The sequence below is a fragment of the Lynx canadensis genome, chromosome C1, assembly GCF_007474595.2.
Source record: "Lynx canadensis isolate LIC74 chromosome C1, mLynCan4.pri.v2, whole genome shotgun sequence".
Lineage (NCBI taxonomy): Eukaryota > Metazoa > Chordata > Mammalia > Carnivora > Felidae > Lynx > Lynx canadensis.
The window spans coordinates 17,475,748-17,546,475 of NC_044310.1; the positions used below are offsets into that span (position 1 = coordinate 17,475,748).

A 70,728-nucleotide genomic window follows, 5' to 3' on the forward strand; every position below is an offset into this window, starting at 1 on the left:
TGCGCCACCCAGGCGCCCCTGGATCTTTATTTATGAGTGGATAGAGCTATCCTATTATTTACTATTTTCCTCTAATTATGGTGTCAAAATTATGGTAGTGTTATGAACAACACGAGGTGTGTTCCCTTTTTCATTGTCTGAAAAACAGTAAGACTTCCAACCTCTTTGGAAGTTTTGCGTGACTCAACTGTAAAACCACCTGGGTCTGGTGTTTTCTTTACGGGAGGATCGTGCAGTACTGATTCGGTTTCTTTAAATGTTAGAGGACTTTCAAGGTTTCTATTTCTCCTTAAGTCATTTGGCTTAGTGCTTTTTTCAAGGAATGTTTTCATTTTATTTGTTTCAAATTTTATTGGTACAAAATCATCCATCTTATTCTCTTTAAAAAATTTAAATTTTGGGGGGCGCCTGGGTGGCGCAGTCGGTTAAGCGTCCGACTTCAGCCAGGTCACGATCTCGCGGTCCGCGAGTTCGAGCCCCGCGTCAGGCTCTGGGCTGATGGCTCAGAGCCTGGAGCCTGTTTCCGATTCTGTGTCTCCCTCTCTCTCTGCCCTTCCCTTGTTCATGCTCCGTCTCTCTCTGTCCCCAAAAAATAAATAAATGTTGAAAAAAAAATTTAAAAAAAAAAAAAATTTAAATTTTGGGGGGCACCTGGGTGGCTTAGTCAGTTAAATGTCTGACTTCAGCTCAGGTCATGATCTCACGGTTTGTGAGTTCAAGCCCCGCGTCCGGCTCTGTGCTGACAGCTCAGAGCCTGGAGCCTGTTTCAGATTCTGTGTCTCCCTCTCTGACCCTCCCCTGTTCATGCTCTGTCTCTCTGTCTCAAAAATAAATAAACGTTAAAATTAAAAAAAAAATTTTTTTTTTTTATTTTTAAGAGAAAGAGAGCAAGGGGAGGGGCAGAGAGAGAGAGAGAGGATAGAAGGAATTCCAAGCAGGCTGTCAGCTGTGCTGTCAGCACAGAGCCCAACTTGGGGCTCGATCTCACAAACCCTGAGATCATGACTGGAGCTGAAATCAAGAGTCGTACACTTAATGACCGAGCCACCCAGGCACCCCTATTCTCTTTTTAATCTTGCTGTGTAGTGTGTTTTCATTCCTAAGATTGTTTATTTGTGCCTTTTCTTTTCTTTTCTTTTTTTTTCTGTTTATTGTTAGTATTTCAAAGAATAAACTATTGGCTTTATTGATCATTATTGTATTCTGCTTCTTGAGTTTCTGCTTTTAATTTCATCACTTAAATATTAATTTCATCACTTAAATATTATTGAATTGGTGTTCCGTTTCCACCTCCCAACCCTGCTTCCTGATTTTTTTTACAATGATATTCCATAACTTATTAAATCTCAGCCTTTCCTTTTTCCCAATATAAATTTAAGGCTATACATTTCCTTTAAGTACACTTTTCCATTTTTTCCCATTTTTTATTGTGGTAAAATACATATAACATACAATTTATCATCTTAATCATTTTTTTTTTAATTTTTAACATTTATTTATTTTTGAGACAGAGAGAGACAGAGCATGAACGGGGGAGGGTCAGAGAGAGGGAGACACAGAATCTGCAACAGGCTCCGGGCTCTGAGCTGTCAGCACAGAGCCCGACGCAGGGCTTGAACTCACGGACCGCGAGATCATGACCTGAGCCGAAGTCGGCCGCTTAACCGACTGAGCCACCCAGGCGCCCCATCATCTTAATCATTTTTCAGTGTACAGTTCAGTGGTATGAAATATTCATAATGTACAACCATCACTGTCATCCATCACCATAACTGATTTCATCTTGTAAAACTGAAATTCTACAGCCAGTACCCACCACTCTTATGTCTCTGTGATTTGAGGTATGCTAAGTATCTCAGAGATGTGGAATCTTCTTGTCACTGGCTGATTTCATTTAATGTTCTCAAGGGTTATCCATGTTGTATCATATTGCAGAATTTCCTTCCTTTTTGACATTGAGTAACATATATGTGGCTAAGCAAACTGTGCAATATACAGGTGAAATTAATTGAAAAGCAAACACATATGTAAGTATATTTCAGTTTGCTTATCCATTCATCTGTCAACAGACACTTGGGTTACCTCTATGTTTTGATGATTGTGAACAATGCTGGTATCAACATAGGTGTACAAATACTCTTTTTGAGACTCTGTTTTCAGTTCTTTGGGGTATACACCCCAAAGTGGAATTGCTGGACCATATGGTAAGTCTACGTCTAATTTTTTTCAGGAAGTGCTACATTGTTTTTCACAAAAGTTGCACCATTTTACATTCCCTCCAGCAATGCACAAGGATTCCAATTTCTCCTCATCCTTGCCAACACTTATTTTCTGGTTTGTCTTTTTGTTTTTTGATAAAGCTATTCTGATGGTTGTAAAGTGGCGTCTCGGGGTTTTGATTTCTACTTCCCTAGCGATTAGTGATTCTGATCATCTTTTTATTCTTAATGTCCATTTGTATATTTTCTTTGGAAAAATATATGTTGAAGTACTTTTCCATTTTTAAATTGGGCTGTCCTTCGTTGAGTTTTAGGAGTCTACTACTTTATATTCTGGATTTTAATCAGAATATTAAATAAAATCAATATTTTATTAATATTAAATATTTAATATTATCAGATATATTATTTGCAAATATTTTCTCCCATTCTGAGGTATGCATTCTTTTTTTTTTAATTTTTTTTAAACGTTTATTTATTTTTGAGACAGAGACAGACAGAGCATGAACGGGGGAGGGTCAGAGAGAGAGAGGGAGACACAGAATCAGAAACAGGCTCCAGGCTCTGAGCTGTCAGCACAGAGCCCGACACGGGGCTTGAACTCACAAACCGCGAGATCATGACCTGAGCCGAAGTTGGACGCTTAACCGACTGAGCCACCCAGGCGCCCCGCATTCTTTTTTTTTTTTTTTTTTTTAATTTTTTTTTTCAACGTTTATTTATTTTTGGGACAGAGAGAGACAGAGCATGAACGGGGGAGGGGCAGAGAGAGAGGGAGACACAGAACCGGAAACAGGCTCCAGGCTCTGAGCCATCAGCCCAGAGCCCGACGCGGGGCTCGAACTCACGGACCGCGAGATCGTGACCTGGCTGAAGTCGGACGCTTAACCGACTGCGTCACCCAGGCGCTCCTCTTTTTTTTTTTTTTTTAACTGAGGTTTGCTCTATAAATCCTGTTGATGGTGCCTTTGGATGCACAAATTTTAAAAATTTTCATTAAGTCCATTTGTCTATTTCTTTTTGTTTTCTGTGCCTTTGGTGTATCCACAAAATCACTACCAAATCCAGTATCATGAACTCTTGTCCTATGTCATCTGTCTTCCAAGAGTTTTATTGTTTTTGGGCCTTATGTGTAGGTATTTGACCCATTTTGAGTTAACCTTGTATGATATCAGAGAAGGGTCTAACTTCATTCTTTTGCACATAGATATCTAGTTTTCCTAGCACCATTTGTTGAAAAGACTGTTTTTTTTCCCTCAGTGAATGTCTTGGCACCGTTTTCAAAAATAATTTGATCACATGTGCAAGGATTTATTTTGAGTTTCTCTATTCTAATCCATTTATCTACTTTATGTCTGCTTTATGCTAGTACCATGCTGTTTGGTTACTTAGTAACTAACAGTGTGTGTGTGTGTGTGTGTGTGTGTGTGTGTGTATGGAATCTTCAGGGTTTTCTACATATCAGATTATATCATCTGCAAACAGAGTATGTTACTTATTCCTTTTTAATTTGGATACCTTTTATTTCTTTTTCTTGACTAGCTGCTCTGGCTAGGACTTCCAAATAGAAGTGGTAAAAGCAGGAATCCATGTCTTGTGCATGGTCCTAGAGGAAAAGCTTTCAGTCTTTCACCATTGAGTATGATGTTTGCTATAGGTTTTTTATACGGCTTTTATTATGTCAAGGTAGTTTGCTTTTAGTCCTAGTTTCTCGAGTGTATTTTTCACAAAAAAGTGTTGGATTTTGTCAAATGCTTTCACCAGTTGAGATGATCATGTTTTTTCCCCTTCATTTTGTTAATGTGGTGTATTATAATGATTGATTTCTGTATCTTGAACCATCCTTGCATTCCATGAATAAATTCCACTTGGTGATGGTGTAATACTTTGAATATTTTGCTGATTTGGGTTTGCTAGTATTTTGTTGAAGAGTTTTGCATCAATGATCATAGGGATATTGGTCTGTAGTCTTCTGGTAGTGTCTTTGTCTGGGTATGATATGAGTTTAATGCTGGTCTCGCAGAGTAAGTTAGGAAGTTTTCTCTCCTCTTTAATTTTTTGGAAAAGTTAGTTCTTTAAACAGTAGAATTTGTCAAGAAGCTATTGGGTCCAGGGATTTTCTTTGACAGATTTTAAAACTATTGATTCAATCTCCTTACTAGTTATAAGTCTATTCAGGTTTTCTATTTCTTTGTGATGCAGTCTTGGTAGGTTTTGTTTTTAGGAAATTTCCCACTTCATCTAGGTTATCCAGTTTGTTGGAGTACAACTGCTCATTAGTTTTCTCTTATAGTCCTTTTTATTTCTATAGAATTAGTAGTAATGTCCCCATTTTCATTTTTATTTTAGTAATTTGAATCTTCTTTTTTCATCATAGCTACAGGTTTGTCATTTTGCTGATCTTTTCAAAAAATGAACTTTAAAAAAAGTTTTTTTGGGGCGCCTGGGTGGCACAGTCGGTTAAGCGTCCGACTTCAGCCAGGTCACGATCTCGCGGTCCGTGAGTTCGAGCCCCGCGTCGGGCTCTGGGCTGATGGCTCAGAGCCTGGAGCCTGTTTCCGATTCTGTGTCTCCCTCTCTCTCTGCCCCTCCCCCGTTCATGCTCTGTCTCTCTCTGTCCCAAAAATAAATTTAAAAAAAAAAAAAGTTGAAAAAAAAAGTTTTTTTTTTAGAGACAGCTCACATGCAAGTAGGAGAGGGGGGAAGAGAGAGAAAATCTTTTTTTTTTATTTTTTATTTTTCAATATATGAAGTTTATTGTCAAATTGGTTTCCATACAACACCCAGTGCTCATCCCAAAAGGTGCCCTCCTCAATACCCATCACCCACCCTCCCCTCCCTCCCACCCCCCATCAACCCTGTTTGTTCTCAGTTTTTAAGAGTCTCTTATGCCTTGGCTCAGAGAGAGAAAATCTTAAGCAGGCTCCACACTCAGTGCAGAGCCTGACACAGGGCTCAATCCCATAACCCTGGGATCATGACCTGAGGTGAAATCAAGAGTTGGATGCTCAACTGACTGAGCCACCCAGGTGCCCTGAAAAAACAATTGTTTCATTTATCTTCTCTATTGTTTTTTGGTTGTCTATTCTGTTGATCTCTGCTCTAACATATGGTCTTCAATCTTTGTTCTTTCAGTTCCTCAGGCTCAATAATTTCCATTGTCCTGTCTTCAAGTGCGGTATCCTTTCTTCTGCTTGGTCAAATCTGCCTTTGAATCCCTCTGGTTAATTTCTCATTTTAGTTATTGTACTTTTCAGCTCCAGAATTTTGTGCGTGTGTGGTTTCTTACGTTATCTAGCTATCTATTGACATATGTTTCATTCATACATCATTTTCTCGAATTTCTCCCACAGCTTCCTTTAGTTTTTTGAGTGTCTTTAAGGCAGCTGTTTTAAGGTCTAATTTATCTGCCATCAGGTCTTTTACAGAGACTTGTTTTTAAGTTTCTGTTGATTCACTTTTTTCTTTTGAAGGGACATATTTCCCTGTTTCTTTGCATGCCTGGTGATTTGTTTAAAACTGGACATGTCGTAACTCTGGAAATCAGTTACTACCCTCCTGGGTTTGCTGGGGTTTTGTTGTTATTGTTTTTGTATTTTGATTATTGTAGGCTGTTTCTATGCTGAGGATAATCCAGAGGTATAAACTTAAGGTCTCCTCAGGTCTTTTCTGAGCCTTTCCCTGGGCATGCATGGCCACTTTCTAATTTTCCTCATACATGCAGTTGCCTTTGAATATCCTAGTTTTTAATGTCTGGCTCCCCAAATGGGTAATATTTGAATGGGAGAGGGGAGGGCACTAGCCCTTTAAATCCACTGGAAGTCACTTTAGCCCAAGGAGGAGGGGCTTGCAACAATGGGGGAGGCACAACAATGGCTGCCCACCTCTGTGACCAGAAGCAGCCATCAGAGATCCGAGCTCAAATTCCAGGTATTTGGAGGCAGGGTCCTTTTTGCCCTCTTGGGCTCTCACGAGCTGTGTGCAAATTGCTCCAGGAACACATTCATAGCTGCCTGTTCCATGGCTGGGGGTGGGGGATAGGCAGCTAAGTTGACCAACACTAACCACAATTTACCATCCAAATCTTCCTCTGGAAGTTGGAGCCTTGGTAGACTCCACAGCTCTACAAAAGTTGCATCAAATTCCGCCAGTGCAATTGTCCAGGTCTGGAGATAGATTCCTGGTGCCTCCTCTCTGCCATCTTCCCAGCATCCTCTCTAAAGACTTCATTCATCTCACAAGGTTCAGTACATAGTGTTCTCAATATTATTCTAAGCATTTTCTCATTCCCTGTATGGTGCCTTCTTTGATCAGTGAGTTATTTTAAAGTATGTTTTAATTAGCAATAATCATGCCTCGGATAAACCTCATTGGCTATGATACTGCCACTGTGCAAAGCTATTTTATTTATTTATTTTATTTATTTTTTTTTTCCAACGTTTTTATTTATTTTTGGGACAGAGAGAGACACAGCATGAACGGGGGAGGGGCAGAGAGAGAGGGAGACACAGAATCGGAAACAGGCTCCAGGCTCCGAGCCATCAGCCCAGAGCCTGACGCGGGGCTCGAACTCCCGGACTGCGAGATCGTGACCTGGCTGAAGTCGGACGCTTAACCGACTGCGCCACCCAGGCGCCCCTGTGCAAAGCTATTTTAAAGTATGTTTTAAAACTTCCAAACCTATAGGCTTTTTTCCTCCAGGTTTTTATTTTTTTATGGTCCTTTAATTATGTTGCAGACATCTGTATGATAGCGTCCCTTTGGTATTTATAAATATTCCATGTGCTTGAGAAAACAAACATTCCTTAAACGTCGTGTTAAGATGTCTAAATATATCTACCAAATAAAAAAGAAATGGAAAATCTGATTAGATCTATAATTAAAGGGGGGGGGGGGGCTGAACTGGTAGCCAACTCAAAAGAAGCAGTATTAGAGAAGCAAAAAAATCAAGGAATTATGTTCTCTGTTCTGCATTAAGGAGACTTGGCGAGTCTTTTTTTTTTTTTTTCTTTTTACAGAAATATAAAGCTTTTTATAAGCAGTCCATATAGAAACTGGGAGAAGAAGACTACAACATGCTTTTTGGTAGAAATGATTTGACATAAAAATTTATTCATTTGATCGTATTTTAAAAAGCAAGGCAGAATCACATTCATTTCCTTCATAATATCTCTGTAAACAAACTGGACTTCTGAGTCCCTAGTTTGCTTTGGAAACTTTCAAAGAGCTGACCACCTGCAGTCTAGCAAGCCTCTTCTTTCCCTTCCAGGCTCTCCACCTCTTGGAAGGGTGGGGATGACAAATGACACTAGGTAAACAGCATGTGGTTGAGCTTGCTAAACCTTTTTCACCTCCTTCCACAGGCAATAGGGTGACTGGCTTATTCTTTACCTGAAGTCACTGAGTAAGCAAACAGGTTTCGAACACAGAGAATGGAGGGAAGTTTCCAGGGTAGAGAATTTCCCGAGTTAGGAAGAGAAGGATGAACTCAGAGCTTAACCGATTAGTTCCTTCTGCTCAGAGAGAGACATGCTAGCCATGGATCTCAGATCCCTGATCCACAGAGACATCAGTACAGACACTCAGTTCCTTTGATTAAAATGTGTTGGAAAATCCAGCTCCGAGTAGAGAAGTAGTTTATTACAACGATGGTGCTATAAGAGGAAAATCAAAACAGCAAAGAGAAGACCGTTCTGCCTGAGCTCCAGTGGTCACTCCACTCCTACCAGCTTTATAGTCCAACCAAAGTCAACTGGGAGAGTAAGGAGTGGTAACTGGGGCAGATAAATGAGTAGACCTCCTTCTGGATCTGTAGACCATTTCAGATCTTTTTGGATCCCCAGCATCGTTATCTGCAGAAAGTAAAAGGGAATGATCACACATCAGTGCACTGAGTACAGAATACAGTGCACTGAGTATTGAATACAGAATACAGCCACACCGGGCCAGGGCAGGGCAGAAGGGGATTCAAAATGGGGGAAAACTGGGGCCAAAGGGAAGAAACAGAGATGACCTCCCATTCCTTTAAAAAAAGTTACCTCTCAGAAAGGACAGACTGAGAGGCTCCTTACCTGTGTAGTCGAGGTAGTTATGGGGGATACGAGGCTTAAGACTCCATTTTCTGGCCAGTGCAGGAAAATGGCATAAACAGTTGTTTCTCTTGAGGTATACCTGGGAAAAAAGAAACACCATTGTCAGAAATACCTGGCTTGTGACCCTGACACATAACCTTATACATCTCCCTTTCAGTTATCTACCAACTCCAAGACCTTGAGTCTGTCACTGCTGCTAGGAAGTGATGCTTACTTGGATACCAGGTCTGCAGGAAGGAAAGAAAACAGCCTTGGAAGGCTCGTTTTGGTGATCTCTTCCATTTTCCTGCTCTACTGGGCTAGAAATTTTCTTTAAAAAATTTTAACGCTTATACTAGTTATTTCACATTGAAGCCACTTCCCTTATTATTCAAATCTTTTTTCAACCCCAAATCCGTGGGAGAACAGCAGAGGATCTAACAAGGGCAAGATGTACAATAAAGACGCATTTGTTCTGAGAGTTCACCAGGCTTAGAGAAGAGGATGAAAATCACTAAATAGAAATTCACTCGAAAAAGGGGCGCCTGGGTGGCGCAGTCGGTTAAGCGTCCGACTTCAGCCAGGTCACGATCTCGCGGTCCGTGAGTTCGAGCCCCGCGTCAGGTTCTGGGCTGATGGCTCAGAGCCTGGAGCCTGTTTCCGATTCTGTGTCTCCCTCTCTCTCTGCCCCTCCCCCATTCATGCTCTGTCTCTCTCTGTCCCAAAAATAAATAAACGTTGAAAAAAAAATTAAAAAAAAAAAAAAAAAAGAAATTCACTTGAAACGGAAGGATGAACGTGTTTCCCCTGATCCAAAGACCTATGTGCTATGGTGTAACACCTGCAGATACCTTTCACTGAGCACTTTGTATACGCTGGGCATGCTCTCGGGCGCTTTACATAAGTTATCGCACTTAACCATCACAACAACTCCGGGAAGTTAAGTATCTTTGCCCAGCTTCGCACTTGAAAAACACAGGCCCTTGGGGCGCCTGGGTGGCGCAGTCGGTTAAGTGTCCGACTTCAGCCAGGTCACGATCTCGCGGTCTGTGAGTTCGAGCCCCGCGTCAGGCTCTGGGCTGATGGCTCGGAGCCTGGAGCCTGTTTCCGATTCTGTGTCTCCCTCTCTCTCTGCCCCTCCCCCGTTCATGCTCTGTCTCTCTCTGTCCCAGAAATAAATAAAGGTTGAAAAAAAAAATTTAAAAAAAAAAAAAAGAAAAAAAAAAAGAAAAACACAGGCCCAGGGTCAAATAACTAGATTCGAAATTCCAAGTTTCGATCACAACTTCTCCACTAGTTAGCTTTGTGGTCCTAGGGTTAGGAACTGTATAGAACTGCCCTGGGTCCCCTTCTCACTTGCAACATGGGGATGATAACAGTGTCTGCTTGGTGGGGCTACTGAAGGGATTATGTGAATGGGAAGAATTTGGATTGGAGCCTAACACACTGTAGGTGCTGTGCAAGTATTGGCTATTACTATTTTTAGAGATAGGGTAACAAGGTCAAGTATGTTAACAGATGCCTCGTGGCTCCTTCCTCCACGAAGCCCACCACACCTCTCACGAGTCAAAGATATCCTGGTGGCTTCAGACATAAATTGGGGTACAAATTTAACAGCAAAAGAACGGCTCCGGGTTTCCTCAATCAAGATGGCTTCCAGCCTGGCTTCTAACACTGCGGACCCGAGGAGACGCCAGTTTGGGACGGGCCGCCGTCCTGCTCCCGCCCGCAACGAAGGACAAGCTCACCACACAGATGTCGTGTTCTTCTCCAGTTGCTTCCTCCACGGTTTAGAGGAATAGATGGCCTCCCCATTGATGCTCAGCCACTTCCCAACAGCAAGAAGCCTTTCTTGGAAGATGGGAACTATCAGCCCATCTTTAGTTGGTCCAATGTTGAGAAGGTAGTTGCCTCCCAAGCTCACTGTCTGAACCAGTTCCTGGAGAGAGCAGAAGAGTGAAACCATAGCTATGAGTGCTAAGCCCAGCATGATGTTGAGAACACATAGGTATTTTTTTATTTAAAAAAAAATTTTTTTTTAATGTTTATTTATTTTTGAGACAGAGAGAGACAGAGCATGAACGGGGGAGGGTCAGAGAGAGAGGGAGACACAGAATCTGAAACACATAGGTATTAAGAAAAAGAATCTCCTTTGGTGAATAGCCTTTACCCTTTTGAAAATGCCATATATTTTTTGTCATTATGAAAGCAGGACGGGCTTATATGAGAAAACTGAAAAAATCCTGCCACAGAGTGGAGAAATAGATTAACTTGAATTCCAGGAAGTGATCATGGGTGCTTCCGTGTCAGCCTGCACTTCCCACGGTGTGGCACGCACTGGGAAGGTCATGTGTCAGAAGGGGAAAGGGTAAGCAGGGAAGGGGAGGACAAAACACTTTGCTGTGATGTGATCCCATGGAGCCACATAGAGAGAATATGGGGATAAGACAAGAGAGATTTTGAGGGGGGTGCTAGGGGCACTTTGGGGACATGGACAAGATCTGCAGAATTCAGGACGCTCTGTATGAAATGGGCTATGTAGCCTGGGTGGCTCAGTCGGTTAAGTGTCTGTCCGCCTTTGGCTCAGGTCGTGATCTTACAGTTCATGGGTTCGATCCCCGCATCGGGCTCTGTGCTGACAGCTCGGAGCCTGGAGCCTGCTTGGGATTCTATGTCTCCCTCTCTCTCTGCCCCTCCCCCACTCGTGCTCTGTCTCTCTCCCTCTCTCAAAAATAAATAAATAAACATTAAAAAAAAAAAAGAAATGGGCTACATAAATATATATGCTGTCTCTCTGGGAAAAGATGCTGTAAAGAAATATATTCTTCAAGGCTTCTGGAGTGGGGTGTGTGTGTGTGTATTTACTATGACCTCAAACAGGTGCACTTCAAGGAGGCCCAGAAAAATTATGGTTACACTCATAAAATTTTAAAAAGGAGAATTTGTTACAGTATCCCAAAGACACTACACCACCAACTTTTGATACTCCCTTCTGGTCTTTTTCCTATGCAGTGGAAATAGATTTTATATAGCTGTGGTAATTCATAACTTATTTTTTCACGCAATCCCCAGGCACTGACCCAATATTACATTCATAAACTTAATAGTCAAGGAAAATCCCCAAATCTACTTAAATATCCCCTTATGGCTGCCAGAAATGAACACAACCCACATGTCCAACTGCAGATAATCCTGGGAAGAACATCTCTGTATGTAAAACCTTCTTCTGTAATTACAATGATTTCCTTAGGACAGGTTTCTGTGGGTATGTTCAACGACCCCAGTGGGTCGATAGATCGACTTGCACTTCCATCCCAGAATGCTCCCACCACTCTTAGTTAGAAAGCTAGTTTGAGATAGTAGTTAACAAACACCTAACTCGTAAGCGTTCTTACCGAAATGATTTCACACTCAGTTGCGACGTCAGATATCACCATGTTGCGACGATAGCCCCAGGAGACCTTGTCTATGGAGCTACACATTTCCCACTTGTGATTTGGCAAGCTCTCTGGCTTGAATTTATCCTGACAGTTGTAGTATCCTCCATGGTGACAGGAACAGTTCTGACCCCATCGGTCATTTACCACTACCTTGTCCTAAAGGAAGAAAGAGTACTGGGTCACCAGAGGTCAAACCACCTAGCTTCCTTATGTAATGCTGTTTGGTAAATTAAGTATGTATCTGGACAGAAGGAGCAGACTTGGTCTACAACAGTGGTTCTCATTTGGGGGCTGTTTTACTCTGGAGACTTTTGGCAAAGTCTAGAGACATTTTTGGTTGCCACAGTTGGGGTGGTGCTATTGTTATCTATGGGTAGAGGCCAGGGATGCTGTTAAATGTCTCACCACAAAACATCCAGCCCCAAATGTCTACAGTGCTAGGCTGAGAAACCCTGCTAGGCCCATAGGTAACGTCAGAGCTGGGAGAGCCTGTTTTAAAGACCATCTGGTAAACCACTTCTTCTATAAAGGAGGAATGGAGAGAAGACTTGCCCAAGGTCACATCCCTGGGCAGAGTTTCAGGAAGCTGGGATTGTGAAGCTGGTAGGTGAACCCAGCCCAAGATGCTTTCCACTATATAACCCTGACTTCCTTTTCCTAGGTAAAGAAAAGTCGGCAAATATTCTTTTCCTTCCTTCAAATCTTTGCTGAACTCTGAGAAATTACGCAGATTATCTCAATGTTAATGATTAATACTACCATTATGCTCGTGCTGGCATATCTAAGGTGAATAAAACAGTTTTTGTCCTTAGAGATCCAGCAGAGACTGACTGAGGAGACAGACGTGTGGACAATATGACAGCACAGCAGAGTTAATTACCTAACTTAAAGGGGAAACACTAATCCGGGAGTGTTTCTTAATTCTAGCAAAGAATATGAATTGTCAGAAGCCAGATTTAGTTAACATTTAACTAATACTTATTAGGTGCCCAACTGGCTAAGTACTGTTCTTGGGGTTGGGGATGTAGCAATCAATAGACCCAAAACCTTGCCCTCAGAAAGCTGACCCTTTAGTGAGAGAGAGTTAAGAAACAAGGCAAGTGACATCTGAAAAAATGTTAAGCCAGGTAGTGCTGAGAGAAAAAGCCAGCAGGGAGACAGGGGCATGCTGCAGTTTCAGACAGGGGGACTAGGAAGGCTGCACGAATCAGATGATCTCTGGGGGAAGACTGGAGGAAGCACAGGAGGGAGCAATGTGGGAATTACGGACAGAAGGAACAGTAAGGAAAAGGGACTTCTCCTAAAAGCACTTTCCCAAGATGAGCATAGCTCCGAAATAACCCTCCTTCCTAACGCACGAGAAAGCGTAGAACAAGAGTGTGCAGAACAGCACCTGCAGCGTCCCACCCGAGGGTGCACATCGGAGCCGGTCCAGGGTGAGCACCTTGGGGAAAGCCCGTTTTAAGCTGTGCCCCTGAGTCCCTCCACACTTAGCAAATCCCAGAAAACCACTCTTAATTTCTAGTTGCCACATCGGTTTTTCCCTTTTTACCTCCTGAATTTAGTAACAGTTACCCAACAAGCTCCTTAGGAGGTTTATGAATCTACCAAGATAGCTCAGTACAACCTGGTGCTATACTTGGATTTTTCTTGAAAATCCACAACAAATCCAGAATATGCAGAATTGTTAAATTTTTGTGCGGTGAAGACCCAGGCTTCTGTGACTTTGTAAGCGTACGGAAATACAAACCAGAAATGGGCAGCTATACAGTGTCATAGTGCTGAGTATGTAGCAGGGGGGAGGAGGAGGGGGAGGGGAGGGAGGCAAAGTTCCGTCAAGAATTTGGATAGAAGGGAAAGGAAATTTCCTCGAGAGTTAAACCACATGACCAACACAGATTAGGTACAGTCATAAATATGTACATCTCATTCCCATCATTTAATTTTTATGTTTTGTCTATTAATTTGGGGGGGAGGGCCGGTTTTTTGTTTTTTTTTTTTTTCATTTATAATGTTCCTGTGCTTAATAGTATATTTTACTTTCTCTAAGTCTCTGGGATTTCTACATACTGCTTCTATTCTACTCCTTAAATTTAACAAGATGTAAACCTCTGTTGTCAAAGTCAAGAATCAAAGGTGGCTCAGTCCATTGAGCGTCCAACTTCAGCTCAGGTCATGATCTCACGATCTGTGAGTTCGAGCCCTGCGTCGGGCTCTGTGCTGACAGCTCAGGGCCTGGAGCCTGCTTCGGATTCTGTCTCCCTCTCTCTCTGCTCCTCTCCCATTCATGCTCTGTCTCTCAAGAACAAGTAAATATTAAAAAAAAAAAATTTAAATCAAGAATTAAAGAAGAAAAAGAAAAGCTTATACTCTAAGGAAGGGGGGAAAAGGAGAAACCCTTACTATCCATGAAGTCCCCTGGTCCCTACCACCTCCACGTTGCTATTAGTATTTATTATTGCTGCTGTTGTCACTGTTATTACTCCAGATCTTGGCTCCTTACTCTTTCTTTTCTCATAACAGACAAATAAGAGAGAAGTCATACAATCACATGCCTTGACTGGGCTATCATTGTAGAGCCAAGAAAGAAACTCTGTAGAGTTCCAGTAAGTATCAGGACATTCCCACTCTCCATCAGACCAAATCAAGTCAGGTTCATACCTGAAAGATACACAATTAGGAAAGTTTATCATCTGAATCTGTTCGCAGTAAGGTCTTACGGATCTATTTTGCAACAAATATAAAAATTTCTCCCGTTTTGAAAGTACCAAAAAATTACATGGTGCAGAGAATGTGGAAAACTAAAGAGACAAAAACAACAGCTGTAACTGTTATGGTTCCTCATATAACCGCTGTTTAATACACAATATTTTGGTATATTGCCTCCTAATCTTTTTTCAATGTCTTCCGAAAAAAGAGTCGTAATCAGTATATATACAATTTGATTTCCTTCCAGCAACTACTTCTGATCAAGAGTGGTGCTCCAGAACTGTAGGATTAAGGTGTCTGCTTTTAAGATGTATTAAGCGCTTCGGGGCGCCTGGGCGGCTCAGTCGGTTAAGCGTCTGACTTCAGCTCAGGTCATGATCTCGTGGTCTGTGAGTTCTAGTCCCGCATCAGGCTCTGTGCTGACAGCTCAGAGCCTGGAGCCTGCTTCGGATTCTGTGTCTCCCTCTCTCTCTGCCCCTCCCCCGCTCACACGGTCTCTCAAAAATGAATAAATGTTAAAAAAAAAAAAAAAAGCTTCAACTATTCCACCAAACGCGCTGTTTTTGGACAACTGCCATAGCTTCAACTATAAAGGATCTTCTGAGTCCACTTGAGCCACAGCTGCACCTTTCACATATTGACACTCTGAGCTCTATGCGGCGTGAGCACACGCACCTATGAGGTAAGCACGATTATTCCCATTTAGAGAGCAAGAACCTGATGCTCAGCAGGGCAGTGTGTTTTAGGTGGCAAAGCCTGTAAGTAATAGGAGCTGAAACTCAAGTGCAAATTTACCTGATGCCTGATCCTGTGCTGTGCTCTGTAAGCAGGACAGCAAGTGGACTTCAGGAAAAAGATTGCCTGTCTGAGGCAAGATATAACGCAGGTGGCCTGTGTGGTACCGTGTATGAGAAACTGTATTAGGCACTTTATACTCATCATTACCTCATTAGTTTCCACAACAGCCCTGCAGTGTCTATTAACCTCCTTTCTCAGGTAAAGAAACGGAGATCTAGGCAGATTAAGGAGTTTGTTCAAGGCCATACAGCCAGCAAGAAAAAGAACCGGGTTTCAGATCCAGTTCTGTCGGGACTCCGAACCTCTGAGGGTCTCTTACAACCGTACTATTTCCTTAGGGAAGTCATCTGGACGCAAGGAGTTTTGTTTTTGTTTTGGTCTAAAATGAGAGTCCAGGCAGAGATGGCTGCCGCTAGAGTCTTAAAGGTTCACCATCCTCTACGAGGTGGCACGCCCAGGTGCGAGAAGGGCAAACTAGAAATAAAACATGGTGAAGACTAGTGATGAACCCCAATGCGAAAGTGATCGTTTTAATGATAATAATGGTAACGCCACCCTTTTTCTGTACAGGCAAGGTGACAGGTACTTTTCACATATCGTTCTGAGCCCTATGTAAAAGGCATTATTTCCCTACTTTACACGGTGAGAATCTGAGGCTCAGAAGGGTAGTCATTTAAGGCTTGTAACAAGAGCCAGGGTTCAAATGCAAATCTGCCGGATGCCAAATCCTACGCAGGGTTCTTTGGGCCTTGTTGCCCCTCTGCAAGGTCCCGACAGAGAAAACTACATGTAAAGAGGGACTGAAGTTTTGACTTAACCACCATCCTTGGTTTTGTTCATTTTAACCTATAAAGACAATTATGACCACATTATGGGAGTTTTGAGAAGTAGAGGAGGAAAAAAATATATTCTGTCTTAATACAAACCACCATTCTTATTTTGATGTCTTGTAGATTTTTTTCCATAGTCCTTCCTTTCCCCTTCCCCCCAACTTATCAGTATTCTATAGGAAGCTCTAATTTCACTGATAAAAGTCGTAAGACCAAAAAGAATTTTTTTTTTTTTTTTTTTTACCTGTAAACAAGGTCGTACAGTTCTGGCATTGTTTTTGCATGGACAAAATGCTGTGTTTTGAAGCCATTTTTCTTATCAAGTAGGTAGAGTGGGTGGAACCATTCTAAAAGTGAGTGATAGAGTCCATAACGCATGTTCCTGAGAAAGAAAAACAGAACAGTACCTGTCCAGTAAGCAAAGAAAAAATAACTTAGTTTAAGAAAAATCAGTGACAGGGGCGCCTGGGTGGCGCAGTCGGTTAAGCGTCCGACTTCAGCCAGGTCACGATCTCGCGGTCCGTGAGTTCGAGTCCCGCGTCGGGCTCTGGGCTGATGGCTCGGAGCCTGGAGCCTGTTTCCGATTCTGTGTCTCCCTCTCTCTCTGCCCCTCCCCCGTTCATGCTCTGTCTCTCTCTGTCTCAAAAATAAATAAAAAAACGTTGAAAAAAAAAAAATTAAAAAAAAAAAAAAAGAAAGAAAAATCAGTGACAGCATTTTACATCTCAGTGAAACTCACCCGTAAGGGTATGCAGGGCAGTGGGATCCCAAACCATTTCCTTAAATTATGTCTTATCATTAACTTAAACAGATGATTGGGTTTTTGATAATACACATGACTACTTTTTATACATAACTATCTTAACACCAAATGTTATTTAAACCATATTTTATCTATGTCCATTATCTCAGTAATGACACATAGTTCTTTTTTAAGAACTGTTTTTCGGGGCGCCTGGGTGGCTCAGTCGGTTAAGCAGCCGACTTCGGCTCAGGTCATGATCTTGCGGTCCGTGAGTTCGAGCCCCGCGTCGGGGGGGCTGTCAGCACAGAGCCTGGAGCCTGTTTCAGATTCTGTGTCTCCCTCTCTCTGACCCTCCCCTGTTCATGCTCTGTCTCTCTCTGTCTCAAAAACAAATAAACATTAAAAAAAAAAAATTAAAAAAAAAAAAAAAAAACTGTTTTTCTCTGTCAGTCATAAGAAAGAATACATATTGTAAAGATACTGGGAAATAGAAAAAAATATAAAGAATATCCAAAATCTTATCTCTCAGAAGTGATCATTAGTAACATTTTCTATTTAGTTGAAATTAATGAATACAGGTTTATTGTTTCATTTACCTAAGATTTACTAATAGTTCTTAACATTGAAATGTTAAGAATTCTTAGCCAAAATGAAAAAGGGTCAAAGTGACCTATTTTTGTACACAATAAAACTTGTTTTGAGTTCTAAGTGGTGTCACAGAAATGCTATACTCAGTAAGAAGGATAACACTGCAACCGCACAGATAAGGCAGAAAGCATTAGAGTTAAGTGTTTCATCATATGACCTGGGGCCTAACCAGGTACAAAGAAGGTAAAAATCAAGGATGGTAAAATCCAGATCTCATCAACATCTCAGAGTTTTACAGCAGGACTGTGAGCCAAGCACAGCATTGGGAGACTGAATACTGAACAGGTGACCAGAGTCAGTAAACGCTTTCTTTATGGCCACATAGCATTTTAGACTTTGTGGGCCTCACGGTCTCTATCACAACTCTGAAGTTGCAGCCTGAAGCAGCCCCAGACATAACCCATAAATGAGTGGACGTAACTGTGTTCCAATCAAACTTTATTTATACAAACAGGCAGCTGGCCTATCCCTGAAACAGGGCAGCAAGTTTACCAAATCACAAAAGAGTGGGATTGGGCAGGGGACAAATACTACTTTTCCTCTCCACAGGCAAACATACCTAGAATTGTAGGGCACAAAACCAGGATAATGGGGTTCAAAGCCCACTTCTACCATTTCCTAGCTCTTTGATCTTGGGAAGTTACTTTTTTTTTTTTTTTTTTTTTTAACGTTTAACGTTTATTTGAGAGAGAGAGAGAGAGAGAGGGAGTGAGCGCACCAGCAGAGAGAAGGAGAGAAAATCCCAAGTAGGCTCCGAGCTCTCGGCACAGAGCCTGATGTGGGGGACGCTCCATCCCAGGAACAGTGAGAGCATGACCTGAGCCGAAATCAAGAGTCTGATGCTTAACTGACTGAGCCCCCCAGGCGCCCCTTGGGAAAGTTACTTCTTATTAAGTTGATAAATATTAGGAAGCATTAATTAGAATCAACCAAGCGGCTCCTTACCTCACTTTTTGGCTGCTCTAACTGCCCTTTTCAGTTCCCTCTGGATCTACCATTCATCCAAACTTTCTCCGAATGCCTGCAAAGCTGTATGTTGACAGCTAAGGGGGACACAAAAATGACAGACCCAGTCCTTCATCAGCCACTAGAAAAGGCCTTGGGTTGCAAGGCCTTCCAGAAAGAATCCTTCACAGAGTGCAAATGAGGCATTGTGGGCTACTCTGGGTATCCTTCACCTAAACAAGGCCATGACCTTCTCTCACGGTATCATGAAAAGTTCAGGCATGAAAAGTGCTGGGCATCAGAGCCTGCTAATTCAAAGGCCAGGCTACTCGCTGAACGTAAACTTAGACGACACGTAAGATCGGAGAGAAATGGTGCATCAAAAGACATGAGAGAGTAACCATCTGTAGATACCTACCTCTTCTGAACAGCTTTTCCCAACTCACCAACCAAATCGCGATGGGGACCCACATCCTTGGAGTTCCAGTTCCAAGACACAGGACTTGGCCAGTTTGTGAAGCCTTCGTGATGCTTTGTTGTCAGGACTACGTATCTGTGGACATCAAAACTACATGAGCAAAGGAAGCAGGCGGCGGGCCACAAGCGTGAACTTACCCAGCATGCCTGAGGGTTTTAAAAATGGTCCGGAGAACTTGATTACAGAAAACGTACTTGCATGGGTAATTACATTAGCGACACCCAGGGAGCTGCTGCAGTCACAAATCCCCATGGGGAGTTTTAGGAATGGAAGCAAACTTATGGAGGACAATTCTTTAGTCCCCAGCCAAGGAGGACGCCCAGAGTGAAGGGAGGAGTAGATAAGGGAAAAGAAGTGCACCTTAGCTCTCCGGTTCTGGAAATAGCAGATGATAGAAAAGTAAAGGCAAAGGTCACCTGGATTGCCTCTCACTTACAGAGGTGACAAAAGACCAAAAGAACTGGGGAGAAAAATGTCGAAATAACAACCAAATCACTCAACATCTCATTTGCTTTAATGGCAGAAAAACAGAGGAAGCCTGCACGTGATAATTTAATCACTGGCTGTAGTAGGGAGCTCTAGGACTTGAAAGGCCAGATAGATAGTACTTCAGCCTTTGTGGCCCCCACTCCTCTCCGTAGCATATCCTTTTTCTTTTTTAAACCCTTTAAAATGTAAAAATCATTCTCATCTCATGGAACTTATAGAAACAGGCAGAGGGGACCCATCTCTCAGGCCACAGTATGCAGACCCCTGGTGTGGTGGAAAGAACCTTCGCCTTGGAGTCATGAGATTTGGATGCAGGACATTAGTTCCCTTCCTCTGTCTGGGCTAGTCACCTGGGCTACAAAATAAGGGGTCTGGACAAAGGATGTCTCCCAGATTTTAATTTTTTGTCATTTGTAAAGTATGGATCTCTAAGGCTCCCATTAGACAGTGACCACCTCCTCCATTTGGTCAAGCCTTATGTTCCCACATATTTATTGGCAAACACTAGTAAGAGTCAGCTGTAATTTTTTTTTAGGACAAAAGAACTTACCCAAGGGAAACTAAAACCCAGAAAATGACTGAGAAGACAAGGTAAGGGTGGAAGGCCACTCTAAGCCAGGAGCCCGGAAACCTCCCGGCCTCCATTCTTACCCTCTTCCAACCTGCTTCCCTCCCGGCCGCCAAGCTGATTCTTCTAGAAGCTGAAGGGAACCATCCCCTCACTTCACACCTGACTTCACACACTGCCCTCATGGATTAGTCCTTCAGGATTGGCCCCAGCCTTTAACAGCCTCTCCCTTCCCCATTTCAGCATGCCACACTCTCAGTTCTCTGCACCGACCACACTCAAGCTCCAACAGTTATCAAAACAGTTCAGACATTTCTTGAGTACTTTCTGTGTGCAGGGCACTGAGAAGAGCAGGTGAGTGAGAACTGGTACTGTTGTCCAAATGGACTGCACACCAGAACTCCCCTCCCCTCCCTCTTCCCCTGGGAGATATTAAGGCTGAAAGGAACTAAATACACCCCTTTCTATCACCATGGAAGGAGGCTGCAGGGAGGTAACAAAACTCCAGACCACTGGATTAAAATTCTGGAATCCTGATTGTCTTGTTGACCTGGAAGGACATTAGGTATCAGAGCTCAATCGTCTCGATCAACAGGTGTAGACAAGGGGGCTTTCCAGACCACCACCTCCCTGAAAGCTTTATTTTCTTCGAACCCCCCAACAGACGCGCCTTCTCCTGATCAGGAGTGCTACATTCAGTTCTGCATCCTTCAGGAGGCAAATCACAGGCCCCGGGGGGACCTTAAGTCGGCCAGGCAGCCGTGCGACCCGGGGACAGCGGCCTCGCCTCCCCCCCCCCCCCCCACTCAGTTCCCACCTGCCCAACGTCAGCCCGAGCCGGGAACGCGAGCTCCGCCGGTCCCCGCGGCGACACTCACTTGGCCCCCGCCGCCTGGAAGAGATCGGCCCAGCTGTCCGGGTTGAAGAAGCGCGCGGTGAATTGCGGCCCGAAGTCGGCGTAGCTGAAGCCGGGCGGGTAGTTGTCCCTCATGAACTGCTCGTACTGCGGCAGCCCCTCGCCCTTCCAGTGCCACCAGAACCACTCGCTGCCCCAGGCCGGCACCGAGAACACGCCCCAGTGCACGAACACCCCGAACTTGGCCTTGTCGAACCACTCCGGCAGCGGCCGGGAGTCCAGACTCTGCCAGTCCGGGGTATAACGGGGCTGAGGCCGGAACCCGCGCACGTATGCGGCTCGGAGCAGCACCAGCAGCAGCAGCACCAGCCCGGCGCCCACCGCCCGCGACTTCATCTCGGAGAACCGAGTGGCGGACTCCGAGCCTCCTCTCCGCTTCTTAACGCGCAGGTGCGGGCCGCCCGGTTCCGCCTACTCTAACTAATGATTGGCTCGGAGGGGAAAAGGGGCGTGTCAACCTAGGCGGCTTGGCGACTGTGTTCCTCTCCGCCGCGGCTTTTCCTGCAGCGCCCTCTGGCGCTCAAAAGGAGAAAAACGCAAAGGGTCGTTGACCGTGATCCCTGAGGGATGAGGAAGTCCCAGCTGGGTTAAATCGTGGGGGTGAGGAAGGCCTGGCGAGTGCTGAGAGCTGGGACTAGTGCATTTTGTCATTGGGAGCCATAGAGGACTTTTCGAACGTTAGTAGAGAAGAGCCAGCCTGGAGGCAGGAATACCAGATGGAAGGGCATAGTGACGGCCCAGGCAGAAATGCGGGCTAGAGGGATGCCAGGGAAGAAGAGGGGGAAGAGTGGGCGCCGAGAGAGGAAGAGCCTCTGTGGTCACTGGGCCCGTCTAATATTTACTGAACTTGCTTTGGGCATTCTGAGGCAATTCAAAGAGTGTAATATCTAATTGGAAAAATGAGACCCTAGAGAACAAACCGAGGGTGGCTGGAGGGGCTGTGGGTGGGGGGGATGGGCTAAACGGTCAAGGGGCATTGAGGAAGACATTTGTTGGGATGAGCACTGGGTGTTATACATAGGGGATGAATCACTGGAATCTACCCCTGAAATCATTATTGCTCTATATGCTAACTAACTTGGATGTAAATTAAAAATAAACAAATGAAACAAAACCAAACAAAAAAACAAGACCCGGGCACAGGCTGCCACTAAGGAACGTTTTTAGAAGAGCAGAGTGAGCAAATCGAGAGCCCCAGGCCCAAGGAGCGCCCGTGTCAACTTTGTCTCTCAGGGATGTCACCAGCTCCCCTACCCTTTTACACGCTGTGTGCTCAAACAGGTGAGGCCATCAGGTGGGGGAAGCCCAATGACCCCATGTGGCACAGCCAGTCCCCGCGTATCAGTGAGAGAGCTGAGGCACATCAGAGTTTGAAGGGACTTTGGAGATCCTGGACACTATCCGCTTCCCTACTTATGGAGGAGGAAACTGAGAGCCAGAGAGGGGATTGGAGTTGCCCTCGGATCACGAGGCTAGTTTGAGCCGGAGGTGGGACCAGAATCCAGGTCTCCAGATGTGGAATCTGTGCCTCTCCTCTACAGGCTGCATCTTTCTGGGAGGGGTTGGAGCCTATGTTGACAAAACCAAGCATTTCCTCATTCAAGGAGTGATAAGGAAATACAGTGGTGTTGCTGATTGAACGGCTAGTTTATCTTCTGTGTTTCTTTCTCTGCAAGATTATGTTAACATAGTGCCCAGAACAGTAAGCATGGACCACCTCGAGAAACCTAACCCAACCCATTTGCACACATCTTCTAGTGATCAGAGTGAGTAATGGGCTCTGACGTTATGGAACTTATCTTGGGGAAGGTAAAATGGGACACCGTGACCTTCACGTCTCCTTATTCTCCTCACCAAAATGTAAATCTGCAGGGACTGGTAGGTGAGAGGCATGGTGACGGTGTGGATAAAACCGGAAGTTGGGAGACCTGCATTTTTGGCACTGGGTATCACCTTGTTGGATCTTCCTGGGCAAGTCTCGTCCACTGTCTAGGTCCGTTCCCTCATCTAAATAATAAGGAGAGTTCTCAGTGAAATCCACAGACCCCTTTCCCCACTTGCTCTCCTCCTCCATAAACTCGAGTTCTTTACTTAGAGCAGAAATTGAGTGTGAATGTGAAAAGAGAGAGGTAGGAAGTGTGTACGTGCAAATGATTTTTAAACTCCAGTTTCATTTGTTAAACAATAAATATTTGCTGAGTGTCAATTTATGCCAGGCACTTGGGGCATTTTCTTTGCTAAAATGAGAGCAGACCCCACGAATGATTAAAGAAAGGCATGCCCAGGGGCGCCTGGGTGGCGCAGTCGGTTAAGCGTCCGACTTCAGCCAGGTCACGATCTCGCGGTCCGTGAGTTCGAGCCCCGCGTCGGGCTCTGGGCTGATGGCTCAGAGCCTGGAGCCTGTTTCCGATTCTGTGTCTCCCTCTCTCTCTGCCCCTCCCCCGTTCATGCTCTGTCTCTCTCTGTCCCAAAAATAAATAAACGTTGAAAAAAAAAAAAAAAGAAAGACATGCCCAAACTTTAAGGAATCACAAGTTCACCTTAAAAAAATCATGCCAGGATGCCTAGATGATTCAGTCGGTTAAGCATCCGACTTCAGCTCAGGTCATGAGCTCACAGTTCGTGAGTTCGAGCCCCACGTTGGGCTCTGTGCTGCTGGCTCAGAGCCTGGAGCCTGCTTTGGATTCTCCCTCCCTCTCTCTCTCTCTCTCTTTGCCCCTCCCCCACTCGTGCTCTCTCTCTCTCTCTCTCTCTCAAAAATAAATAAACATTTTTAGGGGCACCTGGGTGGCTCAGTCGGTTAAGCGTCCGACTTCGGCTCTGGTCACGATCTCGTGGTATGTGAGTTCGAGCCCCGCGTCGGGCTCTGTGCTGACTGCTCAGAGCCTGGAGCCTGTTTCAGATTCTGTGTCTCCCTCTCTCTCTGACCCTCCCCCGTTCATGCTCTGTCTCTCTCTGTCTCAAAAATAAATAAACGTTAAAAAAAAAATTAAAATAAATAAATAAATAAATAAATAAACATTTTTTAAAAATTAAAAAAAAATCATTCCATGTCTTTGCCTTACAAAAAGATAGGCATCTGGGTTAAAAGAAAGTTTGATTTTCCAAAATGGTTTTCAGGAGCAGTTTAGTTCCACAAGTATTGACCAGCCCTCTTAAGACTCTATGCTGGGTTGTCAGGGAGCACTGGGGACCAGGAGGTGAACGTGTAGCTCATCTCATGGGGGGACACTAGCCAGTGACTGCCATTTAACACAGTCCATGATCTGGGCTGTAACAGAGGGGTAGGATTTGTCTTTGGGGGTTGTACTGAAATGAATAATGGTCACCCCCAAACTTCATGTACACTCGGAACCAGTGAATGTTTCCTTATTTGAAAATAGCCTTTGTAGATGTCATTTGTTAAATTATGATGAAGTCATACTGGATTAGGATGTGCCTTTAATTCAATGATTGGTGTCCTTAAAAGAAGATGCCGGGAGAGGTGGGGAGGGGAGGGCCATATGAAGACGGAGGCAGAGACTGGAGTTCTGTTGCCACAAGCCAAAGAACATCAGGAACTCCCAGAAGTGGGAAGAAGCCAGGAAGGATACTGTCCTTGAACCTCTGGAAGGAACATGGCCCTGCTGATGCCTTGATTTTGGACTGTAGCTTCCGGAACTGTGAAATAATGAATTTCTGTTGTTTTAAGCCACTCAGTTTGTGGAAAATTGTTACAGGAAATTAACACAGGACATACAATGAAGTGCAGTGAGAAATAATGGTGAGTTAAGAGAGCAACAATCTGATGTTACAGAAATCGAGTATTATTCCTCATTGACAGAATTTGGCTGAACTAAGCCAAAAGGTTAGTGGGAAAGGGTTGGAAACCCCAGTTTGGGGTACATATCGGCAATGTGACCTCAGGCAAGTGATTTTGCCTCTTCGATAGTTCCTTATCCATAAAACAAGGATCTTCAGACCCTTGTGGTCAGGTTATTATGAGGACTAAATGAAATACCTCATTTGAAAGCACTCATCTTGGTGTGTGGCACATAGTAAAGCCTCAATAAAAACCAGCTGACATTTATGACCAACCTAAAGTCGTCTCAGTTAGTCCCTTTCCCTTGACTAATGAGTTCCTTCATTGTACCACCAGTAATTATCTTCGTTAGTGGCTGTCTTTCCCACCAGAGTGTAAAATGTAAGTCCTTTTAGGTGGGGGCAGAGTCTCATTTATGGCTGCACACAGGACCTAGCACGAAGCCTGGCACGTATTTGTGAGATGGGTGCATGAATGAATGAATGAATGAATGAATAGTGGACACCTTGCCTTGTAAACATTAAATGAAGACATGTTTAAACAATATCTTTCCTTTTACTCTGTCTGTGGTCCCACATAACTGCATTAGAATGTCTCTGTAATCTTCCCTACCAACAACAATTTCTCTTGCCTGTTTTAAGCTTCTTTGGTAGGAACGCAGCTTTCCTGATTTGTAAAATATGGGTGTCCTGGAATGTTTGGAAGCATGGGGCTGTGTTCTTGCTGGCGATAACAGACTGTGGGATGTCAGTCCCATGCCTGGCACATAGGAAGGGAATTTCCCCCTCCTCTCACTTGCCCTGTTTATTTTTTGCTGTAGGGGTGTGGAAGAGACAAAGGGGCTGAATTGAGGGACAGCGGAGAACAATTTGGGAGTTTATGAAATCCTAGTGAATGTCTTTCTTTTTCTTGGAGCTGTATTAGATTGGGGCACTGCTTGCTTCCAGGGGAACCAAACCATCAAATAGGACTTCACAGGATCAATAAAATGCTCTGAAAATTCTGTGTCTTGCACAGTGCCAGCCTCCCCTGTATCCCCGGGACCTAGGTCACAGTGGCTGTGAGTGGAGATTCTCAGGATGTCAAGTGGGGCCATTGCACTAAAGGCAAGATTCCCTGAGCTGGAGGCTTGTCAATTACCTACGAAAGAGGTGGATCAACCCCCTTGAGCCTCATCATATCAAAGTTTTTCGTCCTCAGTAGGAAAGGATGACCAGAAAGTGGGGTCTTTCATAGCCTTAGAGCCAAGGAGGCCCTGACAATTAAGCAAGGACAGGGTTGGCCAGCCATCCCATCCGATACTTTGAGATCCCAGGAAAAGAATCCATTCTTCTTCCCAAATGTCCTCCAAGTCCCTTGTTGCTGAGCCTGAAGGCTCCATCTGGCTGCGGTCTCTGTGGTCTCTGGAGGACGCAAGCACTAAGCCATCTTGTTGGGGAGGTTCTCCTAACCTGACGAGCACTGAGCCTGCCCAGGCCTCTTGCCCACGTTGCCACTCCTCACAGGGCCTAGCTCTCCAACAGTCTGTGTGCAAATAGGCGTGGCCAGGCTACCTGCCAAGGGTGGGTGCCATCAGTCATCAGTGAAAAGGGGTAAGTGTCCAGGCCCCTGGGGCTGGCTCAAGTAAGACAATAGGGTCAAGGTCGCTCTCTCTCCTCCAGGGAGTGAAATGATTGGCTCAGCTTGTTGAACTGTGAGAGGCCTCATCAGCGATCAGAGCAGTATAGTCCTCTGGAATCCGGCCACGGGGTGATTTTCACATCAGCCTCTGTCTCAGTAACTGAGGACCTCGGGACTTCTTTGCTTCCTTCAAGCCCACGTCTCCTCAGATGCTTCCTCCAGTGGGCCAGGCAGCGGTGGGCAGAGGAGCGGATCTCCCCACTCCTCAGGGCATAGATAATGGGGTTGACCATGGAGTTGACAAGGCAGAGCAAAGAGCAGAAGGCGAAGACCTTCTTGACCTGGTCGCTTAGGGTGGCGGTCAGGCTGTAGACCATGAGGGCCAGCACCGGGAACCAGCAGATGAAAAGCACGGCCAGCACCACCCCCAGGGTCTTGGCCAACCTCACATCCAGCCTCATCCGTGCCATTCCTGGCACCTGCCTGTCCTGGTGTTCAGCCAAGCTGGCTACATGCTGATGGGCCTTCCAGAGGACGTGCCCGTAAGTGTAGATGATGCCAAAGAAGAGGAAGGCAATGAACAGGAGCCAGCCCAGCAGATAGTTATTGGGAATCAGGGGGAAAAGCTCAGAGCAGGGACTGGGACAGCAGGTCCATCCCATAAGGGGCAGGTAGGAGACCAATGCTGAGAGGACCCACATGATGCCCAGGGTTGCCAGCGCCCTCCCACGGGTGAGTAGGGCTTTGTATGTGGGTGGGTAGCACAGACAGAGGTAGCGGTCAATGGCGGTCAGCAGTAGGCTGCCTACAGAGGCTGTGAAGGTAATCGTCACGCTGCCAATCTTCAGCAGGAAGACAGCCTGAGAGTCCACGCCGTGGAAGACGTGGAAATTGACAAAGTTGCAAGCAAAGATCACGCTGGCCAGGAAGTCAGCCACAGCCAAGCTGCTAATGAACAGATACGAAGGCTTCCTGCGGAGCCGGTGGGAGGACAGGATCAGGTAGAGCACGGCCAGGTTCTCCAGGGCGCTTAGCAGGGCCAGGGAGGTGCACAGCACCGCAATAGCGATCCTCTGGGAAGCGTTCAGGACCATGTACTCTTTCATGGGGTTGAAATCCAAGCCATCCTTGCAGCCATTGGCCGCCTCCATCACCCAGCGTCTCTCCATGAGGTGGGTCCCTTGGCTCCTGCCGGGCTTGCCAAGAAGCCTTTGCTGTAGTACAATGAGGGGAAGAAATGAGTCTTTTTCAATTAGCACAATAACGACTTCACACAATCACCGGCTCTAGCCACACCCTTTACCTGTGTGGATGGGTCTTGCGTTGCCATAGCGATTTAGACCTTTCAACTTTTGAAAAAAATTTGTGTTTTGTTCCCCTGTATTTTGCCCTGGCTCCATCCCACTGGGTCACTAGGTCTGTACTGGTTGCTTTGCTTTAGGAGAGATATGTGGGAATTCAAGGAGCAGAAGGGGCCTGCAAGGTTTTGGGTCTTTTGTTTTCAAAAAGACCAATCCTGAGACTTCCCTTTGAAAGTAAAAGAAATCTCCAAGCGTCAAAAACTGAGAGGAAATCAAAACCAAGAAAAAAATGGAATCCAGAGTGATAAGGCGGGAGGGGATTTTTTTCCACCGGCGTTTTGTTCGGTTTTGTTTTGTTTGCCGGTTTCGGTAAGTAAGATGCTGAAGTTTTAACAACAAAGGTGAGTCTTTGGCCTCACGCCAGTAGGGTTGCCAGATAAAATATAGGAATCCAGATAAACCTGAAGGTCAGATAATGAGTCATTTTTTAGTATAAGTATTCTAAATATTGAGGAAAACCGAACCAGGGCTCCCAAATATTATAGGGGACATCATTAGATATTATTAGAAAGCAGACTGGAAATTTCTCTAGAGAGATACACTTTCTAGCCAGGTAATCCAAGATTCCCACATGGAGAAGCCCATGGTATTTGAGCTCACAATACAAAATTACAAAATACTTAAGAATCTATGGACAAGAGTTAACAGAAATGTCAGACAGTGGAATGAGACTTCCCAGGACTTTGTGTCATTCTTGGGAATATGTTTAATATAATTAAACAATAAGGGCTCAAAAACATGAGTACATAATGGGAGACTGTCTAGGCAGATTTAAAAACGAATCAAGTAGAATTTCTGGAACTGAAAAATAAAGTCTTTGAAAAAAGAAACTCTTAAAGGCAGGTTAAAAAACAGAACAGATTCGTTGGAAAGCACTGAACCCCGAAGGTAGAGCTGAAGAGATTTCTTGAAACGTAGCACAAAGAGACAAAGAGATGGGACAGATAAAAGAGAGGTTAAGAGGCATGAAGGATTGAATGAAAAGTCCTACAATATATCTAATTGGAGTTTCAGAAGGGAAAAATAGAATTGAGGGTAGGCATTGGGGAGGCCAAAGAGGGAGGCGGATGGTGGAGAATCGTCCAGAATTCTCCTCAGATTCAGAAATCACAGTGAACTCTGAGCAGAATTTTATTTTATTTATTTTATTTTATAAGTATTTTTTTTTTAATTTTTTTTTTCAACGTTTATTTATTTTTCGGACAGAGAGAGACAGAGCGTGAACGGGGGAGGGGCAGAGACAGAGGGAGACACAGAATCGGAAACAGGCTCCAGGCTCCGAGCCATCAGCCCAGAGCCTGACGCGGGGCTCGAACTCCCGGACCGCGAGATCGTGACCGGGCTGAAGTCGGACGCTTAACCGACTGCGCCACCCAGGCGCCCCTATAAGTATTTTTTTAACGTTTGTTTATTTATGTTGAGAGAGAGAGAGAGACTTTGCGCGTGCATGCAGGTGGGAGAGGGGCAGAGAGAGGGAGAGAGAGAACCCCAGGCAGGCTCTGCACTGTCAGCACTGAGCCCTAGGCTCAAACTCACAAACCATGAGGTCATCACCTGAGCCGAAATTGGATGCTTAACTGACTGAGCCACCCAGGTTCCCCTGCGCGCCCCCAGCATAATTTTAAAAACAAACTAATTCGACGTTCACATATATCATAATTAAACTTCCGAACACCAAAGACAGAGAAAAAATTAAAAGCAATCAGAGGGAAAGGACACACTACCTGCAAATGAATCATAATTAAATTTAAAAGCTGATTTTCCAAAAGCAACAATAGATGCCAGAAGAAAGAGGTGGGAGGGAGGTAACTAAACTACAACTCAAAATAAATAGAAGTAGACGTATCTAGTAACAGACCTTTACTGAAAGAACATTTAAACGATGTGCCATCACCAGAAAGAAATTTTTCATAGAGGAAAGAATAGGAAGGCAAGAAGGAACTGTGAACAAATAAATTGCTAAATGTATGTGTAAATAAAAACAACAGTTTAGGGGCGCCTGGGTGGCGCAGTCGGTTAAGCGTCCGACTTCAGCCAGGTCACGATCTTGCGGTCCGTGAGTTCGAGCCCCGCGTCGGGCTCTGGGCTGATGGCTCAGAGCCTGGAGCCTGTTTCCGGTTCTGTGTCTCCCTCTCTCTCTGCCCCTCCCCCGTTCATGCTCTGTCTCTCTCTGTCCCCAAAAATAAATAAACGTTGAAAAAAACAAAAACAAAAACAAAAACAAAAAAAAACAACAGTTTGTATACAACACTAATAAGAATGCTGATGATCAGTTTGGAGGGCATAAAGAAAAAAATGGAAGCAAAATTGTGAATGACAGTAACACAAGCCAAGAAAGAGAAAGAGTGGGAGCTTTATTTAGGAAGTGAGTAAAGGCATTGATCTACTTCAGGATTTTAAAAATCAAGCATCATCTCCTACCTGGTTGACTTTGATAGTTTACTAACTGGGCTTCTGGAGTGATCCTTTTAAAATATGTCAGAGGGTGCTACTCATTGTCTGAAACTTTGTATAGGACCCATTCCATTTGGTGTAAAAGCCAAGGTACTTACAATGGCCTAAAGGGCTTTATGTGTTCTGGCCCTATTATCTCTAATATCATGCTTTCCTTGGTCAACCAGCTTTAGCCACACTGGATGCCTGAGGTGTCTAACCTCCTGCCACAGGACGTTTGCACTGGCTGTTCCCTCTATCTGGGCACACTTTCCCTAGATATATGCTTGACTTAGTCGCTCACCTTCTTCAAGTCTTGGCTCGAGTTTTACCTTTTCAGTGACATCTTTCTTACCACTCTATTTAATACTGTAACTCACACCAACCTCCTGCTCTTCTGGTCCCCCTCCCTCTGCTCTATGTTTTATTTTTTCCCATATCACTTATCACTTTCTAACAGACACTTTACCCTACATAACTTATCTATGTATTATGTTTTATTGTTTATTGTCTGTTGTTCCACTAGAATTTAAGCTCCATGAGGTCAAGGAGCTATTTTGTTCACTCATATAAGGTCTTAGAATAGTATCTGGTACATAATAGGAACTCAATAAATATTGTGGACTTGAAGTGAAGTGAAATTGAATAATGACTGACTTTAGCATTCCTTTCTCAGAAATTGATAGATTAAGTTGACAACATACTAATTAATAGAATGCACAATATTTGAACATTCAATGAACAACCTTGATCCAATAGTTAATATGGATGGGCACCTGGCTGTCTCAGTTGGTAGTACATGCGACTCTTGATCTCAGGGTTGTGAGTTCAAGCCCCACGTTGGGTGTAGAGATTACTTAAAAATAAAATTAAAAAAATAGTCATATATGGAACTCAGCACCCAAGAATTAGAGAATACACACTGTTTTCAAGCAATTTACCAAAACTGGATAAGTCTTAGGTGAAAAGTAAATTTTAACAAATTTAAAATAATCTGTAACATACAAACCATGTTCTCTGACCATAGTGCAATTTATTAAGAACTTAAAAAAATATAACTAACAAACTTCATAGTACGAAGCTTCAAAAACACTTCTGAAGGGGCGCCTGGGTGGCTCAGTCGGTTGAGCGTCGGACTTCGGCTCAGGTCATGATCTCGCGGTTCGTGAGTTCAAGCCCCGCGTCAGGCTCTGTGCCGACAGCTCAGAGCCTGGAGCCTGTTTCAGATTCTGTGTCTCCCTCTCTCTCTCTCTGACCCTCCCCCGTTCGTGCTCTGTCTCTCTCTGTCTCAAAAATAAATAAACATTAAAAAAAATTATAAAAAAAAACCACTTCTGAATAATTCTTGGGTCAAGAAATCATAAAGGGAGTCCGAAAATACTTAGAATTGTAACATTAAAATTCGTGGGATGCATCTGAGCAGCACCGAAAAGGAAATCTATAGCCCCACATGCTCATAGTGGAAAAGGGAAAAACATGTGCTAACCATCACAAAATTAGAAAAGGGACAACAGCATAAATACAAAGAAGGCAGAAGACAGAAATCAGAAGAGAAGAAATTAATTACATAGGAAACTAATGGAGACTGGAAAAGACTGAGGCTAGTTTTTTGAAAAGGTGATAAAATAGGCAACCCTCAGGAAAGATTTTTTTTTTAATGTTTATTTATTTTTTTTTTATTTTTGAGAGAGAGAGAGCACAAGTGGGGAAGGGGCAGAGAAAGAAGGGGGAGGAAGATCCCAAGTGACAGCACAGAGCCTTGTATGGGGCGCAAACTCACGAACCGTGCGATCGTGACCTGAGCCGAAGTCAGACACTTAACCTTGCCTGAGCCACCCAGGTGCCCCTTCAGGAAAGATTTCTGAAGAAAAAAGGAGAGAAAAATAATGGTGTGAAAGAGAAATGGTCAATGATCCTTTGTTGTTGATATTATTGCTATTGTTTTTGGTCAATGATCCTTTGAAAAGATGTTTAACCTCGATAACGTCCACAGAAATGTAAGTTTCGCTCCAATCAGGTTGGTAAAAACTTAAACCTGAGAGGGGCGCCTGGGTGGCTCAGGTCACGACCCCAGTTCGTGAGATCGAGCCCTGAAACTTGCTCTGCACTGACAGCGGAGCCAGCTTGGGATTCTCTCTCTCTCTCTCTCTCTCTTTCTCTCTCTGCCCTTCCCCCACTTGCATGCTCTCTCTGTCTATCGCTCTCTCTCTCTCTCAAAATAAATAAATAAACTTAAAAAAACATTAAACCTGATGATACTGAGCATTGGAGAAGGCGCAGACCAACAAGAATTTTCAGCACTGCGACGGGGGTGTAAGTTGGCACAACCACTGTGGAGAGCAGTTTGGCAAAATCTGGCAAAGCTGATGTGCCCCTGCCCTTGAATGCACCAGTTTCTCTCCCGGGAATGTGCTCCTGAGGGACACCGACACGTGTGACCGAGGAGACAGCAACAAGGATGTTTACTTAACTCTCCTGTTTCTATTTAGTTACTTATTTAAAAAAAATGTTAATGTTTGTTTTTGAGAGAGACAGAGAGAGAGGGGGAGAGAGCAAGCAGGGGAGGGGCAGAGAGAGGGGGAGACACAGGATCCGAAGCGGGCTCCAGGCTCCGAGCTGTCAGCACAGAGCCCGACGCGGGGCTCGAACCCACGAGCTGTGAGATCATGAGCCAAAGTTGGACGCTCCACCCACTGAGCCATCCAGGCGCCTCCTTACTTATTTTTTAAATGACATGTGGCTCACATGAAGCCGTCGCGGGATGGCGCTGGCCCACGCCAGCATGCTGTGCTGCATGTGGACGGCCAGGCAGGGCAGGGCACAGCGCCCAGCAGCCACGGCTGCTCCACCAGATGCCCCACTGGTTCCCAGATAGCTCTGCTTTCTTGCACCTCTGCCCACACCTTCGCCCCAGGGTTCCTTTTTCTGGCTCACCTTCCTTCTTTTCCTTCCTTCTGGACTCATCTTTCGCCCAGGGAAGGCTTCCTCGATCCCCCATCACTCTGGAAGCTCCCAGTCTTACTCTGCTTATGTTGTAACCAGTTCTGCACGAGGCTTTTCTCCCACCGGAGGAATAACCGCACTAACCAACATTTGTACGGGACTGAAATTCTACAAAGTAATTTGCCACCATCTACTTCATACAACTTGACAATATAAAGAGTATGGTTATTGTTCTCGCATAGATAAAGTGGGCTCAGAGATGTTAAACCACTTGGCGGAGGTCCCACAGCTTGGCAAGGTCAGGGACTGGGCTTTCGTTATTTCTGGGTCTTTTAGTGCCTTGCACAACGCCTGCCATCTACACGGTAGGTGCTCAAAAACTCCCTAATGAATGAACCCCATTTGCCTCAAGTGGAGTGGACTCCAAGTAAGAATGTGAGGGGGAGGGGAGCACATCCTGTAGGTTAAAATTCCAGCAGGGTGGCCTTGTTGAAGATACCGAATGCCTCAGTCTTCCCATTTCTCATCTGTAAAATGGGTTTTGTGAGGCTTTAAGTACCTTAATATACTATCTGAAAGTGCTGCTGCTGCTGCTGCTGATGAGCATCTTCCAATGGGGATAACTCACCTACTCCATGCGGTTCTTAAGAATAACATGCCAGGGGGCGCCTGGGTGACTCAGTCAGTTGAGCGTCGGACTCTTGGTTTCCGCTCAGGGCATGATCTCACAGTTCATGAGTTCGAGCCCTGCATCGGGCTCTGTGCCGATGGTGCAGAGCCTGCTTGGGATTCTCTCTCTCTCCCTCTCTCTCTGCCCTTCCCACGTCTCTCTCTCTCCAAAATAAATAAATAAACTTAAAAAAAATAATAACATGCTTGGCACATCACAAGAGCTTGATAAATGTTAACCCTTATTATAATCCAGGTTAAAAAATTTTTTTTAAATTTTTATTTATTTTTGAGAGAGAGAGAGAGCGCGAGATGAAGAAAGCAGAGAGAGAGGGAGACACAGAATCCGAAACAGTTTCGGGCTCTGAGCTGTCGGCACAGAGCCGGACACGGGACTTGAACTCGTGAACTCTGAGATCATGACCCGAGCCGAAGTCAGACGCTCATCTGACTGAGCCACCCAGGCGCCGCCAGGGCTTCAAAAATTTTAAGACAGCAGAATAATTTTTACAATTGATGGAACCCCTATTCGTAAGTCGGGTAAAATCTGAGCTCACGTCACTGGTAGCCTCTCTTCAAGGCAACCCGAGGAACGTCGGAAACCTCTCGTCTAATCCAGGTCCATCATTTTACTGTTAAGAAAACAGTCCAAGGGTGGGGATACAATCCCTGAGGTCGCCCAGCAAAAGAGCAGCAGACCTGAAACTAGACTTCACATCCCCCCAAATCACAAGACAAGACTCTTGTTCTGTAGGCACAGAGGTGACCCTACCGACAGAAGTGTTTCCCTGAGACGTACAGTTTGCTGAATGTCGCTAAAGTCACATCTGAGCTGAGACAGGAAATGGTGCTGGCCGAGTTCTCAGCCCTGGTCATGAATGAGTGACAGACAGTGCAAACCTTTCTCGGTTCCCACGTCCCCACCCTGTCACTTCTGGAAGCTTCCTCCCTGCACCCTGCGGCCCCAGCCAAACTCCCCTCTCCCTGAATTTCCCTGGGAAAACGGTCCCCTTCCCACCAGAGCACGGCTTACCCCACGCAGCGTCCAGCCTAGAAGAGGGATGCCAGAGAGGTGGCTGCCGGCATTCTGTGCTGCACCCAGGTCTGGCGTGGCCACTGACCTGTGGTGGTGTCCAAATTCGGCAAGGTCAGGAAATGCAGGCCCTTGGAGGGAGGGCCTGACAAGACAACATCCGACGGCAACAGGATGCACAAAGCAACAGGAAACCCAGCTCCCTGTCTGGTTTCCCTGTGGGCGGATAGAAATACCTTCTGGAGTCAGAGCATCTGGCTCCCGGACGGGCCTGCCTCCAGGGCGAGGACTGGTCTGAATGCCCGGCACGGGGAGGGACCCAGCGTGGGCTGCGCGACAGAGGTGGAACCGTTCCACCTCTGCCTTGTCTCATCATGTGACTCCGGGCAAGTCCCTTCGACTTTCTGAGCCCCTTTTCTCAGTTACTTATTTTCTTGAATGTTTACTTATTTATTTTGAGAGAGAGCGAGCAAGACAGAGGGCAGGGGAAGGGGCAGAGAGAGAGAGGAAGAGAGAGAATCCCAAGCAGGCTCTGCGATGTCAGTGCAGAGCTCGAGCCCACGAGCCCGTGAGACCATGACCTGAGCTGTCATCAAGAGTCGGCCGCTCCACCGACTGAGTCTCCCAGGCGCCCCCCATCCCCTTTTCTCATTTATGAAACGGCAGTGACAATACCTGTCCCATTCTCCTTGGAAAAACCAATTGGTTGATGACCTCCAACACGGCTTCTGAAGCCAGTGAGCTGTGATGGGGGTAGCCATCTTTTCAAAGTGTGTGTGAGACTTTATGTCTGTACATTTTTTAGGGGAAAGCGTTCACATTTAAAAAATTTTTTTTTTTTTGCGGGGCGCCTGGGTGGCGCAGTCGGTTAAGCGTCCGACTTCAGCCAGGTCACGATCTCGCGGTCCGTGAGTTCGAGCCCCGCGTCGGGCTCTGGGCTGATGGCTCAGAGCCTGGAGCCTGTTTCCGATTCTGTGTCTCCCTCTCTCTCTGCCCCTCCCCCGTTCATGCTCTGTCTCTCTCTGTCCCAAAAATAAATAAACGTTGAAAAAAAAAATTAAAAAAAAAAATTTTTTTTTTGCATTTATTTATTTTTGAGACTAGAGAGAGACAGCAGGAGCAGGGGAGGGGCAGAGAGAGAGGGAGACACAGAATCCGAAGCAGGCTCCAGGCTCCGAGCTGTCAGCAGAGAGCCCGACGCGGGGCTCGAACCCACGAACTGTGAGATCATGACCTGAGCCGAAGTCGGACGCTCAACTGACTGAGCCACCCAGGCACCCCTATATATATATATATATATATATATATATATATATATATATTTTATCACTGTGTCAATGAAGTTCCCAATAGTAAGAAGCACCAAGTCATACAAAACCATTTTGTGGCCGACTCTGTACAAATGCAAGATGAAAAGAGAACCAACCTTGGGGCTCCTGGGTGGCTCAGTTGGTTAAGTGGCCTGCTTTGGCTCAGGACATGATCTCGCGGTTCGTGAGTTCGAGCCCCGCGTCGGGCTCTGTGCCGACAGCTCGGAGCCTGGAGCCTGCTTCGGATTCTGTGTCTCCCTCTCTCTGCCCCTTCCCCGCTCATACTCTGTCTCTCAAAAATGAATAAATGTTAAAAAATTTTTTTTTTAAAAAGAGAACCAACCAGGGACGCCTGGGTGGCTCAGTTGGTTGAGCCTCTGACTCTCGATTTTGGCTCAGGTCAGGATTCCAGGGTCATGGGATCGAGCCCTGCATAGGGCTCTGTGCTGAGCGTGGAGACTGCTTGAGATTCTCCCTCTCCCTCTCTCCCTCTGCCCCTCTCCCCACCTCGCTCTCTCTCTCTAAAAAAAAAAAAAAAGAACCAGGCAAGTGCTATCCCCACCTAAGAAACATGTCAAAGTCCTCAAACTGCCTGACACTCTTCTCAGACAGCATGTCCGTGCTGTGGTGGGTTGGCAGGGCATGCAGTCCTAGAGCCCTCATGCTGAGTGTCTGGGAAGGGAACCTTCAGGCAGGGGGATGTGGGGGGGCGGTGGTGGTGGGTGGGTGCCCCTGGGGGGTTTTCCTACCTGAACTGAAAGTGTGAAGTGAAAGAATGAGCGCCATGGTAACAGCTGCCCCCACGTTAAAGCCTGAGGGCACCAGGGACGAGGAGGATCGTAACCCTTTGAACGTGGCTACTACACCTGCAAGTGAAAAGCTGAGATTGGAGGTCAAGAGCGGTCATTTTTCTCTCTGAGAGTGCAGAGGCCTGGGTTCTAGTCCCTGTTCTGCTACTGATCGTCACTGGGCAACTCCCTTCTCCTTTCTGGGTCTTTCTTTTTGCATCTTTAAAGCAGGTGGGTAGAGTGGGTGATTTCTTAGGTCTCCTCCTGGAAATTCACCATGTTGAATCCCAGACCTCCTTGGATTCGAACCCAGCTCTCCATTTCGTGGGCTGTGTGACACTGGGCAAGTTACCTCCCCTCTGTTTCATTCAGCTGTGAACCGGTGAGAAATACCACCCACATGGCATTGCTGTACCGATTAAGTAACCGAAGTTTCCTAAATTCATGGTGCTGTGCCTGGCTGACAGTACGTGTCCAATAAAAGGCAGGAAAGAACTCAATTGAGTTAGAATTCTTACAGGATTCTGTGCTCAAGGCTTGTCTGACCTTCCTCTGAGAGCTGAGGCAAATAGAAAGATCTCTGCTCGTTCTTAGCTGACACTTTATCACCATGAAGGCCAAACCATCACATTTTTAAAACCCTGTTTGACCCACATGACCTTCTTGGCCTGCTTCCCAGCAGTCTGGGCTCTTGGCGCTATGTCCAGCTGTAGGAAGGGAGTCACGGGGCCTTCCTTCCACATTTCTTCTCCTACTTCCCTTCTGTGCTTGATAGCCCTTGGCTGCAAGTTGCAAGGAAGTTCTCTGGGATTTGGGGCTGTAGGCTATTGTCCTTTACCCAAATCTTATCTATTTTTTTCAGGTCCTGTATCAAGGCCACCTTCTCCAGGAAGCATTCTCTGGTTTCCCGTAACCCTTCCCGGTGGTTGAAACTCATTGAGTCCTGCTGTATGGATCACCATCTACCTTCTGTTATTTGTATCAGTAATATTTGTCTCCTCTTGCTTCCTGGATTGTGAGCTTCTAGTTTTGAGAGTTGAATCTGGGGGTCAGGGAGGGAAGACATCTTTGTATTCTAGTTCCCTTTACAATGAAACGAAGTTCTTGTAATGAGGGGTTCTGAGCTAGGCTCAGCAGCCCTCATGGAGGTGGAACTCAGCCCAGGTAAGCAAGACAATTAGGTGGCCCCGAGCCACCACCCCCTGTTCCCAAGCCATGACAGACAGTGCCCATCGGCCCCAATTCCCCCTCATCCTGAGCCTCACCCTAGTGCCCTTTATCCAGGGAACCAGCCTTCTAGAAAGAGATGGGAACCACAAACAGCAGGTCTAAGGCAGAAAGTGAACTAAAAGGTTGGCAACTGTCCAGGCTCTTTTTGACCTTGTAAATAGACCACTACGGTAGTCATCCCAGAGGAGGTGGGACAGATTGTGAGTGAAGGAACTTAAAAATCTCTCCAGTGATGTGGACGCCTGGGTGGCTCAGTGGGTTAAGCGTCTGACTTTGGCTCAGGTCATGATCTCACAATCTGTGAGTTCGAGCCCTGCATCGGGCTCTGTGTTGACAGCTCAGAGCCTGGAGCCTGCTTTGGATTCTGTGTCTTGCTCTCTCTCTTCCCCTCCCCTGCTTGTGCTCGCTCTCTCTCTCTCTCTCTCTCTCAAAAATAAATAAACATTAAAAAAAATTAAAAAGAAATCTCTCCAGTGATATAAGCCCTAGGAGAAGCTTATGGATGTGAGGCAAAATATGGAAATTGTCCTAGGGAAGGGATACAAAGGGCTGCGCAGACCGATTTCTTCTATTTTTTTAATTAATTTTTTTTTTATTTGAGGGGGAGAGAGAGAACGAGCAAGAGGGGAGAGGGACAGAGGAAGAGACAGAAAGAATCCCAAGCAGGCTGCATACTCCGCGCAGAGCCTGAAGCCGGACTGGGTCCCCCAACCCTGGGATCATGGCCTGAGCTGAAATCAGGAGTCCGACGCTTAACTGACTGAGCCACCCAGGCGCCTCAAACTGATTTCTTTCATACATTTTTCCTGGGATTTCCAGCACTTGAGCACAAGGCCTGGCATAAAGTAGGCACTTAAATATTTTAAAATCAACACGTTGAATGAATGAACGAACAAATGTCCTATTGGGAAAAAAGCAGGCTTCTTCAGAGAGACTTTGTATTTTCTTTTCCCTCCGCTGCCAGGAAGCTCAGAGCTAAACACGATGCAAGCCTGCAGTCCTGGTTCGTTCAAGGTTGGTTCCTGATTCATTTCTTCTCTCTTTTAGCGGTTTCTAATGCTTTGCTTTTATTTCCACTGCCCTAATTCATAAGATAGACCTCCTCCAGTTCTTTAAGGGAAGGATTTTTAATTTATAGAATTGGCACAAAGGATCACCATGAAGGCCTTTCTCAAACAACTAACGGTTGGCAAAAAAATCTCACTCCCCATGAGTCTGCCCTGTGGGGCTGGAAGTTTCCGTCCTGTCTGCTGTCCACTCGCTGTTCATCGCTCCCACCAGGGGCCTGTGGGATCACTACCTGCTGTCTGGACACTTGTTCTCCCTGGACCTTCCTTCCTCGTCTTTCTGTACCGTCTCCAGCCTCCCTCCTGGCAGGAATTAAGCTAAACAGTGTCTGAGGCCTCTTTCCACGGTAGCAAAGGTTAAAGGGCCAAAGCTTTGGAATGAAACATTGCCGGCTTCAAATCCCGGCTCTGCCATTGGTGGGCTGTGTGACCTGAGGGCGAGTTACTCAAACTCTCCGAGCCTCAGTTTCTTCATCTGTGACTGGGGAAACTATTACTACCTGCATTCTTGATGTGCAGATTAAGTAACGATTTAAAACAAGCAGTCGCGTGGGGGCCTGAATGGACTATAGCGTGTTGGTGTGTGATGTGGCGGAAAGAAAAGGGTCTCACGCTAAGCCGCGGATGCTCAGGGTTTGAGCCTGGCTCTGGCACCAGTTGGTGCTATGGAGAGGTCACTTTGCCTCCCTGTCCCCAGTGCTGCCATCTGAGAAGAAGATCGAAGGATAATGATGACGAGGGCTTGGCATGGTACTAGCGCCCTCCACACATTATCTCACTGAAACCTCAAAACAACCCTGCAAGGCTGGTGTAATTATTTTCCACATTTTCCAGATGAGGAAAGCGGGGTCCAGGGATGGATGTAAGAAACGTGCTGGGGGCACCGGGCACGTGTTCATTCCTCTGAAGACGCAGGGTCCCGTCCTGTTGGTTTCTGTTCCTTAATTCTTGGTAATTAACTGACTGATCTGAAATCTTCCCACAGGACAGGGTGGTTGAGTCTTTTCAGATCTTTTCTTCCTTTTTTCAACTACCTTATGTTCCAGCAACTTCCCTTTCAGAGAATGAACCAATGGTGCCCACATCCATATCATATTTGACAGTTTGCACAGTGGGGGGGGGGGCTCACGATCGTATCTGAAGCAGGTAGCATGTCTTGAGCAAATGGGTGCAGAGAGGGCAAAAGTCACTTACCCAAAGTTCACAGCAAGTGCCAGGCAAAGCTAGGACTTGAGCCCCAGTGCTCCGACAAAGTCAGGTTGGTAAAGGGACAGTGCCCAGTGCATGACCTTGCCCGGGGGCGAGGGGCCCTAACCACAGCAAATAGGCGATCTTTGTCCTTTAGCCCCAGGGGCAAATTGCATCGTTTCTCTTTCTGGCTTTTTCCTTTTTGGACCAATTTCGCTCAGCAATGCCTCGCTTGCTTACATTAGCTGATCTAGATTTTAGTCTTATCCCCGCCAACCAGATGGAGTCCTGACCTCCTCACCCCCAAGGATTTGCCAGTCAGGCTCTTGGGGCTTTGGAGTCAGACAGACCCGACTTCCAGAACTGGCACAGCCAAGTGTTAGCTTTGTGCCCTCAGATAAAGTCACTTCTGGGGGTGCTCGGGTGGCTCAGTCGGTTCAGCGTCCGACTTTGGCTTAGGTCATGATCTCCCGGTTCATGGGTTTGAGCTGTCAAGGCAGAGCTCGCTTCGGATTCTTTGTCCCCCCCCCAACCCACTCCCAGTCTCTGCCCCTCCCCCCTCACGCTGTCTTTCTCAAAAATAAACACTAAAAATGTCACTTCATTCACTTCTTTTCCTCTGTTTCCTCATCCATAAAATGGGAATAACAAATAGTGCATACTTCACCGGTGGTGGTGAAGCATGAGAATTAATTGAGATAGCATCATGCTTAATACAGTGCCTGGCACACAGTAAGCCCTCCGTGGATGGCAGATTCTATCTATCTATCTATCTATCTATAATATATATATATATATATTGTAGAGACTATATATATATATATATACACACACACACACAATATGTGTACATATTACAGCTTTCTCCTCACTTCCCCAAGTTCTTTGCTAATTGACACCAAGTGACAATGTCATTTCTGTCTTGCCCTTGGGCTGGTGGAGGGGGGGGTCTAGGAGAACAGAGCAGTTGAGAGGCAGGATGGAGAGTGGGACAGTGTTAGGGGAGCAGAGGGAGAAGATCCTGTTTCCATTCAGGATGTTAGGAATTGAGTGAACCGGAAGCTGAGGATGTGCCGGGAGCCTGATGGATTATTAACCAGGCTGGGGTAAAGCAGTCAGCACCTGCCAGCCTGCAATTGGGACAAGAGCCCTGGGCCAAGGAGACAGGCTTCTGGTTCCAGCTTGGGGTGGAAACGACGGCCGGGTAACCTCAGGCAAAACAGTCTTCTTCTCAGTGTGCCCATCTGTACCAGGAAGGGGTTTTCGATGACATCTCAAAGGGTCCTTCTTTCCAAGTTGAAGTTGTGCAATTAACCACATGGGGCAGGGGGGTTGTTGTTCACTTGCAGAAGAGCTGGGCATGGGAAAGTCAGCTTAGGAGAGCCTGGAGCAGCAGATCTCAAACTCTGGGCTCTCTGCACCCCTTCACTGTCTTAAAAAACCACCAGACCCTAGAGGGCTTTCACTGATGTAGGTTACATCTCTCACTCTTTACTGTATCAGAGAATAAACCTGGCAACTTAAAAAATATGTTTAGAGAAACTGTATTACATGTTAATAGCAATAACCTATTTTTTTTTTTTAATTTTTTTTTTTTCCAACGTTTATTTATTTTTGGGACCGAGAGAGAGACAGAGCAGGAACGGGGGAGGCGCAGAGAGAGAGAGAGGGAGACACAGCATCGGAAGCAGGCTCCAGGCTCCGAGCCGTCAGCCCGGAGCCCGACGCGGGGCTCGAACTCCCGGACCGCGAGATCGTGACCTGGCTGAAGTCGGACGCTCAACCGACTGCGCCACCCAGGCGCCCCGCAATAACCTATTTTTAAAAAATATTTATTTATTTGGGGGAGAGCATAAGCAGGGGAGGGGACCTAAGAGGCGGGGGACAGGGGATCTGAAGCAGGCTCTGCGCTGACAGGCTGATAGCAGCGAGCCAGATGTGGGGCTCGAACCCACAAACTACGAGGTCATGATCTCTGCCAAAGTTGGACGCTCAACTGACTGAGCCACCCAGGTGCCCCTAGAAATAGCCTATTTTTTTTTTTTAATTTTTTAACGTTTATTTATTTTTGAGACAGAGAGAGACAGAGCATGAACAGGGGAGGGGCAGAGAGAGAGGGAGACACAGAATCCGAAGCAGGCTCCAGGCTCCGAGCTGTCAGCACAGAGGCCGACCCGGGGCTCGAACTCACGGACCGTGAGCTCATGACCTGAGCCGAAGTCGGACGCTTAACTGACGGAGCCACCCAGGCGCCCCAGAAATAGCCTAGTTTTAATGAAAATAGTTTTGGGCGAAAGGAAGTCTCTTAATCATCTGGCAGCCGGATTCTCATCTCTGCTTCTGCATTCAGCCTATTGTCATAGGTCATTGTGGTTAAAGTATGTGAGGAAAATGAATTTGTCACCACCCTTTACTACTTCCTTTGTGGCAGGCTCTCCAAGAGGCTTTTTACCTGCATTGTTTCCTTTATCCTGCGAACCGCACTTGTGGGTGGATTGTCTTATTTTCCCTATTTTAAGATGACGGTGCTGGGGCCCAGCTGGATGGATCCGCCCCAGGTCACACGACTTGCAGGTGGCAGAGTCAGAACTCCGGCTTGGGTGGCTACGCGCGTGGCGGACCCTGTCCGCGGGAGGGACGCACTCGGGGCGACAATCTCTTCCCTTTCCTTTTCATCCTTTCCTCTTTGGACTCTTTGGACTTTCCTCTTTGAGCCCCTCTGTGCTGACAGCTCAGAGCTTGGAGCCTGCTTCGGATTCTGTGTCTCCCTCTCTCTCTGCCCCTCCTCCATTCACACTCTATCTCTCTTTCTCTCAAAAATAAATAAAAACATTTTTTAAAAATGTATAGGGGGGGAAAAAGGGCTGATGGAATGTATATCAGCAGGAAGAACATGCCGGGCTTGACGTTTCAGAAGTGATTCTCAAAGGATCTGCGACAAGAGCACTTAGGACAAGCCTTTAGGAGATTCCCCTGCCCTGCTGAAATGTGCAGGAGAGGGTGGGGTCTCGGGGATCGAACCTAAATGCTAACAGCTTCCTGTGTGCCAAGCTTGGCTTCGCGTGTGAACTCAGTTAATCTGCACGATAGTCAGGGAAGGACAGTACTATTAACATCGGCTCCCTTTTGCAGACACACACGAAGTGACTTGCCTGAGGTCATACGAAAGGGCAGAGCCCAATTCAAACCCAGGCTTGGCCCATAATCATGGGACCTCTCCTCCCAGTTGCTCAGTGGGTCCCTGCAGCTTTCTCCTGAGGACCTCTGTCCTTTCTGAGGAGGGGGCGGGGGCGCTTCTTGAAATTCTGGAAGTAGCATAAGGTCCCCTGTTTCCTGCTTTACCAGATCCCAGGGTTCAGGGTCTCAGGATGGGGTGTCTGATGACAGGTGTCTTAGTTTTGCCCTAGCAGGGAGCCCCCCTGTGATTCAGGGCCCGTTACTCTGATTCCCTGCCTTTTACCTTTATCTCTGTAACAGGGATTTAAAAAAGGCCTATACCTCTCTTTCAAAGAAAACCTGCTACAGAAAATTTTGGAAACTCAGTCATGTTAAAGTCTGCATGACTGATAACAGTGCATGGATCTCCCTGACCCTGAGGGCGAAGCTTGGTCATTGGTCATTGGGAAGTGTGTGTGTGTGTGTGTGTGTGTGTATGTGTGTGTATAGCGGCTGGTCACCCCTTCTGACCATGAAGTGCTCCCTGTAGGGCAAACAAGGCCTTATAACCAGGGGGCAGAGAGGTGTGATGATGGGGACTTTTCGGGGTGGCTTCTGTATGCAGCAGAGAGTAGGCAAGGGCTAATTAAGTGGTGGATATTCTGAATCACCTGCAGCTTCCCCCAGGTTCTTCTACTTCTTCCTGGCTTGCCCAGATCCCAAAGGGTGTGGTCCCTGCCCTAACCTTGATTCTGGTTGTTTCTAGTTGCACCGTGGGGGTTGCAATTCAGACCAGTTCTCCAAACGGAGGTGGGAGCGGTGGGGCGACAGAGCCATGGAACACAGTGGTGATCACGACAATAATGGAAAGTAACACTGAATGAGCGCTTACTGTATACTGTGTGCCAGACCATTCTATGCCCTTTGCGCAGTAATTCATATATTCTGCACGACAAGCCAACGAGGGGACTGGTAGCATTCCCATTTCATAATCGAGGAAACTGGCATCAGCAGAGGGGCTGATTCATAAGACTTTGGGCCCCTAACATCTGGGGTGACAAAGTGGCTAGAGGGCCGCGGGGACAGCTGGATGCAGGCTGATGAATGAATGAAACCTGCTGTGGGCAGTCAGGCCATGGAGAGATGCGGAGAAGCCAGAGATGGGCCAGACATCTGGGGAGGTGACCCTCACGCACACTCCACCTACTGCTTTCTACAGAGCGAATTAATGTGCCCCGGTGGCGCTGTTTGCTTTGGGCCCTGGGGCAGTGAGGACGAAAAAGCATGTCACCATTTCTGGCCTAGAATTTGGGATCAGACCCAGCACACTGATTGCCTCGGTACACCAACTCGCAAGGAGGCCTGGAGTTCCATCTCCTGCTTCCGGAAGGAGAGGTGGTCAACAGATAAGGATCAACTGAGAATAAGAAATTTACAAGCAAGCTCTGTGCTGTCAGCACAGAGCCCAACATGGGCCTCGATCTCACAAACCGTGAGATCATGACCTGAGCCGACATCAAGAGTCAGACACTTAACCCACTGAGCCACCCAGGCGCCCCTACAGACAGAGGTTTAAGAGGCCGCCCCAAGTCACGGTTGTGAGTTCTGATTCTGCCTCTTATTAGGTCCGTTGTGTCTTGGGCAGATTGCCTCACCTCCCTGAGCCTCAGTGTCCTCATCTGTAAAATGGGGATAATGAAAGTACTCAGAGCTGTTGTGAGGAGTATATGGGGCAGGGGGCATGTAGTAGTTGCATAGCTCAGTACCTTACTCTACCCTCAATTAAGGTCGTCTGTCTGTGTGCCAGGTTATCTAAGGGTCATGGCCAAAACTGAAAGAGTAAAATAAAACAGAGTGAGGGCGTCAGACTAGAATAATCTCCAATCTCTTCCCACTTGGGAGCTGTTTCACAGTAATATATGATGTTAGAAACCCCAATAGGAATTATTTGAGCCATTTTGTAATTGTGTATGGCTTGTGAAAAAGGAAGCGATTTTAAGTTAAAAATGTACTATTTTCAATACGTGTATCATTTCAGAATTTTCCCTAAGATTTATTTTAAACCCTTTAAATTATACGCATGATGTGTGAAGATAACTTTGACTTCTCCCCACCTTCCAAGGGGCATGTATGCTCCTTTCTGCTTTGCAGTCACAACAGAAGAAAATGCCTGGTTAGTGAACACATTTTGAGGGAATGTTAATATTGGGACCAAACGGACATTACAATAGGCTGCGATGTAACAAGAGGATGGGAATCACTTTCATGACCTGAGGGTTTGAATTCTTTTTTTTTTTTTTTAATTTTTCTAATGTTTATTTATTTTTGAGGAGGGGGGGAAACAGGGGCAGAGAGAGAGCACACACACACAGAATCCAGAGCTCCAGGCTCTGAGCTGTTAGCACAGGGTCCGACACGGGGCTTCAACTCAAGAACAGGGGGATCATAACCTGAGCTGAAGTTGGATGCTTAACGACTGAGCCACCCAAGTACGAGGGTTTGAATTCTTGCATTCAATGCTTAAATAGCCAATTTGTACTTAAAAACATTTTTTTAAATTCCTCATGGCTTTATTTTGTTATTTTTTTTAATTTTATTACTTTTTTGATGTTTATTTTTGAGGGAGACAGAGACAGAGACAGAGTGTGAGGGGCAGAGAGCGAGGGAGACACAGAATCTGAAGTAGGCTCTTGGCTCTGAGCTGTCAGCACAGAGCCCGACGCAGAACTCGAACCCACAACCATGAGCTCAGGACCTGAGCAGAAGCTGGACACTTACCCACTGAGCCACCCAGGTGCCCCTAGTTTGTACCTTTTTAAAAAGAATCTCATGTTTGTCACAGGCAAGAGAAAATAATCTGAGGTCCCTATTTGCAAGCCTCTCTCTGCATTTGCCTGGCAAGTGTGGATCGCCTTTATGCCCAACACAGGAGAAGAAAGAACACGCTGTTTTCTCTTTTTAACAATCTTGAAATGTGGAGAAGCATAAGAACTTCCCTGAAATGCTTTGTAAGTAACTTGATCAGATAAACACAACTTATGAATCTTGAGGCAAATTTTCAGAGGAGGTATTCTTTTCCTTCTTACTTCCTTGTGTTTTTGACATCAGAGTTCCTTTTGCATCCTGTCTTTGATCATTGGTTCAATAAGGGTGCAAACTAAATAATAAACAATTAAGGATAAGACCAGTGTAAAACCATACATATCAGCTAAAGCCACTCTAGTCGCCAAAGAAGAAACATCCTGGGTGGGAATTCATTAGGTTATCATTCATTTGATCACCACTGACTTCTGCTTTTGATTCTTTTTATTTTAAGAAGCTCTCAGTCTGGGGGCGCCTGGGTGGCGCAGTCGGTTAAGCGTCCGACTTCAGCTCAGGTCACGATCTCGCGGTCCGTGAGTTCGAGCCCCGCGTCGGGCTCTGGGTTGATGGCTCAGAGCCTGGAGCCTGTTTCCGATTCTGTGTCTCCCTCTCTCTCTGCCCCTCCCCCGTTCAGGCTCTGTCTCTCTCTGTCCCCAAAAAAATAAATAAACGTTGAAAAAAAAAAAAAAAAGAAGCTCTCAGTCTGAATAAAAACAATCTTCTAAATAGCAAAAATAATTATTCGCTAATTTTTTAAAAAAATGGAACCAAGCACCATGAACTTCTAGTGTGTGAACCTTCTGGAATACCTTCCTCCTTGTTGGGAAAACCTCGTGGAAAGTAATGGAAACACAGAGCTGAGCTTGACTCTGGTCTCTACCGTTTGCCCGCTCTGACTGGGCCTTGGTGACCTCATCTGCCAAGTGGGTATTATTAAGATAGGACTCGTGTGAAGTCTTCGAGAAGGTCCGTGAGACACCCTGCACCCCCGCCCGGTTCTCAGCAGGCTCCCACCCCCTCCTCTCAGCTCCGTCAGATTTCCCAGGACCCAGGCAGATCCACAGAGACCCACAGAGGACGATTCACTGTCCAGCAGAGGCAACACCGTGAACGCAGCTGTGGTTCTCGGAGGAACTTTGGGGTGGCCCCAACCCCCCAGGGAGAGGAGGGCGGAGGGGGGGGGTGGTAGCTGTAGTGGGAGGGGCTGCCTCTGACTCACTGTGCGAGCAGAAGATTGGGGGCCTCCTTTGGAGGGGTAGGAGCAGGTGGGGGGAGGAGAAGGGAGGCAGCAAAGCCCATAGGACACTCAGCCCAACCCATTTCTGTCCGGAGGTCTCCCCAACATTCTTCTGATTTGGATGGGACCTCAGCAGCCTTCCTTCCCAAGCTTGGCTTTTAATTTTTTTTTTTTTTTTTTCAACGTTTATTTATTTTTGGGACAGAGAGAGACAGAGCATGAACGGGGGAGGGGCAGAGAGAGAGGGAGACACAGAATCGGAAGCAGGCTCCAGGCTCTGAGCCATCAGCCCAGAGCCTGACGCGGGGCTCGAACTCACGGACCGCGAGATCGTGACCTGGCTGAAGTCGGACGCTTAACCGACTGCGCCACCCAGGCGCCCCCCAAGCTTGGCTTTTAAAAAAAATGTTTTTTTAATGTTTATTTATTATTGAGAGACAGAGAGACACAGAGCATGAGCGGGGGGGGGGGGGGGGGGGGGGGGCCGAGAGATGGAGAGACACAGAATCCGAAGCAGGCTCCAGGCTCCGAGCTGTCAGCACAGAGCCCCACGCGGGGCTCGAACTCACCAACTGCCAGATCCTGACCTGAGCCGAAGTTGGGCGCTTAACCGACGGAGCCACCCAGGCGCCCTCCCCCAAGCTTGGCTTTAATGACACTGGGGGGCTCCTCCCCTTCTGATCTACCCTATTGATGATCTGACTTTCTCTGCCATTTTCTTTTCTTGGCATTTGGGGGGTCTCTCCTGTATGGGGGTGGGGCAGGACACACCCCATGTTCTGTGGACCCTATCTTTCCCCAGGAGATGGAGGGAAGAGGGAATTATGGTCTTCAACTTTCTTTTCCGAGCTCGGCTGGAAGAGGGCTGATGGTTCTTCAAGCCTGCATGACACCTCAGTGCTCGCAAGGTACTCTCCACACCTGTTCTGTTTGGGTCTCACTACAGTGCAGCTGGTTCTGGCTTCAGACAGACCCAGGTTTGAGTCCCGGCTTTGCCGTGTGCCACCCGCTGTGTGACCTTGGGCTAGGTCTTAGTCCTGGGTGAGCTTTAGTTTCTCACCTCTCAGATGTGGGTGGTGAGAGCCTGTGTCTCCCTCACAGGCTGTCGTGAGCACTGGACAAGGTGAGGCAGCCGTGCTGGCAGAGTTCCAGCAGGTAGTGAACGCTCACTAAATGTTAACTTAAGGAAAGGGGCTCCCCTTTGCGGCAGATTGGTAAGGCTTTGCTTCATTTTTGGAGTTGGAGAAACTGTAGGTTAGAAAGGTGATGTGACTCCCCCAAGGCCATCTGACTCATTGGTGAGGGGGACTTGTGTCTTCCACAGGATTCAGCGATTGATAGCACAGGCTTTGGAGCCCAGAGAGCAGGACTTGACACTCTTCCTTGGCCTTGAATTCAAGGTCAACCTTGAACGAGTCACCATTGCCTGCGAGCCTTGTCTCACAGGCCGCCTGTCTCCCTTCAAAGAGTATCCTTGGTTTCTCCTGGCTCAGGGCCTTTTTGCAGGGGTTGGGGTAGAAAGCAGAAGCTGTCTGAAGACAGCCCTTCTCCCTGTCCTTTGTGAAAATCTGAGTGCGGTGCGGTTAAGTGGGTGTCCCAGGAGGGTGGGGAGAAGAGCCTACATCTGTGACCCAAAGCCAAGGACACAGGACAGATGGCCCCGGGCTAAGAAGGGACCAGAGGTCACGGGTCCCTTGAGTGTTGACATCCTGGGCTCTGCTGTCTTGGGGAGATGGTGGGGCCTCTGGGGGAAGTTACTGGGTGGCTCACCCTGAAGTTGAATCCAAAGCACAGTGGTTTCAAATCCTGGCAAAGAATCCGGACTCCAGGCCCGCCAGGGAAGTGGACAGGGCTGGACTTCAGGGAAATCAAACCCCTTTGGACAATGGGCATCTATCACAGGAGGAACCAGGGTGGCACCAAGGCCGGGCGCCTCCCTCGTTCTGTGCTCTGTACGAGACCCTAGGACGCCATGTGCGTTGCTGGAAGGTGAGAGAAACTCGCTACACACCGAGACCCCATCGCTGACCAGCTCAGTAGGGTGAGAGCTCGGAGTCCTACTGAACATGCTTTAATAAGAATGAATAAAAGAACATTCTGTGCACGTCTGAGAGCACAGGGTAAGTAAGATTAACAGGTGCACCAAGATGAGGAGGGAACAGAAGAGATACTCCGGAGGGCTCTGCTCGGCTGGGCCGTGCTCCCATTTTGCCCACCTTAACCGCATGGTCTTAACCCTCCCAAAGGTAAAGGACACGCTTCATTGGTAGAAATTAATGCTAGGGCCAGAGTCGTTAGGGTGCTGACTCCCAGGGACTCCCCGGATTCCTCCACGGCCCCTCCTCTGCCCTAGTCCTGGCCTTTGCGTCCTCAAGGCATCTACCTGCCACCCGTTCGAGAGAAAAACAGCCTGCAGCCATGACGTCCTTATCTCTACTCCATAGCAGGAGCCGATGGATGAAGATCAGAGTCTCTCCACTGTAGTCATTTGCTGACCCAGGTGCCCGCCTGGCGTCAGCGTCATCCAGCCCGCCCTCACCACAGGCCCACGAGTGCTGGCATCGGGCCCAACATTCGCAGAAGAGGGAGCGCGTGGGAAGGAAGGGGACCGATTTTCCTGAGGCCGTGGGGTGACCTACCAGCGCTGAGATGCACCTGGGTGCTGGCCCAGGGCACACTCGTAAACACGACTGTCCTGCTAAGTGGAACCTCCATGGAGCGGACCCCTGGCCTCCTGAGTCTAGTGTGGCTCTAACGCTGCGGAACTGCCCCAGACGGGGAAGCCGTGCTCCCTGAGCCTCAGCCTTGCCCCCCCCCCCCAGCACCCCGTCCAGCAGAGGGGCCCTGTACTCACCAGATGACCTCTAAGGCCTCTTCCAGCCGATCTGTTGGGGTTCTTTCTGGGCCCACTGTCTGCTCATTAGGCCTGACCTTGTAAGGCAGGACACCCCGGTGGTGAAAGGGTGACTGTGGAGCAGAGAGTCTGAGTTCAAGCCAGTGTCTCACTGAATGTGACATTAGGTAAGTCACTTCCCCCCATCTGTGGGGCGGGGAGGGATAACAGTCCTGACTGCAGACAGATGTGAGGGTTAACTAAGTCAAGCCCTGCATGCAGTAAGGCTCTCTGTGTGTCGGTGAGTGTCTCCTTCTGTCCTGACCTTGGTGGTCCTGTCCAAAGGGGAGGACGGCACCAGCCCTGAGCCTTCCTGTGACTGGTCCTCAAAAACCTCAGGAGTCCCCCTCATACGGCAGCAATTTCCCGGCCCCAGGCAGTCCTCCCCCTCCCAGCTCCTTACATCCCTGGAGGGAAGGGGTGAAGTAAGGCACAGGTTTTCTGGAAGGCAGCTATATGCTAACTAACCGCTAGGCCACCGGCTCCCCACAGAACACAGTTTTCCGAAATGAGGAAGAGGCCCCAAAGAAAACAGCTGCAGACAGCTACTCACGGTGATCTGTGGCTGAGCTCCCTGATCCTGCTGGGCGCTGAGGAGTCCTGGCAGTCGTGTCTAGGTGGTGGGTCTGGGTCCCAGTCAGAGCCCCTGTTGAACAGCCACCCCAAACAGCTTTCACTTGCTTTCGCTCTTTCTCACAGATGAGTGAGTGTGGGGAGGCCTGGCCTTCCGTCCCTGTCACCACTTCCCCTCTGGGACCCCACTGCCACAGCATTCTTGTCCCTGTAGCTGAGCTGTTTCTCACAAGGAACTCGGGCCAGCGTAGGGCACAGGTGTACGCCCTGGAGCCAAGGGACTTGGGTTCTAATCCAACATCGCGTTCATGACCTTGAGCAATTCGCTTTAACCTTCCCAAACCTTAGGTTTTTTTTCATCTGCAAAATGGAGATAATGCACCAGCCTTACACAGATCACCTCAAAGGACATTCCGTTCCAATCAATCCCTCTTGCCTGTCAGATCAGAGCTTTGAAATCCAATGCCCATCGGCACCCGCCAGATAACACAAATGGGTGAAGGGTGCTGGTATGGGGCAAGAGAGAGTAGCGGGGACTGTGGGGGAGTGGAGACACATGACCCAGTCAGAGGGGGCTGGCATCTCAGCTCCAGCCAAGCCCTGCTGCATGGGAGTGCAGACCCCGGCTGCCAGCTGTCCCAAACATTTGGAACATGTTCCCCTTTTTCTAAGAGATAATAGAAATCCTGACCTTTGTGTAATGGCTTCCAATTTTAACGTTTTTTTTTTATTTTTATTTTATTTTTATTTTTTTTTATTTTTGGGACAGAGAGAGACAGAGCATGAACGGGGGAGGGGCAGAGAGAGAGGGAGACACAGAATCAGAAACAGGCTCCAGGCTCTGAGCCATCAGCCCAGAGCCCGACGCGGGGCTCGAACTCACGGACCGCGAGATCGTGACCTGGCCGAAGTCGGACGCTTAACCGACTGCGCCACCCAGGCGCCCCCCCAATTTTAGAATGTTGACCACAAAGTCAAATATTTTAGAAACGCTATGTGGGTCAAACCAACACCATTTTCCGTTCACGTTTGCTAGATCATGGGCTCCCTGAAGGCAGGGATTGTGTCCCTAATGCCCAGTCCTGGGTGTTTTCATACCTGTTATCAGATAGAATGTTTATGTATTTATGTATTGTTTCAAGTTTTAATCTAAATTCCAGTTAACATACAGTGTAATATTAGTTTCCGGAGTAGAATTTAGTGATTCCTGATTTACATACAACACCCAGTGCTCATCCCAGCAAGGGCCCTCCTTAATCTCCAGCACCCATCTGGCCCATCCCCCACCCACCTCGCCTCTAGCAACCCTCAGTTTGTTCTCTATAGTTAAGGGTCTGTTTTATGGCTTATCAGATAGAATATTTAATGAGATCTACTTCTACCTAGGGATACAGAGATGAGTACGGTAAAGTTCCTGCCTTCCTAGATGAATGGCATTTGATTATCTCATTAGATATTTTTACTTACTACCCCCACTTTCCAGACCCCAACGGATAGATCTAGGCCTGTGGTTCTCAGGAAGGGAGATCGTGCCCCAGAGGCAGAGGTGCCGGACTCAGCAAGTAAGAATGTAGGATGGCGGGGCGCCTGGGTGGCTCAGTCGGTTGAGCATCCGACTTCGGCTCAGGTCATGATCTGGCGCTCCGTGAGTTCAAGCCCCGCATCAGGCTCTGTGCTGACAGCTGGGAGCCCGGAGCCTGCTTCGGATTCTGCGTCTTCCTCTCTCTCTGCCCTCCCCCGCTCGCGTTCTGTCTCTTTCTCTCAAAAATGGTCAAACATTAAAAATATATATATAAAAAAAGAATTTTCAAGGTTAAGGTAGGAAGGACACTGGGAATCTGGGTTCTAGTGTGGTCTTGGCTACTTCCTGGCCGCGTGACGTTACTTCCCTTGTGTAGTATCCATTTCCCCATTCCTAAAATGAGGAAGTTGGAGCTAATCGGTGTTTCTATAACTTCCGCATGCATCTGAATCGCCCAGAAGGCTTGTTAAAACACAGATTGCTGTCCCTTCCACCCCAGGTTTCTGACTGAAGTATTCTGGGGGGAGGCCTGAGAATCTGCATTCTTAACAAGTTCCCAGGTGATGTCGTTGGTCCTTGGACACACCTTGGGGAGCCTGAAGGAAATGACAGATAGGAGACCTTCTTGCCGGGGCAGTCCAGGATCCCCAAGTTTCCTGGGTGCCCTGGGCAGGGCTGATGGGACCCGCTAAGGAAGTCTGTTTTCTTTTTTTCCCCAGAGAGGGCTAGGTGCATCGGCAGGGAAGGGTCCAGGAGCTGGTTTTCTCCAGCTGGCTTTCCCCTCTGGACAGCCAGCCTCACCAGCCCGCGCACAGTGAGATTCTGCCATCTACTGGATGCATCTAGCCCGTCCCGGGCCTCTCATGGCGCTACATTTAGGACCTGATTGAAGGAGGAACATTCAGGGGTGACATATCTCCCAGCGGGCCCCAGGGAAGCAGACTTTGTCAGGTCTGGGCCTTCTGACCCCTTCAGATGACTCAGTTTCCGGTATGGATGTGGGAGCCTGAATTAACCTAGGAAAATGAAAACAAAATGCAGTTGCAAGTCCGTGGGGTGGCAGTTTTCACCAAACTGTTACGCCTTGAAGCTTCTGAAAACCCAACACCAGTGATCTGAATTCACTAAGTGCAAATGCTGGTGATATTTATATGGGAAAGGGTTGTGTATCTGTACGAGTCTTTACCACAGGTACTCTTTTTTTAATTTTTTTTTTTATGTATTTAAAAAAAATTTTTTTTTTTTAGCCTTTATTTATTTTTGAGACAGAGAGAGACAGAGCATGAACAGGGGAGGGTCAGAGAGAGAGGGAGACACAGAATCGGAAACAGGCTCCAGGCTCCGAGCTGTCAGCCCAGAGCCCGACGCGGGGCTTGAACTCATGGACCGCGAGATCGTGACCTGAGCCGAAGTTGGCCGCTTGACCGACTGAGCCACCCAGGCGCCCCCAAAGATACTCTTTTAGGTGGCTGCATAAGGCGTGTTTAAAATGTGGTGATTCGTGTATCAAACTAAGAAAAAACCCAAACCAATAGCGACGCTGGCAAGCAGGCAGTGAGACAGACCCTGTGGGCGTGTGGCCTGGAAGGAAGCCGGCTCCGGGTTTTGCAGTGTGGGATAGAGGTTTGAGCGCAGCCTCTGGACCTGGGCTAGACCTAGGGAATTCTAGCCTGGGGGGAACATACTGTGTTGGTCAAAGCACTTTCTTAATTTCTTCAGCCTTTGAAATGAGCAACTGGGAGCCGGCCGATGTTTGTCCGACTTCATCAGATCACCAGAAGGGCTGGAAGATTTCGAGGCACAGAGATGCTCGTTCGACAGGTGCAAGTGGGCCCGACAGTACACCTGTCTTAACCAGCTCCCTTGTCACCTATGTGACACCCTGGTGAAGCCCCCTGCAAGCCTTAGCTTCCTCACCTGGGAATCTCCAAAGGGTGATCGCAGGTAGTATGTGAGGCGGTCCTGCACAAAGTTGTGGCTCCTCTCATGAATCTCAAACATGCCCACAGAGAGCATTTGAAACAGTAATTAACTTGTGGAAACTTATTTTAAGAAACTAATCACATGATCAACGATGTTACATTGGTATTATTTATGATGGTGAGAACCAGGAGGCATTCTAAACATCCGATAATAGAGGAATTACTTAATAAATTATGGTACATCCATGCGTTGGAAGGCAATACAGCTATTAGAAATGAAGCTGTCTTCTTTTTTTAATGTTTATTTTTTTTTGAGAGAGAGAGAGAGAGAGAGAGAGTGGGGGAGGGGCAGAGAGAGAGGGGGACAGAGGATCTGAAGCCGGCTCCAGGCTCTGAGCTGTCAGCACAGAGCCTGATGTGGGCCTCGAACCCATGAACCGTGAGATCATGACCTGAGCTGAAGTCGGACGCTTAACCGACTGAGCCATCCAGATGTCCCAGCAATGAAGCTTTCAAAAACAAAAAACAAACAAAAAAAACCCATCACAATGACTTTGGAAAATGCTCACAATATAAATTAAGAGGAAAAAAAAAAGCAAAAGGCTTGGATGTTATGAGCTGATATCCACTTGTTAAATATACAAAGACGTGTTCAACAGGGGCAGGGGCTGGAGGTGGGGATTGGGGGTGGGGGGATCGGCCTCTACCCCTCTCCCCTCTACATTTGAGCCACTGGGGCATGGGTCCTTATTTTAGTTTCTCAAAGATCCCACACGTCCTCCAACCTCAGGGTGTTCAATGCTGTTCCCTGAACCAGAAAGCTCTTCCCTTCTAATTCATTATTCAGACGTCAGCCGCAATGCCATTGCCTCTCTTGAGAAGCTCTCCCTGACTACCCAGGCAAGGTTAAGCCCCACTGTTATAAGCAGTTCTTATATTTATAACTCTTGCCCTTCCCTGTCTGAAGACTATAAACCGCATCGCATCACAGATCCATCTACTGTATTCACTGTTGTAGCCTCTGCAACTGGCTGTAGTGCCTGGCACATACATAACGCTCGAGAAAAATCTGTGCACAAGTAGACGTTGGTGAGGTCACTCCAGTGTTATTTGGGAAGCACGTGGGAATCAGGGGTAGACTTGGTGAGCATAATGTTAATCCTTGGGCAAGGCTGTCCTCAAGCTCCTCAAGACCTTGGGCGAGTCCTTTCCCCTCTCTGGGTCTTGGTCTCCTCTAGAAAATGAGACCGTTGGGTTTCCAAGAATGGCAGATAGATTTAGCTTCAGTGCTACGTCAGGTATTTTGGTGGGTGTTATCAGACCATAGATTCCGAAGCTGGGCGTAGGAACTCAGTGGGAAACCATGTCATGATCAGTTAATGAGGTCTGTAATGGTGTAAGAGGGGCAGCAGCTGTCCACAAGCCAAGTTTTGGCACCCTTGGAATGTAATTCTTAGGGTTTTGGGGGATCATGATCCCCTTTAAGAATCTGATAAAATTTGGGGCGCCTGAGTGGCTCGGTCAGTTAAAAATCCAGCTTCGGCTCAGGTCCTGATCTCGAGGTTCTTGAGTTCGAGCCCCGCGTCGGGCTCTCTGCTGACGGCTCGGAGCCTGGAACCCGCTTCAGATTCTGTGTCTCCCTCTCTCTCTGCCCCTCCCCCATGCACACTCTGACTCTCTCTCTCAAAAATAAGTAAACATTAAAAAAAAATAAAAAAAAAGAAGCTGATAAAATCTAGGGCAAGTATTGCAAATGCAACTTTGCGTGGGGGCAGGTGTGGCATCAGATGGAGGCTCGTGGCCAACCAGGGAGCCCTTGCCCAGCTCTGTTGCTCGGTCCTTGTGGGAACGGGCTCAAGGGGCCAAACCACAGATTTTTCAAAAGAAGTAAACAATCTGGATTTGCATGTGAAATTCTTCCAACTTTTTAATATCACTCTGTGAGGAACAAATAACAGGTTACTATGGGCTGGACCTGTCCTGGAGGCCTCTAGTCTGCCACCTTTGCCCGAGGGCCCTTCCCTGGTGTTTCTGTGTTGCCCATTTGCTCCCTCTCCTGCCCTTCCCAGTGAGGATGGCTGGAAACTTCTAGATGAGTGTACCCACATCCCCTCCCCGGGGGTACCTTCCCTTTCCTAAAGCATGCCTGTGTATTTCAGAAGAAGGAAACAAGACACTTCACAGCCATTCCCAGCTCCCCCTGAAATCCATCAGACTCAACCTTTGTTACTTGTTAGGCCTTTTTTTTCTGACTATGAAAGTAAACAGAAGTAACAATGTCCACCTGTGTGCCAAGGTAAAAAAGAGAAGAAGCAGAATAAGACACTCAGGACACTACTCTTTTTGTAGATTAGAAAACACACTTACAAAACAGTACAGCATATTTTACATGCATGCATTTAAAGTCAAGGATACTTAGGGACCAAAGAGGTACCCCAGAGGGGTTATCTGTGGTGGGGGTGGGGGGAGAAAAGGGTTTAAAACAAGCTCAGTACATCAATAAATCAATGGAGGAGAGGGGCCTTGCACAGAGTAGTGACAGCAAGCCATAGACCCAAGGGGTCTGCTTAAGACCGTAAACTCACCCAATGGTCCCCTAGAAAAAGCAATAATTTTCAATGCAGCCTTTTAAGAAATTTTACAAACTACAAGGAAGAAGACAAAAATGCCCCTGGATCCTGCCACAATGGGGGAGGGAAACATTGCTAACTTTTCGATGTGTTTCTCTCTAGGCTGCCACATATCCAGGCCAGGGGTGTTGAGGGGCTCAGCATGCCCATGGGGCCTGTGGGCACAGAGGAGGGAGGATAGTTGAACAGATACATTACAGGGTTGATCAACAGAATCTGACTTTGGAGCCAACCTTGGGCTCCGGTGAACCGGCCACCGCCGGGGTATTTCAGCCTGTTCTTTGCCCTTGTGGCCCAGCCCCAGCAGTAAACAACCGATGCTATAAATAACAGCGTGGGCAGGGGCTGAGGGCAGATCTGAGCCTGCCAGGCTCTGAGACTCAAAGTGTTCAATAATAGCCTCGACTCTCCTGGGGGGTTTCAGGCAGATAACACCCAGGCTCCAAAAACAGCACGGTGGCAGGTATCTTCAGTAGCAGAACACTGGATTTGTATTTTCAAGCTGGGTTCTGGCCGCGAGAAGCAACATAGCACCGTGGTTAAGCATCTGGGCTGTAAACACAGATGGACCTGGGCCCCTCTTCTGCCAGCGAACAGCTGTGTGACCTTGGTCAAGTGACTGGATTTTCTTAAATCTCAGTTTTCCCATCTACTGCTACTACCTAGGATTTAATTTTTTTTTTTTACATTTATTTATTTTTGAGAAACAGAGTGAGGCAAAGTGTGAGCAGGGGAGCGTCAGAGAGAGAAGGAGACACAGAATCCGAAGCAGGCTCCAGGCTCTGAGCTGTCAGCACAGAGCCCGACGCGGGGCTTGAACCCACGAACTGTGAGATCACGACCTGAGCCGAAGTCGGACGCTCAGCCGACTGAGCCAGCCAGGCGCCCCTTACTACCTAGCATTTAATGCAAGAATCAGAAAGGACCATATAAATATCAGAGACAAGGAAAACACAAGATATAGAAGACAGATGGAAATGCTATCTGACAAAGGATCTCTCTGACCAAACTGTAGTTGGGTTCCTCTGAGCCCTTCTTCCAAGTAGACCTTGATCTTGGCCCTTGTGCTGTCTGAGGCCTGCCCAGCCTGGTCTTAGCAAAGAATCCTGCTAAATCCACCTGTGATCCGTGATTAGGTTATTCATCTCCCACCTTTGAGGTTCAAGTCCTTGGCCTGCCTTCAGCAAGAATCCTGTTAGGTCAGTTTAGCGAGGGTGTCCCCTACCCTCGATGTCTCCTGTCGGTGACCATCTGTCCACTGACCCCCTCACTGTGCTCCTCGACTGTACACCCCCAGCTGTCTGTGCTGTGTTGGGAGTTGAGCCCCATCTCTCTCTGCGTTGCAAGATTCTCGAATAAAGTCTTCCGTGCGGTTTAAACAAGTGTCAGAATACTCTTTAACATCCCCAATCTGAAACCAAAAATTTAAAAAGTTAACCCAGGTACGAGGCAGTAAATCCCACACTGGCACTCTCAACGGCATACTATTCCTGTACCTGGCACAGAGGCCCAGCCCGGAGTAGGTAGGCCCTCAGCAAGGATTTATTGGACTTATGAAAGTGGAGTGTCCCCGGATGCTTAACATCGCTCGTCGTCAGGGAAATGCAAATCAAAACTGCAATGTGCTATCACCTCGCGCCTGTCAGAATAGCTAAAAATCCACAACGCAAGAGACAACAGGTGTTGGCGAAGATGCGGAAAAGGGGGAACCCTCTTGCGCCGTTGGTGGGAATGCAAACTGGTGCAGCCACTCTGGAGAACAGTAAGGAGGTTCCTCAAAAAGTTAAAACCAGAACTGCCCTAGGATCCAGCAATTGCACTACTAAATGTTTACCCAAAGGATACAAAAATACTAATTCAAAGGGATACATGCACCCCAAGGTTTACAGCATTATTATCTACAATAGCCAAACTACGGAAACAGCCCAAGTGTCCAACTGACAAATGGATTAAAGAAGGTGTGGCGTATATATATATATATATATATATATGGCATATATACATATATATATATGCCACACCTTCTTTATCCATTTCTATATATCCATCTATATATGAATATATAGATATCCATATGTAGATATATATGCCTTCTATATATCCACATATATATACCAATATACCATATATATATATATATATATATATATATATATATATAACATGGAATATTACTCAGCCGTCAAAAAGAAAGACATCTTGTCATTTGCAACAATGTGGGTGGAACTGGAGTGTATTATGCTAAGCGAAAAAAGTCAGAGAAAGACAAATACCATACGATTTCACTCACACGTGGAATTTAAGAAACAAAACCAACTAGCAAAGGGGAAAAAGAGAGAGAGAGGCAAACCGAGAAACAGACTCTTAACTATAGAGAACAAACTCTCCTCCCAGAGGGGCGGTGGGGCATGGGGGAAATAGGTGATGGGGATGAAGGGGTGTACTTGTGATGGGCACCGGGTCATGTATGGAAGTGTTGAATCACTATGTTGTCACCTGCAACTCATATCATGCTGTAGGTTAACAAACTGGAATTTAAATAAAAATTAAAAAAAAAAAAAGTGGAGGGGTGTCTGGGTGGCTCAGTCAGTTGAGCATTTGACTCTTGATCTCAGCCCAGGTCTTGATCTCAGGGTTGTGAGTTCAAGTTCCGTGTTGGGTTCCATGCTGGGTGTAAGGCCTACTTTAAAACAAAACAAAACAAAACAAAACAAAACAAAACGTGGGACATTGGAACTAATAGGAGCCAGAGTGTTAAAGCGCCGAGTTCCATCTCTTCCATCAGCTGAGGAGGGTGGGATATTGTGGAGAGAGGAAGCGGGGTGGGGGGGAGGGGGGGGAGGATAGTGGGGCAGCAGATCCCACCCCTGCTGCTCACCTGTTTGACCTCTACTCCTCCAGGCTTAACTCAAGTCCTTCCTCGCCAGGAGTGCTCTCTGCCACAGCACTGGTCTCGCTTCTCAATCTGGTTTGCTTGTTTTTCATAAAGGGCCATGTCTACCAATTAGTATTTGCTTGTGTACTCAAGTGTCTCCCTCCATCTGTGCTTGGGACAGTGGAGGTGTCAGAAAGGCCCGAGACACATTCAGGGTCCAGGTACTAAGTTGGCACGAGCGAGACTCAGAGAATAGGGATCATGAGAAGGCAGCCTATGAGCGGGTGACAATCTCCTGGAGGAAGGAGGGACCCTCTTCACTCCGCAACTGCACCCCTGCCCGAAGGAATTCAGAGGAGTGGAGGGAGGGCAGACAGAGGGCTGGGGACAAAACGAGCTGCCAGCTAGACAGGAGAGGAGCAGGAAGAACTGTCCCCTGAACAAAGAGGAGGCAGCATCCAAGGGCCCAGTGCAGGGGTCAAGGGAAATGGGTCAGAGGGAGGCGCTTCCTGCCGCCGGGCTGGCTGGGCCCCCGGTGATTAAGCAACCCCGGGGGCCTGCAGCTGCAATTTCCACTCTGGGCAGATGCCAAAGCGTCCACCTGGCGGGATACTCCTGACCCAGGGTTGGCTCGAGAAGCCACGGATCGGTTTAGCATGAACCTCCCAGGGAAACGAAGCTATTTCATGGTTTTAAATCATCCACTGAATAGTGACGAAGACTCTCCCCTTGACCAAACTCCACTCAGTCTCTCCTGAGTTTCTCAGGGATTTCTGTGTTCGTTCCTGCATTGCCCAGTTGCAGCAAGAATCTCGGTAGGTCAGTAAGAATCCTTCCTTACTCCTGCTGTTTCTTGTTAGCCATTTTTCATCCACTGCTCCCCCCCCCCCCGCTGCCCCTTATGATCTTAAGCGAGTGTCGTGAATAATGTTCTTTAACGGTAGCTTGCAGGACCCATGAGTGGACATAGGAAACAGTCCATAAGCGTGGGGGTGGGGGGTGGGGCACTGGGGGAGGCCTGGATGGAGGAGGAAACAATGCAGGGATGAGGGACCGAGTTCTAGTTCTGGCTCGGCCTTGCCGTGGCCGTGTGATCTTGAACAAGTCTAGGCCTTAGATCCCTCTTCCGTAAGATTTACAGAAGGGGACGGACCGTCCAGTTCTGACCTTCTGTGGCTACTTACACGTGCACTGAGTACATGAGAGGAAAGTGATATCAATCTGCGTGCAGTGAGCTGCGTACCAGGCACAGATATATCTGCGTCTCAGATATTTTCTCTTCGGAGCCTCACAACACTTAGCAGCAGTAAGGACTTTTATATCCACGTGATGTTACGCGTGGAAATATAACACAGTATTCTCCAGGAAGGAGTAGGACGAGCTCCAGGTGCTTTGGGTCAGTCCTTTGCGCCCTGGACTCTCATCTTCACGTGGTCCCATAGGCCAGGAGGTAAAGCTCCTCCCTCCTCACCCCAGAATCCCATCTCCCTGTTTTTTCCAAAGCCCGTATCATCAGCTGAAGCCCACTGTATACTCCACTTAGTAGTTAATTTGCCTGCTCCTCCCAGAAATATAAACTCCCTTAGAGTGGAGATCTGTGTCTGTTTTGGTCATTTCTACATCCCTGGTGCCTAGAGCAGTGTGTGGTACTCACCAGGTGCTCAGCTAATATTTGTTGAACGAAGAAATGAATGAAGGAAAGTAGCCGAGCCTGAGGGAGGTTAAATAAATCGCCCAATGCTATCTATCCAGCTAGCAAGGGGCAGAGCTGAAACTCAAGCCCGGAGCTGTGACGCCCTTGGCCTCGGCCCATGTAACCTTTATCCCTTAACTGCTTCATTCGTTCTGAGAATGTTTATTGAGATCCTAATTCCTGTTGGGCACTGTTCTAGGTGCTGGGGATACAACAGTGAACAAAATAGACAAAAATCCTCGCCCTGCTCGCATCCTGGTATCCTCCCATGTGAAAACAGGTGTGACATTTTGAGACTGGGAAGGTGGATGCAAGGCCCGAGGCTCCCGGTGACATGTCAGTGGTGACAGGACTAGTTGATCAAGGTCCTTATTTCTGGGGGTCGCACTCCAGGCTGCCATTGTCGACCGCAGCTGGCACCAGAGAAACCTGGTTTCATGCACGAAAACACAAGTCAATAAAGGCATGAATCCCTCGCAACCCTGCACTGTGCGGCCAGAACCTCTGAGACCACAAACGGTGGTCCTGTGGCTGCTGGCACAAGACTTGGGGTTCCTTCCCACTGGTCCCATACATCAACTCTCTATTCCTTTCCCCAACAACTGACCTGCTCCGGAGAAATGGAGGGCAAGGAGGTTTGCCAAGGTACAGATGGAAAGGCCCTAGAGTCGACCAGATTATGTTGAAGCTGGGAGTGTAGCTTGATGTAAAGAATGGGCAAAGGTTCTAGGATGGGCAGTTCTGGGTTCAAATCATGGCTTCTCCATTCACGTGACTTTGGGTAGATCACTGTCCCATTCTGAGCCTCAGTTTCCTCACCTCTTAAGTGGGGATGATGCATTCACTTCCAAGGGTTGACATGAAGATTAAGTGAAATAAATAATCAATATAAAGGGCCTGGCTTAGTGCTTGGCACATAATAGGTGCTCAACAAACGTTTGATGCGTGAACAAATTTATGCATGAGTGGTTGAATGAATAAGTGTTCTAGCAGGGAAGGCAGACACAAAAACATGTCTGGCAGATTGTCTTTTTTTTTTTTTTTTAGCAGACTGTATTTTCTAAAGATGACCTCAGTAGACTCTCCCATCCATATGACTTCTCCCATAGAGAGGTAAGGTCTGTGTGTCCCCTCCCCCTTGAAATTAGGAAGGCTTTTGTGATGATTTCAACCCATGGAGTATTGCAGAAGTGACGCTATGTGACTTTCAAGGCTGAGAATACTCCCTCCCGGAGCCTTCAGTTACCATGACGTAGCCATGCTGGGAGCCACCCAAACTCTCCCACGTGGAGGGACAACCTGGGGCGGGGGAGGCTCTGAGAGTTACATGAGGATACAGAGATGGCCAGCCAGCTCCCAGCTGTTCCAGCTCCGTCTACCCCTACCCCCCGCACCAGCAGCCCCACGATAGACCCCAGCCGATCTCTTCCTGAATTCCTGACCCTCAGAGACCTAGAAAGATGATAAAATGCTTGCTGTTGCTTTAAACCACTAAGCTCTGGGGTGGTTTATTGTGCAGCAACCGAAACTGGAAGAGCAGGTAACCCAAATGCCCTAGATGTACAGTGTGTTGGAGAACACAAGGGTGGGGCGGGGGCAGCCATGAAAGGTGGTGGAATGTTCTACATGAAGAAGGAAATTACGTTAATATATCTAAGAGGATACACCATCAAACTGAGTTGTTGGAAGTAATCTTTAGGTGAAGGCTTTTGGATTCAGGAGCTTAAGAAAAGTCTGCACTTCATACCATCTTAGGAAACCTCCCTGGGTTTCCCCTCCCCACTCCCACCTCCATCCTTCCCCCAGCCCCAGGGGGGAAAGACTCCCATAGCTTTTCGGGCGCCAAACAACGGAAAGAGCACTGGACTTGGAGTTGGAAGCCCTGGGTCCAAGCCCCCCCCCCCCCCCCCACTAGCTGAATGATTCTGGGCAGGTCAGTTTAAAGCTCAGCCTCCTCGTTTATGAAACGGACAAGCCATAACTGCTGACATTTCTTGAATGTTCTGCACATCCTGGCGCAGAGCCGTTTAAAATTTTTTTAATGTTTATTACTTTTTTTTGAGAGAGAGAGAGACACAGAGACCAAGCAGGGAAGGGGCAGAGAGAGAGGGAGGCACAGAATCGGAAGCAGGCTCCAGGCTCTGAGCTGTCAGCACAGCTCGAACTCACAGACCGCGAGATCATGACCTGAGCCGCAGTCGGCCACCCAACCAACTGAGCCACCCAGGCGCCCCAACGCAGAGCCGTTTAAATGGACCACCACAACCAGTCAGTGAGATAGAGAATATTGTCTCCATTTTAGCAATGAGGAAACTGACCCAGAGACGTTGAATAATTTGCCCAAGGTTATGCATCCTCTGGACAGCAGAGCTGGGATTCAAATGCAGACTGTCTAGCTCTAGAGCTTGTGTTCTTTCTTTCTTTCTTTTAATATTTATTTATTTTTGAGAGAGAAAGAGAGAGAGAGAGAGAGAGAGAGAGCGAGCATGAGCCGGGGGAGGGGGAGAGAGAGAGAGAGAGAGAGACAGAATCCAAAGCAGGGTCCAGGCTCTGAGCTGTCAGCACAGACCCCGATGCAGGGCTCGAACTCACGCACTACAAGATCATGACCTGAGCTGAAGTTGGACGCTTACCCCACTGAGCCACCCAGGCGCTCCGTCCAAAGCTTGTGTTCTAAACATTGTGCTGACCCACCTGGGGTGGGTGAAACTCAAGGAGAGCTTCACAAAGTAAACAAAAGTGGCACCTCGTGCAAAGGTGAGGAGCCCGCTTTATGGTGTTTGCCGCTCCCTTGTGGCCCTTGGCATGCTCTGCCCCACCGTAGACACAGTTGCTCCCGATTCTGGGTCCTACTGTCAAGGCTTCTTAAAGGTAAGACCCAGAATTCGTCTCTGCGCCTGCACAGCACCCAACCCAGCTCCAGGGACTGAACTGGGGCTCTGAGATAAAAATGTGGACAGTGTGGATTCCCCTTTTAAGCTGAACCGTGAAGGCAATTATATCCGCTCATAGAAACGTTAACGAGAACAAGCACACCTTTGAAAAACCCTCTCAACATTTCTGAACCACTTTTAGCCCAAGATTTTTATCCCGGGCTTTAAAACACAACCCAGTGCTTTCCTTCTCAGAGTTTGCAGATGTAATCACGAAAGAAGGGGAGAAAGAGAAGCAAAGAGTCTTTGTGACTCCTTCAGACACTCCCTGAGGCATTCCCCAGGCTGGGAAAGAGGCCTTTGGTCCCAAGTGGCAGAATCCGACTGGGGAGGAGGTGGGGTGGGGTCCTTTGAAAGCAGAACTCTCTCAGGCCAAGAAGTTCTGTGGAAACTTGTTTTCACAAAGTTGTCTTGTGTGTGACCTGACCCAGAAACTGGGGGGGAGTTCAAGAGAAATTCGATGTTATGAGGCAGCTGCCCCTGAGATCGGGTCCCGAAGCTTCCCTTAGCCGAGGTCCTTCTTTTAGAAGCCTGGAGAACCTAAATAGGCTTCAGGGTAGGCAGAAGGGAAATTCTTCAACGTGCTCCAGCTAGTGACTTTGTCCTTCCTTTTCCACAGTGGGCGGCAAATTTCCATAAGAAGTTGACGTGGAACCAAAATAGAAGAATTTCTCGAACTCATTTGACTAGTGCCAAATACAGCTGAAATAGCTTATTTTACTCATGAGCAGTCATCTGAGATTTGGCCAGTCATAGATGTAAGCTCTAAATTATAACTAATAACATTTTACATGCATCTGAAATATTGAGGCAGCCAAGTGTCCATGGTTCATACAGCTTTGGATTTAGACAGGTTGGATCCCAACTCCAGCATTTGTAGCTGTGGGACCATTGGTAAAATAATTTAATCTCTCTCTTTTAAACATTTTTTTAAATGTTTATTCAGTTTTTGAGAGACAGAGAGACAGAGCGTGAGGAGCGGAGAGAGAGGGAGACACAGAAGCTGAAGCAGGCTCCAGGCTCCATGCTGTCGGCACAGCTCGAACTCACTACATGGGGCTCGAACTCACAAACCACGAGATCGTGACCTGAGCCGAAGTCGAATACTTAACCGACTGAGCCACCCAGATGCCCCAATAATGTAATCTCTTTAAACCTCAGTTCTTTCTAGTAAAATTTAGGTGTAGGGGCACCTGGGTGGCGCAGTCGGTTGAGCGTCCGACTTCAGCCAGGTCACGATCTCATGGTCCGTGGGTTCGAGCCCCGCGTCGGGCTCTGGGCTGATGGCTCAGAGCCTGGAGCCTGTTTCCGATTCTGTGTCTCCCTCTCTCTCTGCCCCTCCCCCGTTCATGCTCTGTCTCTCTCTGTCCCAAAAATGAATAAACGTTGAAAAAAATTAAAAAAAAAAAAAATTTAGGTGTAATAATAGCTCCAGGTTCCCAGGGTTATTTTCAGGATTAAATGACTCTATATACATATTGCTTACGTATTAAGTCCTTAATATATTTTAGCTATTGTGGTAAGCAGCCCCTAAAATGGCTCCCAGTAATCTTTGCCTCCTGGTATTCATAGCCTTTGTGTAATCCCTTCTTGATTGTGGGCCAGACTCAGTGACTAGCTTCCAACAAACAGAATATAGCAAAAGTGATGAGGCGTTAGAGGCTCCGAATAGCCAAAATAAATTTGAAAACAGAACAAAGTCGGAGGTCTCACACTTCCTGATTTCAAAACTTACCACAAATCTACAGGAATCAAAATATATAATACCGACATAAAGATAGATATGCAGGTCAATGGAATAGAACAGACAGCCCAGAAGTAAATCCTCGCGTATATGGTCAAATGGTTTTCAACAAGGGTGCCAACACGATTCGGCAGGGAAAGGACAGTCTTTTCCACACATGGCTCTGGGAAAACTGGAGACCCACCTGCAAGAGAATGAAGTTGGACTCCAATCTTATACCTTAGACAAAAAATAACCACAAACGGAGAAAGATCTAAACGTGAGAGCTGAAACTTTTAGGAAAACTTGGGATAGAAGCTTTACCGATTTACACTTGGCAACGATTTATTGGACTCTGACACCAGAAAGGCAGAGACAACAAAAGAAAAGATAGGCAGATTGGATTTCATGAAAATTAAATACTTTTGTGCATCAAAGGACACTCACTATCAGCAGAGCGAAAAGGCAATGCAAGGCCCTTATGTGTCCACTGCTTGTGATGGACACAGCGGTCACAGGACCATTGGATACGTCACTAGATCTTGCCTTCATTCCTACCAGATTCTAGGGATAGATCAGCAGATACATTACCTCCTATTTCAGGCAAGAGAGGCCCATGCTCTGGGCCTGACGATTTACAGGGCCCCTATCACAGCCACACATAAAATAAATGTATTGAATAAGAGGTAAAAATGAAATATCCAAATCAAATTGCAAAAAATCATTGTTATCAATGACGTACACAAGCAGGCGATTAGCACCCTGTCTCAAAATGGATCCAGAAATGCGAACCAGAATGTCCGAATAAACCTAATTCTATCAGCCAGGAGTTGAATGACAATTTGACGAAGTAGGAATATAGAACAACTTTCATTTAGTTTGTCCCACTTAAATATTTAGACAAATACATGTGGGTGTCTGTTTGTATCCTTACCTCAGACCCCATATATGTCTAGCAAGTATGATGGTATGTTGAAAAAGATTCGTGGTATAAAGAAATATTGGGGCACCTGACTGGTTCAGTAGGAAAAGCGTGTGACTCTTGATCTCAGGGTCGTGAGTTCGAGCCCTGTGTTGGGGGTAGAGATTACTTAGATAAATAAAACTTAAAAACAAACAACAACAAAGAAGTATCTTTATTTCACTCTCTTGTCAATTCAGCGTTTGTCCATTTTAATGCCAATTAAAATACATATGGCATACAATTTACCAATTTAATCAAAAAAAGGTGTGCAGTCCAGTGATTAAGTACATTCATATTGTTGTGCAACCATCAGCTCCACTCGCCTCCAGAACTTTTTCATCTCGTAAAACTGAAACTCTATACCCATTAAACAGTAACTTCCCATTCCTGCCCCTCCCCCAAACCCCCGCAGCCCCTGAGTCCCTGGAAACCACCGTTCTATTTTCTCTTTGTGATTTTGACTACTCAAGGAACTGTGTGTAAGCGGAATCACACAGTATTTATCTTTTGGTGATTGGCTTATTTCACTTAATGTCATGTCCGCAAGGCTGATGGACTGAATACTACTACATTGTACGTATATACTACATTTTGCTTATCCCTTCATTTGTCCGTGTATATTCAGTTGCTTCCATGATTAAGCTGTTGTGAATAAGCTGCTGTGAACAAATATCTGTTCAAGACCCCACTTTCAATTCTTTTGGGTATATACCCAGCACTGGAATTGGTGGTTCATATGGTAATTCTATTTTCAATTTTTTTCAGGAACCACCATATGGTTTTCCACACTGGCCATAGCAATTTACATTCCCGCTAACAATGCACAGAGGTTACAATGTTACCATATTCTTGCCAAAAGTTGACATTTTCTGTCTTTTGTTTTTGTTTTTATGATAGTCATCCTAATGGTTGTGGGGTGGCATCTAATTGTGGTTTTGATTCCACATTAGGTATTTCCCTAATGATCAGTTATGCTGAGCATCTTTTCATGTACTTATTTGTCATCTCTAGATCTTCTTTGGAGAAGTATCTATTCAACCCTTTCGCCCATTTTTGAACTGGGTTGTTTTGTGGTTGTTGATTTTTAGGAGTTCTTTATATATTCTAGATATGAAGCCCTTAAAAGATATACGGTTTTCAAATATTTTCTCCCAATCCATAGGTTGCCTTTTCATTCTGTTGTTAGTGTCCTTGGATGCACAAGAATTTTTAGTTTTCATAAAATCCAATTTGCCTATATTTTCTTTTGTTGTCTGTGCCTTTCTGGTGTCAGAATCCAATAAATTATTGCCAAATCTAATGTGGTAAAGCTTTTACCCCAAGTTTCAGCTCTCATGTTTATTTAGGTCTTTATCCATTTGTGGCTATTTTTTTTGTCTATGGTACAAGATTGGAGTCCAACTTCATTCTCTTGCAGGTGGATCTCCAGTTTTCCCAGAACCGTGTGTGGAAAAGACTGTCCTTTCCCTGATGAATGTCCTTGGCACCCTTGTTGAACAATCATTTGACCATATACAGAAGGATTTACCTCTGGGCTGTCTATTCTATTCCATTGACCTGCATATCTGTCTTTATGCTGGCATCATATTGTTTTGATTCCTGTAGATTTGTGGTAAGTTTTGAAATCAGGAAGTGTGAGACCTCCAACTTTGTTCTTCTGTCCTTCTTGAAAGACTGTTTTAGCTATTTGGGTTTGATTGTTTGTTTCTTTGTTTTGAAATTCCACATATGTTTTAGGATGGATTTTTCCATTTCTGAGAAAAAATATCGTTGGGAATTTGATAACAATTGATCACTTGGGCAGTACCGACATCTTAGCAACATTAAATCTTTCAATCTGTGAGTATTGATATCTTTCATTCAGTTATGTCTTCTTTAATTTCCTCTAGCAATGTTTTGTAGTTTTCATTGTACAACTCTTTCACCTCCTTGGTTAACTTAATTACTAAGTATTTCATTCTTTTTGATGCTATATAAATGGAGGTGCTTTCTTAATTTTCTTTTCATATTTTCATTGTTACTATATAGAAATGCAATTGATTTTTGAGTGTTGACCTCGTATCCTGCTACTTTGCTAAATTTATTTCTTAGTTCTAATAGTCTTTTGGTAGAACCCATAAGGTTTTCTATATATAAGATCATATCAGGGGTGCCTGGGTGGCTCAGTTGGTTAAGTGTGCAACTCTTGATTTTGGCTCAGGTTATGATCTCACAGTTCATGGGATTGTACCCTGTGTTGGTACAAGCCCTGCTTGGGATTCTCTCTCTCTCCCTCTCTCTGCCCCTCCCCTACTCACTCTCTCTCTCTCTCTCTCTGTCTCTCAAAAGTAACTAAGTAAACTTTAAAAAAAAAGATCACATCATCTGTGAGCAGAGATAATTTTACCTCTTCCTTTCCAATTTAGATGCCTTTTATTTATTTTTCTTGCCTAATTCCTCTGTTTGGAACTCCCAGCACCGTGTTGAAAAGAAATGGTGAAAGAGAGTGTTTTTGCCTTGTTCCTGCTCTTAGAGGGAAAGTTTTCAGTCTTTCACATTGAATATGATGTTTGTTGTGGGTTTTTCAGAGATGGCTTTTATTATGTTAAAAGCAGTTTGTTTCTATTCCTAGTTTGTTGAGGGTTTTTATCATGAAAAAGTGTTGAATTTTGTCAAATGTTTTTTCTGCATCAATTGAGATGATCGTATGCTTTATCCTTCATTCTGTGAATGTGGTGTATTACATTGATGTTTGTATGTCAAACCATCCTTACATTCCAGGAATAAATTCCACTTGGTCATGGTGTATAATTGCTTCACTATGTTATTGAATTCAGTTTGATAGTATTTTGTTGAGGATTTTTGTAGTAATGTTTATAAGGGAAATTGGTCTGTAGTTCTCCTTTCCTGCAGTGTCTTTGTCTGGATTTGGTATCAGGGTATTATGGGATGAGTTAGGATTTCTTCCCTCTACTTCAATGTTTTTTTTTTTTTTTAATATTGGTTCTTGAATATTGGTAGAATTTACCAGTGAAGCCATTAGGTGGAGGGCTTTTCTTTCTCAGGAGATTCAATCTTCTGATTAAATCACCTTACTAGTTACAGGTCTAATCCGATTTTCTGTCTTCATGATTTAGGCTTGGTAGGTTTTGTGTTTCTAGGAATATTTCCATTTCATCTAGGTGATACAATTTTGGGGGGTACAATTGTTCCTAGCACTCTCTTATAATCTTTTTACTTTTGTAAAATTGGTAGTGATATCTCCACTTTCATTCCTGATTTTAGTAATTTGAGGGGTTTTTGTAGTCAATCTAGTTAAAGGTTTGTCAATTTTGTTGATATTTTCAAAGAAACAACTTTTGGTTTCATTGGTTTTCTCTCTTTTTTTTAATTCTCTATTTCACTTATCTCTGTTCTAATTTCCTTTCTTCTGCTAGGTGTGCATTAAGTTTGCCCTTCTCTATTT

General features: G+C 46.4%; 2 protein-coding genes and 1 pseudogene across 4 annotated transcripts; all 3 read right to left on the reverse strand.

Annotated features, from left to right (window-relative positions):
* Positions 1-6,469: 6,469 nt before the first annotated feature.
* On the reverse strand, positions 6,470-6,619 carry LOC115522477 (annotated as a pseudogene).
* Positions 6,620-7,301: 682 nt separating this feature from the next.
* On the reverse strand, positions 7,302-21,260 carry FUCA1 (alpha-L-fucosidase 1). The gene is made up of 8 exons (XM_030327007.2): positions 20,819-21,260; positions 18,824-18,958; positions 16,312-16,449; positions 14,286-14,391; positions 11,686-11,886; positions 10,039-10,229; positions 8,291-8,390; positions 7,302-8,071 (listed from the first exon to the last, which is right to left on the reverse strand). The coding sequence occupies exons 1-8, from the start codon at positions 21,190-21,192 to the stop codon at positions 7,931-7,933; spliced, it is 1,386 nt and encodes a 461-aa protein (XP_030182867.1). The 5' UTR covers positions 21,193-21,260; the 3' UTR covers positions 7,302-7,930.
* A 3,933-nt stretch (positions 21,261-25,193) lies between these two features.
* Positions 25,194-51,134, reverse strand: CNR2 (cannabinoid receptor 2). Of its 3 annotated transcripts, none has more exons than XM_030327008.1 (4): positions 51,002-51,134; positions 50,410-50,522; positions 34,718-34,933; positions 25,194-27,492 (listed from the first exon to the last, which is right to left on the reverse strand). In XM_030327008.1, exon 4 carries the CDS (start codon positions 27,445-27,447, stop codon positions 26,365-26,367), a length of 1,083 nt encoding a protein of 360 aa, XP_030182868.1. In that variant the 5' UTR covers positions 27,448-27,492; positions 34,718-34,933; positions 50,410-50,522; positions 51,002-51,134; the 3' UTR covers positions 25,194-26,364. The 3 variants fall into 3 exon arrangements, with proteins under 3 accessions (XP_030182868.1, XP_032450108.1, XP_030182870.1); XM_032594217.1 differs by having other exon boundaries at positions 25,194-28,040; XM_030327010.1 differs by lacking the exon at positions 34,718-34,933.
* Positions 51,135-70,728: the final 19,594 nt, after the last annotated feature.

Bases quoted from the DNA above. Each gene is read 5' to 3' on its own strand.
- FUCA1 (XM_030327007.2), bottom strand. From the start codon at position 21,192: ATGAAGTCGCGGGCGGTGGGCGCCGGGCTGGTGCTGCTGCTGCTGGTG. The intron at 16,450-18,823 runs GTAGGTATCTAC...TTTCTTTCTCAG, and splicing joins GGAAAAGCTGTTCAGAAGAG to GAACATGCGTTATGGACTCT. The intron at 14,392-16,311 runs GTAAAAAAAAAA...TGTATCTTTCAG, and splicing joins CTGTACGACCTTGTTTACAG to GTATGAACCTGACTTGATTT.
- CNR2 (XM_030327010.1), bottom strand. From the start codon at position 27,447: ATGGAGAGACGCTGGGTGATGGAGGCGGCCAATGGCTGCAAGGATGGC.